The following is a 72,089-nucleotide window of genomic DNA, read 5'->3' as shown; positions in this document are numbered from 1 at the left end:
TGCTAATCTCAGAAATATGGAAATATTTAGTAGCTTCATAATGAAAGAAATAAACATTTTATGCTTCTGCCTTTGGTTAGCAGAACCACCCATTTCGTGTCTGTAATGTGACCTGGTAATTACCTTAAAAGTTTCCAGTTTTGATCTAAAACATTTGTGGAGAGCAAGTTTTAAAAATTACATCTACAACAAATGCCACACACTGGAAAGACAAAACCAGCTAAATTTGAATCACATTTGTTCAGATGTTTCTGCTGATGTGTGGTGTGTAATGACTGCCACAAATCTGTCTGAAGAGGTTATTACACTAAGAAAGATTTTTCTTATATGCAGAAATTAACATGAGTCTATATTCTTACCTCTAATATATGGCTGTTATCATAGCAAACAGCATTAATAAAAATATTTTTTTCCTTCCACTTCTCCTCATTCAGACAATATATTGACTCATCTCAATGGGAAGTTTTCCCATGTTCCAAATTCAGGACACAGATCTGAGGAGAAAGGTCTGAGTTTAGATCCAGATTCACCACAGATTTCCTGTATGACCTTAAGCAAGCTATTTAGTCTTCAATCATTCTGTTCTTATGCCTATTTCATGAATATATTAATTTCCTGATCTCTAAATAAGGGTAAGACCGCCCTTGTTGTTGCAACACTTACACTGAAAATTGCAAGGTCTATGGTAATGAAGTCAACACATATAAAAACTTTTTTTTGAGGTTCATTGGTTTTATACTGCACAAGGGAAGGATTTAAACTGTGAAAGATAACTAATTTTAGGACTGAGGTCTTGTACATATATATGTTATCTATAAAAACAGAAGATATATATTAGCACACATATATTTACATGGCTTTACAAACATGGGTTACTACCCATATTCTCTTGAAACCTAAAAGCTCTAGCTGATTCAGATACCTGTGAAATAATCAGAAGAAGTTTCAGAATTGCTACAGTTAGGGTACTGAAAGCATCTAAACCCTAAGCCAACTATTTTTGACTCATTATCAGTGAAGAGAAAGTGTTTAAAGAGAGAGTAGTCTGGTCCTAATGTAGATGTTTAGGATAGGACAGATGAATTTCCCAATAGTAGGTTGATTTATGATTTATTTCAATTTAGATGCCTTATTTTTGGACGTATAAACCCAGGTAAGATTAACTGACTCCTGCAGATCTCCAGTGGTATTATAACTGATTTGTGTTCAAAGGCCCCAGTCAGAATACACACCCGTGAGCATGTACAAAACTCTGAGAAGTTTAAAAAATATTCACATGCTTTTTTCTGATTCATTTAGCCACAGTTGCAAACTAGGTTGGCAAATGTACAAGGAGGCAGATGAGTTGCACAAGGACTGAAATCCTTTTCTTTCAGCTGTTACCCTGCATGATCTTTGCAGAGATAACCTGGTTCTTTAGAAATAACAGGCCAGAAACAATTTCATAGAACCATAGGTGTGTCAGTTTGTTAGCTCTGCCCCTGCTTTGTACGTAGTTTGGCACATCTCTAATCTAGAAATCTTTCTAAAGCATCTATTCAACTTTTCTTCTCTGCCATTTTGTGTAATGGAAAAAATAACTGGAAGGCAAAAAAACCCATTCATTCAGCTATTTAGTGCAAGGATTTCAATGAATTAAAGAAATTCTTTAATGACATTACACAGTTTATTAATTGGCATGTGTCTGGAAAGCCAATGACCCCTGAATACCTTTGAAGTAATAACTCCACCCTGACAGGATGTGATGGTGTCTGACAGGCAGCCAGGTAGAAATCTGAGCTGTTGATCAATCTCTTTCTGAGTAGATCACCTAGACTACCACTCATCAGGTTCCAATTGTGGCAAAATTAGGCTGTAACTCACCTATCAGATAATTTTTTCCTATGGGAAAGATTTTACGTCAAGTTATCTATTGTCATCAAAACATCAGATGACAAAGGCATGGCATTTAATTTAACCTCAGATTCTTTTTTTTTTTCTTTTTGTAAGATTACACAACATGGTTTAAGAAATCAGCTTCTGCAGATTTATAGAAGGTCATTTGCAATGTTGGCCTGAAACTATTGCTTAGCTGTCTGAGGTAGGGTGTTTATGATGACATTGGCAATTTGTTTTACTGACATGAGACATATATGGGTTTTTTTATGTTATCATGGGCCAGAACTGTGAGCAAGAAGGTGAAAAGGAGAAAGACAAGGGAAACAAATAAATGCATTATTTTCTCAAGTAAAAAGAGATTGTTAAAATTTAGAACAATATTTTTTTTAGGAGGTAATGGTGAAAGATTCTTGAAGAAGATTTATAATTGATTTCTTATCATGCTACAACTTAGCTGTCTTGGATCTTCATTTGAAAAAAAAGATATAAGTACATCCATTCACAATTATGTTTATTAATACTACCAGGGGGGATTGAGGTCATTCATACTTGAAATTTGCATAAGGATTCAAGGGTATCTGCCAACAGAAGAATATTGAATTAACCAGAGAAAATGCCAACACACATATTTATCCACTTTTGTGTATACTGATTAACAAGAGTCAATTTGTAACCATCTTCACATGCTATTTTTAGAAATATTATTCTATTGATTTACCATCTGCATGAGATTGTGAAAGATTTTTCTCTCTTTGGAAAATATTTCTGAGAAAAAGAGTGGTAAGAGCTTAAGAAACTCTGCTTGGAATGCATAATCATCCTGCACTCCTTCTAAGGCAGTCTAGATATCTAACTCAAGGCAAACATAATTAATGTGCATGGGATTTTAGCAATATGAAGGAAAAAAGAGAGCTGCTGAATTAATTGAAACAAATAAATCTTTGCAAGACCAGTCTCAGGAAAACTTTTAGTCAGCATATAATGTTTTGTGTTGGCCATAAACAGGACATTATGCAAGATGGGAAGAAGTGATTTTTTAAAAATGTACATATAATTTATACACATAAATGAGGGAGGCTTGGGTTCATGTTGTTCTCTAACATAAGACTTTCCTATATATTTAGTCTTTATTCTGTAAGGTGTTCTACCAGAATAGATGGAGGAAATAACTCTCCAGGCAGATATTTATTGTTTCCTTGCACAAGCAGATGCTAAATGCAGGATTTTAACTTTGAGGCTCAGGTTTCTTTGCTACAGTTCTTTTGTACCCACATAGGTAGTGCATCCCTAAGGACAAAGATTATTTTGTCCTCTGGTTCCATTCAGAAACTGTCATGGGACAACCTTCATTTTTATACATAATTTTGGAAGAATGTTCCATAAGTGAAGTATGTTCTAACATAGTTCCCAAATTTAAAAATATTTGGATTACATACCTTATGTAAACCAACTTATATCAAAATTTGTCAGAGATGAAGACTTTTATATGACAAATTTGAACTTCCCCATAGGTTTTGTTTGTTTGTTTGCTTAGTTGATTGTTTGTTTGAGATTTTTGCTTTTTTTTCCCTTTTCTTCTTCCGCCTGAAGTATATTTCATGGATCTATTTTAAAGACTCGTCTATAAACTTTCAGGAATGCAGAACAGCAAGCAGAACTTAGATTGTTCACCATTGAATTAAAGTATGGTTCTATTATGTTTCTTTTTAAAATAGGGAACTATCTACTGAAAAATCTTCTTACAGAATGTAGCAATAATTTGAAGAGATGGTACCAGTAACATCATATTTTAAAATACAGCCAAAATGTAGATATTTATCAAGAGTTTGCTTCTGATCTGCAAACATCAAGGATATAAATAGAAATACTGTAATTCCTTATGAAAAAATAATCATAGTGGGCATTGGTACTCAAGTGTATTAAACACTTCACTTGATTTGAGTGGGACCTCTTAAATGTGCAAATATGAACACTTTGATGAAGGGATAGATATGTTGGTTTAATCCCAAGAATGACAAATAATATTGTATAACAGCTTCATGAATGTTGGCAAGCAATTACGTAAACTGCTGAAATACTTCTGTTTTATTTCTTTAGAGGTTTTTTTAGAATATATTAAACAGCCATGTAAAGGTGCTCAAGTACAGTTGATTCTGCCTTTGAGCAGGGTCAGAGTGATGTGTTTCCTTTGGTGGTTTTTTATTTGCAAGATTTATACTAAACTTTACATGTCTGTGAAGCTTCAGTGGACTAACTCACACGAATTGAGTTGAACACATAAATAGTTGCTTGCAGGTGAACTCGAAAAGTATGTATGGCATTATTTAAATACAGAGAATGAAGAGACAGAGGTGAATGGAGACATAATTATTCCTTTGCTCCTCTATGCTTCTTGAAAGGAAAGGAAACCTAAAAAATAGGTCTTTGGGCTGAAGAAAAAATGTTAACATCTTCTACAGAAAGAGCAAAATTCCTGAGTATTATGAGGAACTGAAAGAAGGGCCCATTAAGATGGTCTCAGCATTCATACTTAGTGCCTTCTATATTTATGATGTCTCCCTTCCTTGTCTATTTCTTGAAATAAAACCCTTTCTTATGAGCCATTTGGACAATACTGAAAAACCACAGTCGAGCCATTTTGGGAAGTACTGTAAACATAAGCTCTATTTTTATTTTTTGTAAATTTTTTTTTTTATGTGTAGAGAAAAACTTCAAGGCTACATTAAACATCAGACTTGCTAAGAAGAGCTATTCCACCAGAATATAGAAAGGAAGTTTAAATACAGACAGATAGAAAATTATACAAACACTGCATGATACACAGCTTGTCATAAAATACTTCTCAATTTTTTGGGGTGACTCAGTTACTTTACAGTTGGATGCTTTTTGTGAATGTGCACACATATGTGGAAAAGAAAGATCTTTTCTACATATGTGTACACACTCACAAAAACACTTGGAAGTTGAAAAATTTGCAGGTAACTATGACCTGTAATCTGTAAAATATAAAAACGTTTACTGTAACATCAGGACCTTTAAAGCTTTTGTAAATGGAATGCAACTACTGCATCACATGGATGCACTGCAGACCTGAGGTAAAAAGTCTCTCTGCACCTTTCTAATACATTGAAAGGCTGCAGTAAGGTTTCCCCAGAGCCACCTTCTCTTCTCCAGACTGAGCTACTCCTACTCTCTTGATCTTTCCTCATAGAACAGATGATCCAATTAAATGAAATGACCTCAACTGGATTTAACCTAAGAGTCTGCTGAAGAACTGCATTGTCTTTACACTTCTAGTCTTGGCAGAATCGGGTTTTACCTCTTATTTAGCTGAAATGTAGAGAACAATATGGTGTTGTTAGTGGGAGTACAACTATAAAGGACTCCAGGAATTTTCAGTTTATTCATGTGATCAGGTCTTTACCCCAGACCTGTTGGGGAATCCACTATTAAACTAAGAATTATAGAATTAATAAATTTAGTTAATTTGTTTATGCATGGGCTACATGGAAAATGTGACATGGTTGGTGTGAATGAGAAATTTGTTCTTCTAGTACTAATATCTGCACTTCTTAAAGAAAACTGAATCGACTGACATGAATTTGCAATTAAGTGGGTTTTTTTAAATTTTAAATATTCCCTCAATTTCTTCCTTTGTTATTGTTGATGCAGCACTAATTAAAATTAAAATAGAAAAAAATCAATTAGGAAAATATTTCTTTAATTCCAACTGTTGTCTATGAAACTTGAAGCAGATGATGGCATGCAGACCATACCTAATTGTATCCCACATTTTACTAATTCCTCACAGGTTCAGGCAGGCAGATGCAAGAGGTTTAGACAATACCACAAAAATGAGAAATAACTTGCTAAGACTAGTATTTTCAGATTTCAGAGCCTAAAGCTATTGGAACATGCTAATGAAACAAAAAAAAAGCCTCTGCAATGTTTAGTATCCAGGACATTTGAAGAATGTTGAACACTGAGCCCTGAATGTTGAAGCATATAATAGAAATATGAAGGTTTGATAATTCTTCTTTAAAATACTTTGAAAGATTTTTCTTCTAAAATATTTTTCCAAATACCAAGGGAGAAAAAAAATCCTCAAGGAAATTATAATGCATGAGCTACAACTTAAAAAAGTTTTTTAATTCAAATTTTGAATTTCTTCTGTCAATACACATGATTTTTAGTAGCACATGATATTTTAGTGTATCTCATTAGATATCCAAGTTTGAAATGCTTTAAATGCTTTAACATCAAGTTCAGGAGGTGAGTAATCACCAAAGGAGCTCCTCTTTTATATAACCTAAATGCTTGTACCCTTGATTTGATTCCCTTGGATTTTAGTTTTGTTTGTTTATACTCTTTGCTGCAAAGAAGTTTGGTGTTTGCTGTTTGGTGAGCTCAGGAAATGCAACAGCTCTGAACAGAATACATATTACATATATTTCCGCAGTAATGATTTCCTTTTTTCTGTTTGCATGTCCCGTTGCACATTTCAAAAGCAATCCCTGGCAAGAAAAATCCTACCAAAAATTCTCCAGGGAACTTCCAAAGTGAAAGCACAAGATATCTTTATATGTGCACTCAGAAGCAAGGCGGCCTTGCAAGGCCCAGGAGACAAGCTGTCAGATCCCTGGCGCTATCATTACAGTAAGATGTACTTTTGGCCAAGGCAGCATGTGGTACATATTTGACTTGGGGTTTTCTGACTCTGTGACAGAAGCATGCCTTTGTTACTTATTCTACAGCAAAAAAAAAAAATCATCTTGAGTTTAGCTGAAGCAAAAAGGGAGGAAAATAGTCAGGTAACTTGCAAGTGCTGTCAAAGTGTTAGGGGCAAAGGGGCAGCTGTAAAGCTGTGCAAAATCAGAGGTAATGGTATTTCATACATAATTCTGTTTTAAACATTATTCTCTGACAGAGAAATCCTGAAGCTTGTCTTGTGTTTGCATGCACACTTGCACCGACAAATTGCATAATTGATATGAGTGCATACACATTTGATTAATCACAATTAAGATTCAGGAATAAAGGTACAAAGGCCAAAGTTTTAGGTAAAGTTAACAGAAGTGATGAAAAGAGATAAGGCATCTGAAAATACCACTTTCCATCCAAATTCAAAATAGACAGAAAAGTAATATATTGAGGAATGAGAATGACAATTGTCAATATGTTGAAGAATGACAACATCCAGTTTTCCTCAAAATGGGAAGGATTTCATTAGAACATTTCAAAAATAGGACTGGAAATGGTATGCAGGGGTGCATTAAGTATTAGTGTATTAGTTACACAACATATTTGCTCTTACAGCATGAAGTTTTGTCTCCTGCTCATACCGGGGTGGTATATCAAATATGTGTACAAATCCTGTCATCCTAGCTCAGGTGATGATATATGGGTTCATGTACTAGTTTCCAAGAGACCAAAATTATCTAAAGGTTTTTCATGCTTTTCATCCCTTTTTACTTGTTTCTACTGTTCATAGAAATTATTATTTAATTTCATGGTTTCTCTGGATCACAGCTTCAATTTGCAGACCAAACTTAAGAAAAAAGGGATTTAGGAAATCCCCTATATGAGAGGCTTATTTTCTGCCAGTGTTTGTGGATTTCAGAAATATTGGTTAATCTAAGATAGGCAACATGGGGTTTCCTTTTATTCCTTTAAAATATAGCTACTTTGACAATTTAAAACAATTAACAGTTTTCTTATTATTTCTTTCATTTTTCCTTTGTTATATTTTTCACAGGTATTAATGCCATTGAATTAAAAAAATTCTCCGGCTTAGTTGACTCCTTTCAATACAGCTTATTTACAAAACATACAGTAACACTGCAGTACTTGAGCCTGAGGCTTATAAGTAGTTGAGTTTGGGTGCATTATGCCAGAAGAACAAATTGTTAAGCATAAGAGATGCAATTGCTTTGAGCATGAGCAGAAGTGGGAAAAAAGAAAAAACACACAGAAAGGACAAAGGACAGTATGAAAAAAGCACATGAATGAAAAGTTTGAGCCGGAAATCATGAGCTAAAGAAAGAGAGTCAAGAGGGAGAAAAGAAAACAATACCTTAGTGAAAAACTAGGCTGAACTTGAAACGTGAATTGGAGAAATGGAGTTACTAGTCTTCCTCTTTCCATAATGTGGCAGAAGAAAAAAAAACAAAAACAAAACAACTGACAAAACCAACTCAAACCTCAGAAAGTGGGAGTACTTTACTCTCTTAGACTGGATAAAAGTAGTTGATGACAAAGAAAGAAGTAGTAGCTTTCCTGGCTTTATTAAAATATATGTTCACATTGAGCAGTGACTGGTTGCGGTAAGGTGTACAATTTCCAAGTTAAGAAATTTGGTGTCACCAGCAGCTTTGAGAGTAACGAGTTGTAGCTTGTTTATTTGATTATATTTTAAAAGGGTACAACTCTTCCTGCCATACTACTCATGCTATATAAGTTATTCCAAGCACAAGCAAATTGTCTTTAACGGCAAGGGGCAGGTGTCTCAAATCTACACATAAATAAATGTCGCAGCAAAAAGAAAGGAGATTGCAAAAATTGCCCATAAAGCAACACAGAATTGTGTGAGATTTAGGCCCTGTTCAACGAGGTAATTCCACACAAATGTGTGGGCTTTATATACTCACAAAGTTGTTCAAAGAAACATGTCACAGAATTAGGGACTTAACAGTCTTGTGTGTTGAAACAGCCCCAGTTTTTGTTCCAACCACACGAGTACTTAAAGGCTTAGACAAAAACTTCCAAAAACCCTTCCATATCCAGTTTTGTCTTTATCATTAAATAATCAGAACAATTTCTCTTTCCACTGTATGCTTTGTACAATGAATCAACAGGATTTGTAGATGAGAGCAGGCTGTTCTTTAGAAGGACTTTCCATGCTGTATCCTGCAACATTCTTTATCCCAGTTAGGGTGCTACCATTGGGATAGGTGAAAAAACAAGTTGGTAAAAAAAAAAAAGGCAAATCAGGATCAAAAATATGTTTATGGAGGGTTTAATCTAGTTGAAGACCAGTTTAAACCAGCTGGAATACTCGAGGGTGGAGTATCCCAGGGGTCTGTCTCCAGACCTGTCCTGTTTAACACATTTACCCATGACCTGGAAGAGACACTGGTGTGCACTCTTGCAAGCTTGCAGATAAAGAAAACCTGGCAGGAGCAGTTAATATGCTCAAGGACAGGACTGTCATCCAGATGGACCTGGACCTGGTGGAGAAATGGGCCAAGAAGTACCTTATGAAATTCACAAAAGGCAAAGAAAATCTCTGCAAATGGAGGAACATGTCTTGCATGATACAAGGTGGAGATTGACCTGCTGGGAAAAAGCTCAGCCAAAAAGAACCTGGGGGCCTAGTGGACAATGAGATGAGCCAGCAGTGCCCTGGCAGCAAAGACAGCCAACAGCCTCCTGGGCTGCATTAGCAGAAAAGAGCCAGCATATTGAGGAAAGGGATTATCCCCCTCTGCTCAGCACTCAGACTACAGCTAAAGCACTGTTCCCAGTTTTGGTTGTCCCAGCCTAAAACAAACACTGATAAACTGGAAGAAGTTTGGTGCAGAACCACTGTGGTGACTGGAGGCTGGAGTACACGCCCTGTGAGGAGACATTGAGGGGAAAAGGCTGGTCCACGCTGAAGCAGAGATGGCTCCAGGCAGGAAAAGCAGCTGCCCCTTGCATCTGGAAGGAGACATCAAGGCAGAGTCAAGCTCTTCACAAGCATGTATTGTGGGAGAACAAGAAGGAACAGACATCAACTGAACCAGGAGGGGTTCTGACTGCTTATAAGTAAAAGCCTGTATAAATGAAAGTAACAGTTTTAACAAATATAGGAAATGGACAGTAAATTAATATGTGTGAACAGCTTTGTGTGACTAACTGTTCTTTACAGTCTCTTGTAAGAAAATAAAGCCCAGGGCTCTTAGAAGCAAAAACGGCTTATCAAAACCAAAGCTATAAATCCAACTACAAAGAAAATCTCAAGGGATAGCACTATCATGTAGAGGTACCTCAATTAATAAACCAGCAAGCAAACTAGGGGAGTCAAATAGGTAACAGTCACTTAGGAAGCTATTAGAAGACATGGTGGAAAACAGAGTGTTAGTTATTGTACATGTCCTAAGAACACAGCTTTAATATTATCAGCATCACATATATATCAATACAATGCAAATATAGTCAATCAGGAGCTGAGTCACACTCTGCAAATATACAGGTGGCTGATGACCTTATAGATTTTTTTATGATTGGAATCATCTGTTTGTCTTTCAGAGGGACACCACAGCAATCTGTTTAAAGCCTCAGCACGAATATTGCTCATTATCACACAATAAATTGCTTCAGTGGATCACAAACAAAGAGCAGTTAGAGAGATATTTAATGAAGTAGAAGGAAGGAGATTGATAATGGGGGGAGAAATATTCATTCCCAGCATCTAAGTGGATAGTTAATAACCCTTTTTCAGAAGCATTTTATATTGTCATACCAAAATTATACAAATGAGACATGCAGAATGCAATTCCTTGCTAAAACATTGCCCATTTATATTTTTTTATTGCTTTTGTAGCATGCATACAGTTCGGAAGCATGTAGATGCATCATTAATTATTTCTGATAACAAAGAAGAGCTCAACTTTTCCAGATATTTTCCAAATACCTGACAGGGCAGATTCCCAGAAGCTAAGAGCTTCAAATGGACAAAAGAGATTATCTAGGGAAATAGAATGGAAGATAGTCACTGAGGGACCAAGAAAGACGGGCAGGCAGGCATCCTGTGAGTTTCAATGATTTCTTCTACCCTGCAGTTTGTTTTCTGAATCTAAATTGGCTCAATTTTAAAAGCAAAAATAATAAAACAGTCTCCTTTCCCTAATAAGTTCTCAGCAAATTTGTATTATAAAACCCCAAACAAACAAAAAACCCCAAAGCGCAGCTTCCTAGTTCTAAGATTTTTCTGAGTATTTTTTGGGGGGTTGTTGTGGAGCATGTTTATATATATAACAAAGATATATATATATATATATATATATTATATATATATATAAAACTTTCTACAGAGAGGATATGCACAGTGTAGGTTTCTGAATTTCTAGAGATGAAAGAAGCTTAAGGAAAGGAGAGAAAATATGATTGTTAAGGCTAGGTTTCGATAAAAGTTTAAGATTGTCACTAGGAAATGCAGTATAACTAGATACCCATAAATGTTTTTTGTAGCACATTAAAAGCTGCAATACACTTCATATAATTAGTGAGAGCCATTGTTATGCTGAAAATGTTCTGAGACCAAAACAACCTTGCCAGGAAGTTACCAGCCAAGAGACAAAAAAAGCTGACTTGGAACAAGGGTTGCTTTACTTGCAAATGATGCCAAGAGACAAAACTGAGGTTTTCTCAGTTGAGGCTTTAACAGCTAGAAGAAAATAAAAAGTAGGGATCAACTGTTGATTGGAAGAAATTAATTTTGCATAGCAGAGGTGGAACATAGTAGTCTGTATTGAGTAAGACCAGAGAGTAGGGAGGAACCAACAGAAAAAAAACCTTGCGGTCCTGGTCAAAGCACATTCTTGCAAGGCACTGGGTTCTGTGAAACAATCAGGTTCCAGGCTACTCCACTCCAGGAATCTTAGTCAAGTAAAATCTCACATAACACTAGTTTTGTCCATTTGTATTAAGTACATGTTGAAGTAATTTAATTCATCCTTTAACTGAGAAAATAGCATGTTTTTATATTTGTGTTTTGAAGCATCAATTAAAACCTAGTCAGTTATTTATTCACACTGAGCTTGCCTTGTTTAACAACCATCTGGCAAACAGACTGAGCACCTGGGTTGAGGCAGGTTTCACCAATGAGCAGCAGTTTTCCCAACCAGTCAGCCTCACCTCTGTGCTTGATAAGCTCATGAAGAAGAATTTCCTGGAAGATGTGTCAAAATATACAGAAAACAGGGAGCTGAACACATGGCTTCATCACCTGTTTCACTTAGTGGCCTTTTATGGTGAAGCAACTACATCAGTGGACAGGGGAGCATTTATAGATGTGATCTATCAAAACTTCTTTGAGGCCTTTAATGCAGCCCTCCCCAACATTCTTACCTCTAAATTTCAAAACTATGGGTTTTCCATTAGATGGAATTGTTAGATGTGTTAGGAATTGGTTGGATGGCATGTCCACAGAGTTAGAGTCAGCGGCTCAGACAGATTCAAGTGGAACCCAATAATGGGTGGTGTACCTCGAGGATTCATTGTATTGGTTCAAGTGGGACCAATACTAATCAATGTCTTCATCATAGACATGGTAGGATCCATTCTATGACTAAAGCAGCATTGTCTGTAGAAAGTAAAAGGCCATAATGTGATTTTGTAGGTCTTCTTGAGCCTTGGTAGTACAGAGATTTGACCAGTGGGAGCAGTAACCACCTGGGTATGCAGGTGTTGCTCAGAAAGGATGGTGAGCTGGCCTTGCCTTGTCCAGCTGCTCCTTCACAGTCAAGGCCAGTAGCTGCCCATCAGTCTCCCATGCCAGCAGAGCTCCAAAACCAAATGTGCCAGTCCCTGAGAATGTCACTCCTAGGGACAATCACAGAATCACAGGAACACTAGGTTGGAAGAGATATTCAGTACCATCGAGTCCAATCCATGCCCTAGGACCTCAACTAAGCCATGGCACCGAGTGCCACATGCAGTCTTTTTTTAAACACATCCAGGGATGATGACTCCATCACTTCCCTGGGCAGAGCATTCCAGTACTTCATCTTTCAAAGCATGATATTTAGTTGGCTGGAATGGATTCTCCCATCCAGAATGCTTTCCTGAAGTAATTTAGCAAAAGATAATTTATGAAAAATAAAGTTTTGCTACACTAGTTCTATGTTAATCTTCTTTAAATGAAACAGTAAAAATAGATACTGGGAAGTTTAAAAAGAAAAGGAAGATAATAATAGCCAACATCATCCCCAGAACATATGTTTAAAGATTGCCTGAAACCAAGAAATTGTTTCCATATTTGCTACTTGGTTAGAAAATCGATATTAACTTTCAACTGTGATGTAAGATCATGTAGTATAGCTAAGGAAGTTAACAGACCTCCAACTGTATTCTAAGCATTGGAGGAAATCGTTGGATTTTTGTTTTGCTTGATCGCTTCTGTTTTCTTTTTCTTTGGTTTAAACTCAAATCCGTCTTCCAGCTAGAACATATCTTTGCTAGTCAGTTCTTCCTGACTCACTTGTCCTAAAAATAGAATTCCTGAGATGCTCTTTTTTGCTTTGGCATTGACTGTGCTGATTCACCTCAGCAAAGACAGCCTGGCAGGACTGGTAGAAGAACCTGGAAATTACTTGGCAGCTTAAGGTCCTCTCTAAGTCACACTTGGCTATCAATTTTATGTCTGACTGGTGATACAGGTCTAGACAAGGTTATTATGTGCTGACATTCCAAATCTGAGGTCTGTGCTCCTTATACTGAATGTATTATTGCTTCTTGCTCAATAAGACTAGTCTAGAACTGATTCTTAAACAAATCTCTTTTTTTTATGCCATGAAATCTTGCTTTAGGACTCATTTAGGAGAATGGCCATATAATGGAAAATACACTCTCGCAATATTATTTGTATTTTTATAAAGTGAGACAGACTAATCACTGCTTTTAAAACTGTGGATCATGGTACAGAATTCTAAGACAAACTCAGCATGCCATGCTGAAAGGGTTGAATTTGTATTCACAGTGGAGAGGAATGAACTGAATCTCTCCTGCTTGGGAGAAAATCTGTTTGGAAAGTTGGATATAATATCCTTTATGTGACATATTGAAAGAAAATAAATCTAGGCTAACTTCCTGATGATCCTAACATCACTGATGATTTACCTAAAATCTAGACCATGCATGACCAAGATATCTGTGTTGCAGTATTGTCCAGAAAAAAACTGACTTTTTAAAAATTTTCCACAGGCTCTGAACTATCTTCATCTCTTACAGTAGAGTCCATGACATTACAGCATCTGGTTTTATATTACAGTGGAATTTCAGTAGTTGAACTTCCTAACCCAAAGCACAGTGACCTTTGATTCTTTTCCATTTCAGTACAAAGTAAACTAACTTAAATTGTTAACATCACACCTGTTGGAAGTTGCCAAATTTCTTTTCCAGCTCACAGTCATACCACATACACCTTAGAGGCTGATTTACATCTTCACATGAGTCCATATTAGAGGGACAATTAGTTGAAAATTTCTAGTTAAAATTCATTTTCTTTGATTTCAAACAGATTAGCTAAAAGCTGGACCAATGTACTTTTATGGTTGTCTGACTTTGCATATTACATTTCTGTTAATAACATGTATATAATTTGATTTGTAATTGGTCAAATGTGCTTAACAGATGTCTCTTTCTCCACATAGCCTTTGCAAACATCAAGTTATTCAAAACTCAAAACATCTTCTGTCCATATAATTCTCCCTTTCAAGGCTTTGAAACAATCAAGCTACCACTGTATTCTAACAAAACCAGTTATATTTTCAAATAGATGTGAGATTTAACTATTTTGCTGACTTAAGTAGGGCTAATGTAGATAGATTCATATGTTGTGTTTTAAATATGTGTCCTTTCTAGCTTAAGGAAACCTATACACTGAATTCACAATGATGGCATTAAAACCTCCTAGAATTTCCCAAAGAACTTATGAACACCCTTCATATGATTTTTTTTTTAATATTTGAGCAGAGAAGCCTGAGATCACTGTAAGAAAATCAAATTCCTTTTTCACAATGAAAAGTGGGGAGGTGTTTATTTTTTTTTAATTTGAAATGCAACAAATGTTTGTCTGAACAAAGAAATGTATCAACAAGCATCATGCTGACTTGAGGTAGCAAAGGGGTTTATGACATCTCATTTATCCATTTTCCCAGTCACTTTCCAGTCCTTTGGTTTATTATCTGTCAAGCTCTGCTTTTGATGGGCTTTGGAGACCTTAAAATGTACTAGAATAATTTCTGCATGGAGGAAAATATTCTGGCAAAGGCAGATGGTAGGCAAGTTCCAGTAGGCTGCACCTTAGGTAACTGAAACAAATCTGTGAAGAGCACGTCTGCAAATTCATATCTGTGATGCAAAAGAAAAAGAAAAAAAAAAGTTTTACAAAGCTGGATATTACTGCTGAAAGCTGCAAAAAAAAAAAAAAGGAAAGTGAGGAGACTTTGTAAACATCTGCAAATTATGTTTATCCAGCTACAAAGTGCTCCAGGACAGAGAGTCTACCTGAAGAACACAAACACATGCACCTCAGTTTAGTATTTCATCAGGCTATGTTTATTTGTTTCATATGCAGTGGTGTGCTCGGATGGAAACATCTTGCATTAAACTCAAGCCCCTGAAGATCTGAGTGTGAGGTTTTGGGAAAAGGTCCATTTAAGGTGGTAGGAAAATGGAGCAGACAGCCTTAATTATGAAGTCTAGAGCAGCTGGGCTGTGACGTCTTGTTTCTGGGAAGAAATCATAAACGGACAACCCGAGGCCAGGAAATTTATTGGACGAGCACAGGAGAGGGAGGGAGGGATGGCTCAGAGTACCTGGCTCAGCAGACTTGGAACAGCACAGCAATCTAGTGGATGGTGTGCACAGGGAGTGTAAACGGGCTCACAAAGCTTCTCTTTCATTTTCCTTCTGGCTTGGCCAAGTTTTATCCCGAGCTCTCTGTTACCAAAAAAAGGTTGGCCTAGTTATTCATCATTAAAACTCAGCTGAGTATTGGTTAGATGACTTTGGAAGCTTCAGAGCTCATTATTTCTGAATACTTGGTGGCCTTTCAACATTAATACATTTCATGTTATTAAGAAAATGAAGAGCTAAATTAGGCTTTTGAGAAAGCATATAAGTCCTTAATATTTCTATGAACATAATGCAATGCAAGTTTTTTTCTATTTCACATGTGGTACTGAACAATAAAGAATAAATTTATTTTAGCAACCAAAATTATCCCCTTCCCTGATCTTCACTTTTTCACTCATTCAAAAATAAAGAAAAATTACTCTAATTTAGTGTTAAAAAAAATTCAGACTGATATGGTAGGCAAATATTTTCTTTGTTGGCTGGATGCTTAACAACATATAAAATACATATTAATTATATGTATTAAAAGATGTGTAATATATAATGGATGAATATAAATGTAATATGTTCAAAATAGAAACTTGAAAAATAGCAAAAGGCAAGTAATTTTCAGTCAACAAGATGAATATTCATGATAAAATAGGATTCATAATAAAGTTGAAAAATATTAATCCTAAATATTATGAGTGCACAAGCTGAATAATTTTGTGGTTTTTAATGCTCTGCTAGCCTCTATTAGAGTGCTATTTTGCCACTTCTCTGGAGTTAGTGTTTTGTCAATGTTCTTGTGTAGAGCTATCTTTTCCTTGTTTTTTCACTCTGCTATAGGATGAACACTGGTCTGTTTTTATTGGTACACTGGTCTGTTTACAATAGGAAAAATATATTTTCACTACATTTCATTTAAATATTATATTTTGCAGATATAGAAAAGATAAAAAATGTGTTTGGAGCTTAAAATTTTTACTTCATCAGAAACAAAATGTTTGGTTTTTAAGAAAAAGATTTCTTAACAATTAAAAAATTATTTCCCCTGGAATTAATTTAAAAATAAAAAAATAAAGAGTTGCTGCTGATAGTTTACTTGTTATTTAAAGACTCTCCAAAATATTTAATTGTTAATAGTTCTGGCTTTTAAATAGTGCTCTTTTTCACACAAATGTCTTCCTGCTTGCTTGCTTCCCAAAGTGCAAGCATTAAGAACCATGAATTCTACAGTGTAAGCAGACAAAGCACATGATAGAAACATATTTATTTTCCTGAGTTTGGTTTCATTTTGTGCTTTCCTGTCTGTGAAATAGTTCTTTCCACTGAAGACAGCCCAAAGTCTTTCTCAATTGCTATTTTCTGACTGGTACTCCCCCTTCATCATCTTTTCTTGTTCACAAACAATAAAAAAACAAACTGTAAACAAAGAACACTGCCTTCTTGGTGTGAAGCACTGAACAAACATACATAATTTATGCTTTACTTTGCCAGTAGTCACAGAAGAATCAGAATTTCTTGCATTGCTATAGCTAGAAGAGCACAGAGAAAATTAAGTTTTAAACTGGATATTAAAACATGTCAGTGACTTCACCATGATGACAACATGTCATCTTCTTAGAGTGTCTATTGTATTTCTGTAAATATACTGTTTAATTGAAGAACTGAGGTAACAAATAGATATATTTTTTATTTTTGGTACAAGATCTCCATCATTCTAAGGGGCATTTGACCACAGGATATTTATCTTAGGTAGTGAGGTCAGATTCACAAGCTGGTGTATGCAATATGGACATATTCACACCTACTCCAGTGAAAGAATGGTCTTTGTCTCTAGAAAAAAAATATTCTTTATGTGTCAATACATTTTTACTGTTCAAACACAATTTTACTCTTTACTGAAGGCAATGCAAGCATGTTCTGAATAGTCTTTCACCCAGACACAGTGATTTTGTCTTTCCTCTGTTTCATGACAGTATTGCAAGCTCTGACTTCAGGATTGTCACAAGACATAAATTACTGGTGGGAAATAGAATTTGTTCCATTAAAGCTCTCAAGCACTTTGCAAAGGAGTTCCTCCCTCACAGTCCTATGGAGCTGTTTCTGTACAGTGTGGCTGTCAGCAGCTGGTGTGGGTTACTGCGGGAGGGACCTGAGCCAGGCACGCCTGGGCACCCACAGGTGGCAGAGGAGAAACAGCTGCAGGCACATCTGCAGGTCAGCAGAGAGGAGCAATGGTCCATCAGGAGAGAGCCAGGAGGCTGGAGAGCTCTGGAGCTGCCAGGAGGGATTCATTCATGGCGCCTGAAGCTTTTAGCTTTGCTCCTGCCACGTGAGCAAGTCAAATGCACTCATAAGGAGAACAGTAGCATCTAGGTCTTGGTTTTGGAAACCTATAAGCACCATTAATATGTTTTTGTGGGGGCCTTTTGAAGCTATTGTTTTAGCAGGCCTGTTGCTCTGATGAAGAAATCTACTGTAGTTGCAATAATTTTGATTTTTATTGATTCGTTCAGTACATTTATAGATTTTTCTTCTAGTCCTGCTATACTAAATTGACTCCATAATAGGATTTAGTTCACAAAATCATTCAGCTATCACAAATTGTTTGCTTTTGCTCACTTAAAAATGCCATTGTGCCTTTTTCTTTTCCACAGAAAGACAGTTATATTCTGAAGGCACAAGAAGCTCTCACATGGCACATCATGGTTATGCAAGCAAAATGGGTTATTCTGTCTGTTCACTCTGAGGTTGAGTTAGGTCTCTGAAACCAATTCTCACCTTTGAATTTGATTTTGCTAACCAGCCCTGGTTTTTTTTAAAGGCCTTAAATTTGAGCTGTGTAAAAAGTTGCCTAATAGACTGGTTTTAATTAAATAAAAAAAAAAAAAAAAACCCTTTGTATACTGGCAGTCCTAAGCAAAAATTAGAATGATAAATTTTATTGAACTGGTGGTGTACTGAGATTTTTAAATACAATGAAACATTGTATTTGCATTTCAAGCAGGTTTTTAATTTTTTTAAACTCATACCCCTATATCTGTGACTAAAACATATTTATTCAAATCAAGAATATGCCACAAATATTCTTTCTATATTCCTCATTCTAATAAAATCCTATTATATTACACAAAGTTGTCAGGCATTCACATTACAGCTAATGTTGTTATTTCTATACAAAGTTACAGCTGTTCATCACAAAAATTTCCTTCCTCTAGATCATTAGTTCTCCTCTATTATAAATGCTAATTATCTGAAATATAATAAAGAGTCTTTCAATCTCCATTTTTTCTTGGAATAATATCCAGTTTGTTTTCTAATTCACAACAATTAGGTAAAATCACACCCTCCTCATTCAGGGCAAAATAATTGCAACATCAAGATCTTAACAACCAATTTAGAACACATTAAAATTAATATGGTGGAACTCACTTTGATGAGTAACCACTGCAATGTAATATCTAATGAACCAGGATGTCAATGCAGACTTGAAATTTGAATAGTTGTTTTTACTTGCCTTTACTAAAAAGGAAAATAATGACATTTCTAAAGCAAATATTCTTCAAGTACCATCACTGAAAACTTAGAGTAATGTGTTACTGCAGAAATGGTTGTATTAAAAGGCATAGGCAGTGAGAAAAAACTCCTTTCAATTTAAGAAAAAAACATTAATGCAAACATTTTATGGTGAATTACACTGATGTTTTGCCATTACTTCAAATCTGTAATACACTGAAAAAGTCTCTAGTTTACAGAGAAATTTTTTTCCTTCTTTGTGTTTGTGTATCTGTAGAACTTTAAAATATAGCAGAAATGGGAACTAACCACCTTCTTAAAATGCAATTCTACCATGCTTCAGCTTCCCTTACCTACAAATTCCAAAGATTCAGCTAAAAAGCTGACAGAACATCTGTGGTTTTTTCCTCCACATGGATGTCACCAGCACAGGAGAATCTGAAAGTAACATCTGGATCCATCTTGCTAGTTGATGGATTTTTTCCTTGAGGAATAATCTGAGCATGATAAAAGAGCAAAGGTTTGCTCTATCCTGCAGAATGTCCATTATCAGGGAACTAGCATTAGGGGAGAATATAATTGGCAAACTAAGCACATTCAATATGGGATTTATTCAGAATACAGATCTCACCTGCTATTTCAGTGTTGCTGCTTAAGGTAAATAGCATAGCATTTATAAATGCTGAATCTTTTCGCATTTGATGTATGATACAAACCAAGATTTTGGTAATACTGCATTTTTTCGTTTTGAGCCTACTATGTTTAACAAGGTTTTCTAATGAGACTACAATTCTCCAGAATGTCTGTCACTGAGGCTTCTGTGCAACATATCTGCCCTCATACATTATGCAAAGCTCCGTAGAAGATTTGCCTATGGTTTTGATAGGCAAAATTTAAGAAAATTAAAATAACAAACCCAAACTTATCCTTTTTTTAAACTGCTTTAGAAGTGGGCTATATTTTATATGGTAAGTTATTCCATATGTATGTGGGAGCCTTGTAGAAGGTCTTTCATTTATCCTTTTTTCTAAATCCAAGTGTATCTATGAACTCTCTCCTAGACACAGGTTTCTGTTTGCTGCAGTAGAGAACTAAATGGCAGTGGAGGTTGGCTTACATGCTTAGATGATAATTTTCCAGATTGCATGTGAGTGACAGCAACAAGGGATCTCTTTTGCAATTAAATGTGCACACTATTTAAGGGTTTGCTGTTGTTCAGTTTGTTAATCAGATATTTGTCTTTGAATTTCCTTCTTTCTCAGTTTTAGAGCTGTGCTATGTTTTGCAAGAGTAAGGAGAGATTCATAATTACTAGAACTGTTCTTCATTTTCCTCTTAGTATATTAGAGACTGCAGAACAGGTTACTGGTGTATGCACTCCATCCCTTGGCAGAGGCTCTGTGCCTGAGCACCATTAGCGTCACAGAGATCCATTTCATTCCTCACAAAAGAACTATACAGGTCTTAGAATTCCTAGGATTTGAGTAATGATGCATGGCAATCTAAAGCCAAGCTTTTCATTTAGGAGGATTTCCTCTTTGGTTGCTTTATTTCACATTGGTGTTTCTAATGACTGATTAGAACCCTGATTCTAAAGATTGTGATAAATTCAAGTGAAAATGTCCATAAAACTTTGGCCCAGCAGGTCACTATTTAATATAAAAGTTTCTAAGTCATATTGTTTTTAGAGAACAGAAAAGTCTTTCTTTAAATATTCTATTCGTTTGTTGAAAAATTGGACAGATAATCTCCCCAAAAATTAAATAAATAAAAACACTCCTACTGCTCTATTCTGCAACATCATTAAAAAAACCCAAACATCCTTCAAAGCATCTGGTAAACATATTTTTGTGTTTTCAATATATTTTTTGTAGAATAATTCCAAAGAAATGTGAAGCTTCAAAAGGCTCTCTGGTCTCAAATAATGCTACTGGAAACAATTTTCCATCCATTACAAGCAACAGGCAGTAAAAATCCACAAACAATGAACTCTTTAAATTTAAAATAACATATTATTTTAACAAAGATTTTGCTTCTTCAGGCTGTAAAAGGAAAACTCTTTAAGGTTTTTTTAAGGTTTTTACTAAACTCTGAGGGCATAAAAATAGCCTAAATAAATAAAGTAGCAATAATCAAAACCAATGACACAAGATAAAAATGACATATTAATTTTAGGTGTACATCTAATTTATAAGTCTTCATGACATCAAATCAGACACCCCTACAATGAAACATAACATGAGGAATGATCTAAGGTTTTCATCCTATTTCTTTTAGCTCTGTAACTTCCCTGAAAGTTAAGAATCAAACAATCTAGAGCATAGGGGCAAGGTATTTCCAAATAGCACAGCAAATGTGTTTGTAAATAGTGCAGTGTTACTGTATGAAATGGGTTTTTGGATTTGTTTGTATTTTTTTACAAGAATAACTTTCTAAGTCTTCACTACTACTCATTTTGCTATGGCAAATGTAGAACAGATCCTTCTTTCCCCATTTTTTATATGTTTAAGATGACATTTTACACAAAAGAGGAAACTTTAACATAATAGTTAAAGATATCTGTATAGATATCTGTACCTAGTTCCTAGAGGATCATAAAATGTTTCATACTTGAAATTTAACACCAGTAAATATGTTTCATAATATCTCAAATGAATCTGTGAAAAAAATACTTAATTAAAGTTGGTATTTACTGACCTTTTGACAGAGAAAACCATCACTAGATATTAACAATAGGAATCATATGGGGTTGCAGAACTCTAAAGAAATTGTGTTATTTTGCCTCAATCCTCACCAAATTAATGAACTTATCTGTGTTGTGACCATCACAGTTCAAAAGTAGAAAAAGAAACCCTTTGTGCTTGTTAGGGCAAACTGAATGTGACGGTTTAGGGTAAAGTAAAACTCACAAAGTACCAAGGACTCTTGGGCTTTATGCATAAAATCTACCAGTTGTTCGCCATATATACTCTGTGTACGCTGATTCCACATGTCTCCTGAAAGACAAACGGCTGAGTAGGAATAATCATCTAACAAATCAAAATGTCAGCCAAGTCTAAAAAAGTATTTTTTAAAATTCTTTTTCTCATGGAGTTATTTCACTGTGTTATGAAAAGAATATTGCACATTCTGTTAAAACACCCCAAAACAAGACAACACAACAGCCCGCTGCCACAAGAAAAATAGTGTTTTCCAAATAACTCTAGAAGATTATGTTGCTAACTCTTATGGGTTTGAAATAATCTGACCTAAGAATTCAAGCTTTTGCTCTAATCTAACAATAAAGGGAAAAAGTCTTACATTTAGGATTTTGTAATGCATGGTGTGCTCCAATGCTGCTTTTGTATTTTATGTGGATGCTCTGCAAATCCATCTGTCCCTCCATAGCTGTAGTCTGGCACTAGCCAAATTATCTCTGAAAAGACTGAAAATTCCATCATGCAGCTGCAAGCACAAAGGCACGTGACTATTGTCAGGAAAAATGAAAAATGTTCACATTTTATGGTCTTAATTTCTGCATTTAGTAGTTCTTACCTTTCATTTTTCTGGCCTGAAGAATGGAAGTGATTGCCTATCATTTTAAACCTTCAAGATCTAGATACCTGAGGGAAAACTATATATTGAAATTGCATGTCTTTCCTTTATATGCAGGCACAGATATTAACACGCTTTTTTGTTGGTTTTGGTTTTTTGGTTTTTGGTTTGATTTTTTTTTTTTTTTTTTTTTTTTTGCTTTGTAGCATAGATTGACTATGTTAATTTAGCCATGGGAAACTCCTTTCCATGAGGAGGGCTGATATCATCATCACAAAAAGACAAATATAAAGATTAACTTATTCAATTTTTTTTTATGTTATACAAGGTGAAAGCAAAATTTCAAAACATTTACTGCTCATCCACAGAACTAATTAGAGCTCCTGTCAGGCTGGGAGATATATCGGAAATTGCTGCTTCTGTTCAAAATACTTAGTTTTTCCATATGCAGATGGAAGAATTTTCAGCCACTCCTACAATCAATTTTTAATCATATATATGCACCTGAGTACAGCAGACTCCATAGCTTATTTAATGAAAAGCTCTTTCAGAATAATGGGAACTCCACATCCCTGAACATAATCTATAACAGCAAGGGGAAGAGGCTGGGCTATGCCTCCAGCACTTGGGGGATCTTTCTAAGTAAGGTCTGAAGCACAACGTGACTGACACACTGTTAGAGCTGTGCCCTAACAGTGCATCCCATGTCTGTGAAACAAGAAGGGAAAGGCAGTCAAAGCACCTTAAAGTAAGTGTTTAAGGACTTCATTCAGCTGTCTAAAGGCAGATATCTGTTGGCATCTGAAAAGTCCTGCAGTCCTGGAAACACCCAGGTGGAGCTGACCATTGAGATGCAGGATTCATGGGATATCTGTGCCATAAAGGATAGGCACTGGGAGAACAAAGAGGACATCTTAGGGCAAATTAAATGGCATTAGATGCCTCTCCCCAGGCAACTGAATCACACCAGGCTAATAACCCAAAAACCTTTGGAGAAAATGTAAGTCATCTATCCCAATTCTTCACAACTGATTAAGGTATTACATTAGCTCAAATTTTTGAGCTGGAGTTACTGTGTTCAGAGAAAATTTCTCAGTCATCTGCACTGACTGTACACTGATTGCATGGCAGAGCAGATTTTGAGAGTGCTACCTGGATCCTGTGTGGAGGAAATTAAGACAAATGACACACTCATGGAGTCCAGTCCAATGCAACCCAGCTGCTAATGAGAATCCAGTCTGTGGAATCAGAGTAGAGCTTAGCCTAAGCAAGAAATCCTGAAACACATATGACTAGATGTTGGGACCACTACTTGTTTCCCTGAACAGATACAATATTTTTTTTTAATTATTCTGTTTGCTAAAGTAGATATAATCAATATATAACCTTTTTTCATTGACTGTGTAGCAGCACTCTAACTCCTTCATACCAGCTGAAGCAGTTTCTTTCTGCCAAAAACATGAAAGCATTTCCAGGAGAAGAGAGGTTTTCCACCTCAGCTACAGAAACCATCCTGCTTGCAGTCAGTACCGAACAGCCCTGAGCAGAATAGGCTCTTAATAAATAAAACAAACATGGGAATCCGGATGCTACCACAGTTCATATACTGGACTGTATATATGTTATTCTACAACTCTCCTAGAGAGTGTCCATTTCCTCTCAAGGTCCCCATGCTCTACAAATTGACCAGGCTTCTGAGAATGAGTTATCCGACTGCTGTCCAGCCATCATTTCTCATTTCTATTCTCCAACAATCAATAGATGCAGAGGGGTCTTTGCATTTAACTAAAGCATTAAGAAATCTTCAAAAGAACTGAATCTGATTTGACCTCAAATACACTAACAGAGATAAGCTGTGAAGATTGCATAATCTAATTTTTGACCATATTCTGTATGTGGCCTAATCAAGGACATTCTTGAAAATACAGGCAGCAATTACATGATAAAACATTTTTCTTAAAGTAATTAAGCGGACTACAGACAATGTTGTACTTCAAACTGTATAATGTTAAAGGTATAATAGAGATAGGGATAATATTTCTGTGCATCCTTAAGCACCTAAATTTAGGCATTTAGAAAAATTGTTGGAAAGTCTTAGAGACTTAAGCAAACCTGAAATAAAGTCTGACTATACTGACTTGAATGTGATACTGTGTGATACTTTACAGGTTATAAATTTTTGATCTGGCCTAGGAGATTACTACTATGAGATTTTTTTACTAGACCTTGCTAATACTTTTTAGAAACGTTTATTTTCCCTATTTATTTCCCTATTTGATAGATTTCTGTGTAATTTTTATCAGTTTTGCTAAAATGTCACAAACAGCACTGAATGTTACAGGCAAAAAAAAAAAAGCTTTGAGAGCTAAAGAAATAGGTGTAGTTCAGGGGTATTCTGAGAAATGCCTTCAGTACATGTTAGTCTTGAACCGTATTAGTGTCAATGACAGCCTGCCACTGCTTTGTGCAGGGCACTGGTATTGCATATAGAAAAATATGATAATTTTACACAGATTCAGCAGTGGTTTGGAAGAATGAGGTGATTATGTCTGTAACCTTTGAACCCTCATATCCAAAGTACAAAGGATAATTTCATTGACATGTGTAATTGCTCTCTTCAACTCTGCTAATGTCTTTTTCATCCCAGACTCCAGCGCCATGCTGTTCTTTTGCATCTCTGCTGTGAGAGAGGCTCGAATAGCAGGCTGTGAATCATTAAACTCTGAATAGAGCTGCATCTACTTGGAAAGGTTTACAGCTGCTGTTTGATCCAGCCCCAAAACTTACATTTGTGTGACATTGCATTTGCTCATCAAATTAAATTTGCTTATAAAAAAAATCATTATTGTATTATGAATGCCACATTTCCAATTATTTCAAACCACAGATGTCACTGTTCTAAATGTATGTCTAAGTCTTAATGACATATTAAAGTAATGAGAAATTGCATGCAACTCAGGAACTTCTTTTTTTTCCTCATCCAAAAGTTCATTACATTTTTCAAGGATCTGGCACACAATTTTACAAAACGTTTCATGAATTTATTGCAATATTGATACAAATTCAATGTTTGGACACTCTCTTGTTTTGTTCTCCACAGATCCTTTCCAAAGTACACTATTCATTGATTTTGAATAAATTATTATATACCTAAACCCTTAGAAACTGAAGGAATAAAATATTTAGACTCCCCAAAATGCTGATACTACTAATTTCTGTCCAAACACCTCTGAGAGATATTATAACTTTTTGACATTTAGGATAAAATAAAACTGAGTAGATAAAAGGCTAAGATATGCAAGTGAAACCAAAGTGTCAGTCTTCACCTATGACTAGAACTGAAATAATGAGGGTTTTTAAGGAAACATTTTAAAATGTGTGCTGAGCACAGCACCCCTGATTTCCACTCTGCAGGAAACAGAATCTGTTAAATGTTTATCACCCACTTATGCTTGCTTTGTTTTGGGAAGGTTTCAGAACCTCAGTGTGACCATGGGGAAGTGTGTAAGCAGCTGAGATACTGCACAGATGTCTAAAGCTGAGCTGAGAACATGTTCCATTTGTAAAGCCACACAGTGAAGGGCCCAGAGAAACTTTCCTTCAGAGACCGGGCACAGACATCACTAAAGGTTCCTAGAACCAAACAGGTCCCATTAATCTCTTGAGTGCACATTAAACTAGCGCAAATCAGATCAGCCTTGGCTGCTGCAAGTTACCTGAAGCTGCAGCTGTTGTTTTTTAGCACCTTTTTGTTCACTTTTCTCACTCATGCTTCCCTGTGTGAGCACTGGGTGCTGGTGCCCAGGCTCTGCCGTGGGCTCTGGGATGAGGGGCCAGGGCTGACCCAGCCAAGCACACCCAGCTCCACATGGATCCAGCATCAGAGCAGACCTACACTAGTAGGACATGACTGAGGTCCCCAGCCAAGATGACAACATTGGTGAGAAAGTGTACTTAAGAAAGGGTAAAAAAATGCTGCATGGGAGTTTTGAAAGAGGAGCGAGGAAAAAAGTGTGATCAACAGGCCTGCAGACATGCAGGTGAGAGAAGGAGGTGGAGGAGTCAAGATGGACCTGGGAAGCAGGAGGTGTTTTCATTTTTTATTTTGTTTATCACTATGAAAATCTGGTTTAATTGCAATAAATTAAATTTATTTTCCCCAAGTTGAGCCTGTTGTGGTCATGGTAAGTGAACTCCCTGTGCTTATTTCACCCCATGAGCTTTTTGATCTTTGAACCACAGACACTCAAGTTAAGCCCTAGACCTTGCAACTGTCTTCCCAACAATTTTATCATAACTCAGCTTTGCTAATTAGAGGGTAGACATTGTTTAATTACAGGAACCTGTTAGGATGGATTCCAGCAAACAAAAAATGAAGTACAGACACTGGCAATGGTTATTCTCAGGGATGGTCTGCCTCATGCTGACTGATGAAGGCAAATCTTAAAACCTCAGGGGGAAGTCTCTGTGTTACACTTTCCATAACTCTTTTCTATTCTTAGATATCAACAATTGGTTATGATTTTTTTTTTTCTGGAAAAAAGAGGAAATGCAAATAAATTTAAAAGGAAAACAAGGTGATAATTATTGTGTTGTGCTAGCGGTGTCATATTACAAAAACAGGTATTCTAATGCTATTCTACCTGTCAGTAAATCCTTCAATCCATTGCCACTGATTATAAATGCTTGAAAACTCTCAACATTTCAAAAATGTAAATTTCAACACTATAGTTCCTATTTATGTCTAACGGAAATGAAAGAAAGTTACTTGAGTGGATACCAAAAACTCCCTCCCATCTCCAACAGGAAAGCTAGTTTACTACTGGTCTTCTAAAGCCTAAACCTAAAATATTTAGGAAGAGGGAGAGTTGTATGGTAGGATTATAGCACAAAAATGTACATTAGAATTATTTGATGAGTGGTGAAAACTTGTATTGCCTTTAGCTATAATGTGCCAATTTTTCAGAAAATAAAAGATTTAATGGAAAGAAAATAAAAAATGTAGAGCAGCTGCAAGCATTGATTCATTTGTCTATCAACAGATGTCTATAATTTTGTATATTTTACAATGCTCTCAAAATGTCTTCCTTCATTTAAAAAAACATCTATGGATATATATGTGTATAACATAGATGCTGGACCATAGTTCCATGGGCTACATTGAGCAGCTGGTCCTGAAGAGTGCCTATTGCACTATTGATTAGTGTCCTGAAGCAGTCTCATAAATTGCTGAATATAGACAAGAAAGCAAATTGCACTTTAGCTTGCACAAACACAACTCAATGATTCTAAATCAGCGTTGAACTAATTTGCCTTGCTAACGATGTATGTGTTTGAGAATGCCTTTTAGTCTCACTGGTTTGAAAAAAATGTATCAAAATAGCATTATGAATATATCAGCTCATTCTAACAATTTATTGACTACTCTATCTGGTTTTATTTAAAAATAAAACCCTAAACAATAAAAAAAAAAAAAAGAAAAAACAAACAAAACAAAACAAAAAACCAACCAACCAACCAACCAAACAAACAAACAAAAAAAAAAAAAACAAAGCAAACCAAATCAAACCAACAAAAAATCCTATGGAAAAATCTCTGCACCATTCAGGCTGCAGTGCTTGGAACCATAGCTAAATACAATTTGTGGTTTTGATGTGTTTTTCTGCTGGGTTTAGAAGTCCTGCATGTCAGCCTACATTGCTCATGTCACACCAGCTAGGTTAGGCATCTGCTCAGGTGTAGAAGCTACGGTGGAAAATTGTCTCAGGCCCAGTTTGGCTAAGAACTTTGTGCTTTATGACAGACTGGAATGCTTTTGGAGGAAAACAAAAGAGCTCTGTGAGTGATAGAGATATCTTAAAGGTTCACAGAGGAGCTGCAAAGCTGTTGAAGATTTTCAAACATCTGCAAGATTCATGTGTTTTTTTAAGGAACTTTCTTTACTGTCAGTTCAGGATCCACTCTGATTTACAGTCACTCCATCCAAGACTTTAACTGTGTGTCCAAAGCCCCTTTATGGTGGGAGGCTCGAGTGAGTAAATGGGTCTCACCTGAGTCCATACACAACCCACCCTCACACAGTCAGACCAGGGTACCCTAAAGGTGCAGCCCCAGGTTTCCCCCAGCAGTCTCAGAGTCACTCATTTGGTGCTCATTTGGTGCAGCAGCGTAATTTGAGCTGGTCCCTCCAGGGAGGAAACCAAGCAAAGTGATCTCTAGGCTTTTATACCCTTACAGTCTGTGCACACACTCTTCATGTGCCCTGCATTGGCCTTTTGGTCCAATTGTAGATTTTGGTCTGGGCTCTTCTCATTTCCACTTGGGTCCTGCAGGGTCTCTGGTGACCAGCCCCCTGTCTGGCCAGTGATGCAGCTCTGCTCCCTTTGTGAGGCCAGATGTCAGTGCCCATCCACAGCTGATTTCAGGGGCTGCAGCCATTTCTCACCACCCAGGGCACAAAGTGCAGCTTGGATACCGAGCTGCCTGCACTGGGGGTGTTCCTCAACACAACAAAAGGTACATGGCTATAATGAACACATGTACAAGTAAGATGGCTGTCTGAAGACCTTTCATGCCATCTGTCACTTTTACAAAGCAATTTATCCCTTCTTGTGAGACACCTAAAGCAGTCAAGTCAGGCCCTACAAGTATGTCCTTTTCCCCATGGACTGTGAAAAAAGGTTAAAATCACCAGCCTGGATATTGTCCTCAAGCACAGGAATTGGCTCTTAACTGAAACACCAAATACGCTAAGCCATCCCATGGAGCACTTGTCTTGTTCCATAAAGGCATGGACCTCCCATACATCCTGTGTCTAATCTCCAAACCCCATGTAGATGTCTCCTATATTCTAGGATATCTCAAAAGTCACTAGCCAGTTAGTTACATGACAAACTCAATGGTCTTTACTTGTGGTCAGCCAAATTATTCTCTATGCTTTAGATTTCCTCGTTGACTCATAGACTTCCTTTGACAATTATAGACTAAAACCAGATACCCAGCTCACAGGCTGACACTAACCTATAGATGCATGCAGTTCAGTGTTAGCCTGCACACTAACCATGGAATTCTCATTTTGGGCTTGACCTAGCTGCCCGAACACAAGCAGCCAATGCCATTTGAGATATAGGCTGTCCAAGAGAGCCTCTTTGCCACTGTGACATGGGACTCAGGAAAAACCCATGCCTACTCAGGTGGTAGATACAGGCCTGGTAGAATATCCTGTGGCACAGTAAATAGCATTAGATGCCCATCTTTTAGGAAATCAAGGTAGTATGCATTTGCTTAAACATATGGTTCCAGCTCCATGTTAGTTAGTGTCTCCTATCTGGCTTTCATCCAATGATTCAGGGACTGCAAATCACCCATAAGATTTGAACAAAATGCAGCATCTGCACATTATTTTTCATGTAAGTGTGTTTTGTATGTCCTACAACATCATTCTTAAGTGACTTCTTAATTTCCCCTTTTTACATATAAAAATGAATAGGTGAGTTAATGGTGAAAATGTCAGTAAATATATAAGCAGTTGCAAGTCCCTATTATTTTTAGTGTCATCTCAGGTTATTTTTTTCCTTCTTAAACCTACATTCTATTTCATCTTAATAAAATATAAAATTGTGCAAAAAAATTAAACTTTACATATAGGAAGCATATATAATGTGACTGCTGTAGGATTGTCATGATTACAGTTTCCATTTTTATCCTTCGTTTTTGGACATACTAATATGAGTCTAGATGTGCTGACACACTTGCATACAGTAAGATATTATTTTCTCCAGAATAGCTTGCAAATGCCCCAATTTTGAGAATTTTTTAGGACAACTGTAATATTGAAGGAGAAAACGGATAATTTTATTTCCGCAATTAACTAGATAAGGCTGTTGCCATCATAGTAAATCAGCATTGCAAATCTCAGTTTTCATCAGGTCAGCAAATTGATCTTGGCTTGGATCTTTTCATTCTTGTTGATGGAATGCTTTAAAGCTATTCAACTAAACACCAGGGTCATCCTGATCTCAAATTATGTGGTTATTTCCAAAGTACAAGCTGTTTCAAGGGAAGCCTAGCCTGTTTATTTACTGATGCATGTCCAGATCTGCTTTTCAGACTTTAAAGAACTGAATCAGAAGCAATTCACAAAAGTTCAACATAAATAATTTATCTAGTTCTTACACACTTTGAAGAGGAGAAGGGACTCTATATGTTAGCATTTTGCCAATGCAATAAAAAACATTGCTAACTGGGACATGTGTCATAATGTTTTGGTCACTGGGTTTGTCATGCTTGCACAATAGGTGTTTCATTATTCAAAGTATTTCAGATTGTCGACATTCACTGAGGAGGCCAGAAAACCTGGATACCAGTTGATTTGTGAGTGCCTTCAGTAATTTTGTTTCCCAGCTACTGCTGCCTTTGGAGAAAGTCTAACATTTCAATACAGATGAAAATGCTCCAAACATTGACTGCTCTGTTGTTAGTTGACACATTTAGAAGATATCTTATTTCTTTTGTGAGCTCATATACTGAACATGTAAATATTGGTGCATCCAAATTCACAGTTTGGGATGGGCCCTAAGGCTCCACATACTCAAGCACTCCCTTGTCAATGCAGCACACAAGGCTAAGCAAGGAGGCAGGACAGGGGAGCCAAAATCTGCTTTGTTTCATCTAGCATTATGCAATGTCTGCATGAAACTGTAAGGCACTGTTCAAGGAGGAAGGGATGGTCTCAGAAGGTAGCATGTGTCATGCTGTACTACTAGAATCCTTCAGGGAGCACAGACCAGCACCGAATCCTGGCCACACGTTCAGGAAAAATGAATGGGGCAGGTACTGAAATAAGCAGCTAGAGTGAAGAAGGGAATGGACAACATTTTCCCTGAGACAGGTATGTAAGAGTCTGCTTTATCCAGCCTAACAAAGTAAAAACTGAGAGTAACATCATTGCTGCCTATAAATGCACCAAGCAGGTAAACGTCTAGGAGGAACATAAGTCATTTATGTTTAAGAACTAAATCGGCACTAAAACAGAACACAAAAACCAAGAACTAATAAATTTAGGCTACAAATCAAATTAGAGATTTCTAACAATTAAAGCACAGATGCTCAGCATTAACAGTCTTTTAAATAAGAAATTTAGCATCTTTTCAAGTAGAACCTGGTAAACTTGCATACCCTAACAAATTCATGATGTGCCCAAGTAGGGATTAATGAACAAAAATTTGACCACTAGCTGTAGCTCTTTTTCTGAGCATCCTCAGAAAAGGATAATTATGGGACTATTCAGATTATAAAGAACTCAGGAGATCCAACACCTAGCTGCGCCTTGAAGACCTTTAAAGATGAAAAGAGACTGCATCATCTCTCTGAGTAACATCTTCCAACATTTGACTGTACTCTTGAGAAAAACGCTTCTTCTTACATCCACCTGGATCTCCCTTATTTCAACTTATATGTCATCCTCTCACTATATAATTTTGGGCAGGCTTCATTAGCTGGGTCTGCTTCAGCAGAGAAGTTGGACTATATAATTGATGTGCGCTTCTTCCAATTTTAATGATTTTTCAGAGTCTGATTCTATACAGTTCTGGAAAAACTTGTCTCTACCTTTTTAATGGCCTCCCCATAGGTATTTAGTGATATGATCCAATTCCCTCAAAGTCATCTGTTTTTCAGGGCAGAGAACACCTCTCCCTTAGCCTCTCTTCACAGGGCAAATGCTCTAGCCCTGAGTCATCACAGTGGCCGTGAGCAGAACTGACTCCAGATATGGATGATTTGTGCTGGGGGTACTAAAACTGATGAGAGCTAAGCAGAGGGGCTAAACCCTCCTTTTTTATGTACTGCTTTTGATCCCCTCAATGCAGTCCAAGAGGCTTTTGTGCCAGGGCACTGCTGGCTCATGCTTGCCTCGCTGTCCAGCAGACCCTAAGTTCCCTTTCCACAGAGCTGCTCCCCAGGTCTCTGTCCTTAGCCTGCATCATCTTCCTCCCAAGTGCAGGAATTTGTATGTGTCCTCTATGAATTTCATAAGATTCCTGTCAGTCCATTTCTCCAGCCTGTCTAGGTCCCTTGGAGAGTGCCCCTGCACTTGAGCTTCTGGAGTGATCCTCCACAGTTTGGCGTCATCTACAGACTTAATAAAAGCACACACTGATGTTTCTTCCAGGTCATTGATAAAGACTACAGTGGACACTTGAGATCCTCCCCTTGTTACCAAACTCCAGCTAGCTAATCTGCCATTAACCACTGTCCTATGAACCCAATCATGAAAAGAGGTTTTTACACATACGGTTGTTCACACATCAACACTTTAACTGAGTCCTGACTTGTTTTACGGCTCTCCCTTCCTAGTCCTCATTTCAATTCTCTTCAATTCTCTTCAGTTCTCTTCAATTCACTCTGATAATTTGTAGCTTCTTGAGATTTCTAAGAAATACTTTAAATAATGATGAGTCTAGGGATTAGAGCTAATTCCAGTTTCAGAGCTGAAATGGAAAGATAACTTTACTGCTAAAGTAATTTGCTTGAGTAAGAAAGAGTCCCAAGGTATGAGCTTCTCTTACCTCATACTAGGTGTTTAAGGAGCAGCCAGGCATCCTGGACTGCTGCGATAATCAATGGAAACAAACAGGTTTCACTAGAGAATGATAACTTTGATCTGTTTCAGGCTTAGGAAGAAATTAATCATTGGCTCTATACCCTTATTTTTCTCCATGAATCACGGAGTGAATTCTTTAAACGCCTGAATTAGGACAGATTAATCTACTTTCCCATTTCCTGTATAACCCAGATATTCCTGATAGATTATCCCAATAGTCTATCCCTTGCTCATGATCTATATGTGCACATTATGTGTATAAAAGGCCCAAGCCATGGTAGAGAGCAATAATTTAATTGCAATAAATAGAATTTAAAGTTTGAAATTTTATACATTGGTTGTAACAGTTAAGATGCAGAAGTGGGGATACAAATAAAGTGAGCCATATTCATAATTGTTCTATATTTATCTGCCTGTTATAATGACAAGTTACCAACACACTCTTTTTCCCTAGTGAATATGGTATGTTCATCTGAATTTTCCACAGAGTAATTAAGATACTCTCTTTCATTATTAATTTTTATAAATATCCTTGTTAGCAATTCTTTGATCAAAATAAATGTTTGTCCTTCCTGAGGTCTCCTAGATGATGCTGGTTTAGATTAATTGCTTATTTTGTTAAAAAGGATTTACCAGCTAAGAAAAGCAGTAGAAAAATGCTGCTGACTTCATTAAAATCTTCTGCAATGTTTATGTAACAGGGAGAATGGTATCAATATTACTGTCATACAAAGATCAGTGTAATCTATACATTGATTTCTGAACTCACAACCTTCTGTGGAAACTGCTGAGATTTTTGTTTACATCTTGAAATTTGCTTAAAACTCTCTTGATGGTTTCTCCTAGGATTTCCACTTTTTTTTTTAATGTTTCATTTGTATGTTGCTTTGATTTTGGTTTCAGCCAGAAGCTGAAAGCTACTGTTACCTTACAGAATTAAGTCCATTACCTTTTCATGAACAAAACTCAAGATACATAAACATAACTTCTGTACATGTAGGCCAATTCTTTCAGTGTACAGGGGCACAACAGCAAAACATTAGCACACCAGACCTAATATCTATTTGAATGCCACTTTGTAGATTGAATATGTTATATTGCATAGAGCCTTTGGTAAAACATTTGTGTAGATGTATGTTGCACATCTGTCTATCAGTGGAAATCGAGAATGAAGAACCTGCCAGCACAAAGCAATTGCCAGGCACTGGTAGTAACCATGGGGAATATATCTGAGGCACATCTTGCAAAGAGAAAGCTGTTTATCTCTCTTTATCAATGCCACCCCAGAATAACCATTTTTCTTCAAGGAGAAGTTCAATATATAAGAGAAAAAATGACACAAATCTAATCTTAAATACTTTCTGGGTTATTTCTTCCTACTGAACTGGCAAGGCTCAACTTGGACGTGCATATTTTTCTGACTATAAGAACAAAATGCTTCAGCTGTGACACCAAAAACACAGTGGAAGAGAATCTATTACCATTACAGATTATACCACATGAAGTCTTGAGGGAGCCATATGAACTTCATATCAACACAATATCTCACAGCATTCCTATTTGAGTTACCATTTTTTTAATGATACCATTTGTGCATGCAGTGAAACATACTCAGAAACGAACTTTTGGAAGTCATAGCTACCACTTGTGCTCATTAACTTGGTAATTCAACCAGAAGGAAATAGCAGAAATTTCCAATATTTTTACTTCAGAAAATGTTACAAAATATAGAAAAAAAAATTTCTACAGAAAATAAGGCTAGACCTAATTATTATAATATTATTATTCAGTGAAAATAATACCATTTTAGGGACTGTCATGGAAGATCATAAGCTAAACAAAAATTTACATTAAGACTTTTTTGTAGTCCTCATGTCCTCATTACGGCTAAACTCTGGAGGTTTTTTTCTATCCTTTTGGGCTACTAAACATGTCAAACTCTGTTCCATATTTTTGACTTGATTTCTCTGTCACTGATGCATGCAATCTTACCATGAGCACAGCCATCCATGAAACAGCTATCAAAAACATTCTTACAGCCATCAGTTTAAACTGCACATCTGGTGAAAATTCTTCACAACTTCTCTGCTGCACTGAAGAAAGGGTACTTGTTTCCACTTTTTGTAGTGTCACCTCTTGTTGTTACTACTCATTTATTTTGTGGGATCCACAATCATTTTTCTTGTTTGAGCTTTCTTCCATAATCCCTGTAAACCTCCAAAACAATTCTGTTTTGTTTTCTATCTTTAATACTCTCTATAACTGCAATACATATAAAAAAACCAATAGTTGCTAAACTCCAAGTGTGCCAAGGACAAGACCAGATCACTGTTTTCTCTGCTTCTCTGTTAACCTGTATTTCCATTTTTCTGTTATAGGTAATAGGCTGTAAAGGTAGGGACCCTGAAAGTGCTATAGAGAACATTATCTGCTCTTTATTTCTGCACTGACAAACACCACAGGGTCATAATATGCCTGGGGTTCTGAACAGTGTCATGATCGTAAAAATTATAGCCACCAACACTATTAGGAATCAAATGCAAAGCAATCTCAGTTTAGGTAGCTTTAAATCGGAAAACAAACAAATCAGGGGATAGGAAAAGAGTCCCTAATCTATCCCTTCTGATTTTTTTTTCCCCTAAAAAGCATGGGGACTTTTGTCTATCTAGCAAAATTTTGCCTCTCAGACAAAATACCAATACAATACAATATTTTCATATCATAAAAAGGATTGTGAGAGTTATTTGTTTTGGATCGTTTACAAACATAAGTTTCTATGTGTTCTTGAAAGACTAAAGGGGAAAACTCCAGAGCATTACCAGGATACCAGAAAATAAGAATAAACGGAGAAAGTAGTGAAGAAGAAGAATGATTTCTGAGTGCATTGGAGAGATGTGTCTAATTGCCACACAACAGGATAGAAGTGTTTCCCTTCTATACATTTTTTGAGATTATAGACTGTAATTTTTATAGCGGCCTTTTTTTACACTCCAGATTGCAGGCCTCCAGAAATAGTCATTCAACTAGGAATATTATTAAACATTTGATTTTTTTCTTTTTCACTTCCACATAACATTCTTCCCACAGAGGGAATTCTCTTTTTTCTCTGATACAGTGTGGTTAATCATTATTTGCTTTGTTTTTCAGAGCTGCAGACTCATTATAAAAATGTCAGTAGCTAGCACTTAAACTTCTAACTGAAAGCCACTTACAGGCATTAGATCTACGAACTCTGAACTCCTGTGCACTCTTACCATTGTTAATCTACAAAGAAACTGTCTTATGGTGGTGGTAAGTATATCCACAAAGATTCTTTGTGCCACCACAGAACCCACTTTATACATAATTACATGTTATGAGAGACAGAAAACATGAAATGTTTGTAGAGATCAGGGCATCCAATATTTGCAAATTCTAAAAGAGCAAGTGATAAGATTTTGCCCAGTAAACTCTAATGGCTTAAATGCCAATAATAATAAGTGCTTCTTCCTGTAGTTAATAAAGATTGACAGAATAAACGAAACCAATATATAAGTGAAAGAAAGGAGAATTGTCAGCATGAATTATATAGGTGAAGTTGAGAGTAAAACTGTTATTGTCTAGGTGCTTAGGCAAAAATAAAATATCTATTAACCAAGTGAAACTGGGAGACAAGCATTTTATAGGAAATTGTGCCAAGATACTAGCTGTTTCTGCAGAATTTACAGTATTTTGGCAGAGAAGATATTAAGTGGGCAGTGTAGGTACCCAGCCTTTAAGCAACTAAACCAAATTAACACCAAGACAAGATTTTTCATTGAGATTTCTTTTCCACGTAGAAGAAGTAAATAGGATCTCTCTTGTATTCAAGGGTAACAGATAAAACCACTGGTTTTTACAAGCATTTCATTCTGTCAAGTGCATACAATTATTTCCCTCTCTGATTCTCTGCATAAGACACTCATAATGACTCCCTAGAATATTTCAGTCAAATTATCATCTAGGGATTACACGAAACCACATGTTATCCAGGTTAAGTAAATGCATTCATTGCACTGGATAGAAAATACCATGGATAATTTGATGCTCATTGAAGAATTTATTTTAAGCAGTTACAAGCAGGCCAGACAGAAATGCTTTTTGCATTCTGGAAGAGCTGGGCAAAAGGTCTCATAATGAACAAGTTGAAGTAACAAGGCAATGCAGCACTGCTAATGACTCAAAGGATTCTTCTTAGGGGTAGATCCCTCATACTGTTACAAATTTGTTCCTTTCTGTTGAAGGGCAGGCAGGTAAGGTTCATGCAGCCCTCTCTCAGAGCAGGGTCAGGGAGCATGAACTCCCTCCCACTTCCATCTGCCATTGCACTGGATGAAGTGTAGTTGCCCTAAATTATTTCAAGGGAAAAAAAGTTATCTTGTCCTTTATGAATTCAGTAGTGTTATATTCAATAATTAATAGACCTGCTTCCATACCATTTATGCTTTTCCCCCCTCCAAATAAACAAACCAAAGAACCAAAAGAAAATACCACATTATGATCATTCCTAGTTATTAAAAAAAAAAAACAACATTTAAATACTTTGTGGAAATCCATGAAAGTGTATAACGCTAAAATTTCACTCTTGCACCTCCACAGGATACTTTTGGCCTGCTCATTGTTAGCACTCCATGCAGCTCAGTCCTTCCCTGGCCCATGCAATGGTGAGCACTCGTGCAATGGCTGTGCTGCTGAAGCCTGTCGATTAGAATTTATCAGAGCAGTCCAAAGCAATGCAGAGCACACAACATTTTTCTGCTGAGCTACACAGGAACACTGCAGCTCCACTTAGTTCTTCTGCTGATTGCTGCATAAATGCTAACCAGCTGGAGAGCAGCTACACTGCTCAAGGACAGGCAGCAGAGACCTGCACCTACGGCGTGTGGATGTCGGCAATAAAAGATCACTCTTGCAAGCTCTCTTTTGAACACAGTGCCCTGCTGCTTAGGGAAAGGAGTATGCTGGTTCCTGACTTTTCCTCAGTAAAGCATCAGTTCAGCACAGGATTGGGACTTTTTGGTCCAAAAAGTTCCAGATAATGGTGTTCCAATTCCAGTGCATTCATTTTGTCCCTTCTGCTTCCCAGACTGGCTCTGGTCACAGAGATGAAATATCTATTAATAAGACAGAAAAAAATTTACTGCCTACATTTTAGACAGAGAGAGGAAAAAAATTAGCTTTTGTTCACTCAATAAGATAAGATTAGCTCCTTACCCACCATCACCTCAAGAGCTTATTTGTTAATACACACTTGTAGAGTAAATGGTCAAGACTACTGCAGATGGTTCTAAAATCTGAATAGTAAACACAAAAGGGAATCGAACCAAACTGATGGTGACTTGAGATGTGAAAGCAATCAGTTAATCAGAGGATGAGGACGGTATGGAGCCAGGTAAGTAAAGCAGATGGAGCAAAATCTGGAGCAGAGAGCATAGAGAGAAAATAAAGAGTATAAATTAGCAGTCTGACCCAGAGGATGGAAGAATCACAAAGTATTGTGACTATACTAGTGAATGGTCATGCAAATTTAAGGCTGCTTTGTAATACACAAATGTACAGAGATAGAATTCAAGTAGTGACATTCCTCTGTTTCAGGAATTACATTTTGTAATTTTCATGGTTTTTTAATGTGGCAGGATTTCTTTGGAGATTTTGTATATAATTTATACGAATCTCAGTAAATTATAAAATAACAATAATAATATAATATTATTAAAATTATATTATATATAATATATATTATATTTTATTATATAAAATAATAAAATAAAATAAATTTATAATCTTGGTGCAGAGAGATCAGAATAATAAAATCAAAATAATTTCCAAACTAGTGCCACTGGCATTCATCCACTTTTTTCGAAATCCCTCCTCAAACATCACTTCTCACATAAAAATTACATATTCTAACATATTCATCTTTTTATCTCAGAGAACGACTTGGCTACCTCTAATAGAATGAGTGCTTTATGACCCTACTGTTCTTTGCCTTAAAAATGGCAATATGCAGTCATGAAATGCTTTAAAATTTTATGTAAATATATCTGCAGTTGTTAATCAGTCAGGTGAAATTTTAACAGAGTAGGAATCTGGATCTTGGACAGCTGAGTTTAACAGTTCTGGATTTTCAGATATATTCATGATAAGCTGTAACTTCAAATAATCTATCATTATATATGTTAATAATTTTTAGTGACAGTACATGAACCTGGAAAATTCATCTGGAAATATTACCAAAGAAAACAATCTGGTATATCCTGGTGTCTTCCTGGTACATTTTATTCTATGCAGGTCTAAAGATGTCCAGAGATACAGAAAAGACATTTTACTTCCAAGATGAAGGATCATATAATAAGGTCCCCAAAAATTAAGGTGTTAATATATAAAACAACCCCAAAAAAACTGATATAAACATAAGACATTATGTTTAAGGTTGGAATATTTGAGTGATGTCTTGGTTTCCATCAGTTTGCCTTTTTCAACTTGGAAACTTTACTTAAGGGTTGAACAAGCAACGACTTTTATGAAGAGAAATGTAGGCATAAAATCAGTAGCAAGCATGACTTCAAGACTCAGCAAATTCCCCTTCTCACATAATGCTGCACCCTTGCAGCAAGCCATAGAGTCTAGAGGATAATCCACAGCTCTTAACAAATTTTTTTTCAGAGCAAGAGATATTCAGCATTCCGTCAGAAAGTATCTAATTTAGATTAAGAAAAGAGCAAGAATAAAAGTTATGTTTCCATTAGTTATGTTTATCTCTCCTGGAAGGATTTCCTGATAATAAAATTGACTTCAAAATTCTGCAGATGTTCTGAAGATCTTATATAAAATGGATGATCCTCTGTTGATCTCTGAATGACGTAGCAACAAAACAATAAAAAGTAGATCCAGAAAACAATAGGGTCTAATAGAGAGTACTTTAGAGTGTAGTTCAATTTGCTCTCCTCTTTTGCTGGTAGTCTCAGGAATTAAAAAAAGGAAGAAAACCTAAACTGACTAATGCTCTTAAAATATATCATAGCAATTAGTAGAAGGACTATAATTAAGAGACTATAATTAAGATTTTTATTGCAATACTTTTGTGTCATCACTATAATAATGTGAGAGAAATTTTTGAATACTTAAAGCATAACACATTAATATGATAATCCTATAATTATATTAAAGTTTTTGTTTGCAATAATATATCTTGCAGAAGCACTATCATGTGGCTTAATTTATTTCTTTTGTCTTTGTTATAAAAATTCTTCTTTCATAGTGAAAGGGACCATATAATTTGAAGAGTCCTTGAGATGCTCATAGAAACAGAAGGATGTGTTCAGACACAATCTCACTGACTCACTGGCCAGTGAGAGACTGAATATAATTAGCCAGTTGAAATATATATTGTGATTTTATCTAGAGGAGAAATTTCTTCTATATTAGCATCTGCTTTGCTCCTCTTACAAAGATGCCAACTAGTTGGAGAGAACTGAATGAAGGAACCAAACATGATCAGAGGTTAATTAATCCATGATCCACAGTAAAAAAGAGAGAAAGCAAATCATAAAGTACCTTCATATATTTCTATTCTTTCAGTTATTATGCTGATCAGTTGGACTATTTGAATTCCCTCTCTGGTAAGGGACTAGTTACAATAAGCTTTTAACAATCCTCATCACTGGATTTCTCAAAGAGACATTATCAGGCTAATAATGCTAATATAAAATGAGGCATAATATTATAACTATTACATACCTGCCCTCATATAAACAGAAATTTATTCTTTTTGGGGTATTCAAAATATGTTCCCAAAGTTTTAGCAAAGTAACACAGATCTTTTGTTTTCACTAGATAATCATTGATAAAGCCCTCTAATATTTTTATCAAGTTTAACATTCTTAACTATTCCCCAGCATGGACAATTGATGAATTTAAAAATACTTCAAATATAATTAAGAAATACAGCATCCCATGAGTAAAGAAATGTATCTCTCATAAATGATAAAGATCAGAGGGATTGATTAAGAAATCCCTTAAGAAAAGGCCCAGTTGGTTTCTGTTGTCTTGGTAAATTGTAAGACAAGAGAAAAGGTTGTTACAGAGATACTTTAAGAAGTAAAGGATGATGAAAACAATACTAAAAGTCATACATGATATTCATAATGATATTCATAGCGGACTTAGGACAAAAAGTAAAAACAAAAAGGGGGGGGCTTTTTTTCCTGATGTTGGAGGCAACATGTCAGCTTTTATTCAGCAACATAGTTTGGAAAATGCTTCTCTTTTGAATAAAAGTTTTGTGTGGTAAAAATATACCAATCTGGTGGGTGAATATATTATTTAAACAGCAATATTTAAAAAGAACTAGAAAATTCAAAATATAAACACTGAATCTAGTTCTGTAAAGAGAGAACCACAAATGTCAAAGACAAAATGAGAAAAACATATTTTCAAACTTCAACACTTTCTCATGGCTGAAAAAAATCAAAGTCACTAGTCCCCCAAATATGTCTATATGCATACATATATGTTTATGCATGTTCCTCCAAATATAAGTTTTATCTTCTTTGTTGTAAAACTAATGAAAAAAATGTCATCTTGTAGCACAGCAACATGTATTTGGGATATGATAAAAGACTATTGCAATCTTCTCCTATGCTTCACACAGTTTGCAGTAAACTACAGTGATATCCACTGTGGGTACAAACAATACCCAATGCTTTGCAGATATGCAGTGGAGTAAATAAGTCAGTGTGTAGTAAGTGGAAAACAATGCCAAAAACCGGTGCAGAGCTTGTGTTTCCCTCATCTCCTGCTTCCCCTTCCCTTTAACATTGAGACTCACTTCTTCTCTGTCAGCTCTGCCACTGGCTGCTGTACTGACCCTTGTAAATTCTCTCATAATTTGGAGTCTTGAATAAATATGTGGAACAGCCTTTGGTATACAGTTATATTTATTTGTTTGTTTATTTATTTATTTACTGGTAATTATATAAAGAACCTCCTTTCAATCACCATGCAGAATCAGTGAAACACAAATGATGTTTCATTTATAATCAGCAAGAAAGAGTTGACTAATGTGTATGAATAAAAAGAAAAAAACTCCCATATTATTGATGATCTTATTATGACAAAAAGAAAATATTTGAACTCAACCAAGGAAAATGTGAGAGGGGGAAAATTGCACTACAGTGATGTGGGTGTCTCTTACATTGCAGTCATTGTATAGAAGTATTTCTATTCAGTCACACACTATTCTAAGAATCTGCTACATTAATAGTATCATTTCTTTTCTCTTCCTATTTTAGAAGTTTCATAAATGTCTTCTGATTATTTTTCTTTTTACTCTGAAGATTTATTGTAAATTTCACAGGGGATCCTTAGTCAGAAATAATAATTATTGTAATATATTAAATAATTTATATTAATAAATCACTGTATATATATTTACTTAAATATTATGTTTGATTCTTTAAGAGTGTCAGTCCAAAACACTTCCATGCTGCAATTTGCATGAATATTTTGCTATTGCTGTTTGTTATATCTCATCCAGAAAAATGCATGCCACTGGTTTATTCCCCTGCTCAAAGAGTGAACACATATTCTTTCATCTTGTTTCCCCATTTCTGATTCAAAATTCTGAAGAAGTTTATTCACAGTTGTTTGTCAAATCACTTACAAGACGGCACAGCTTCCTACTCATTACAGATGCAACCAGTCATTAATTTACCATTTTACTTGCAGCAAATGTACACTTATTTAAAAAAAATAATGATTCATTTCAAGGATTTATATTACAGAAGGAGTACAGGCAGATCCAAAATAGGATCATAACTTTTATGCTTAATGACCTATGAGATGCACATGTTGTGCTTCCTTCCATTCATAGATGTTATCATGAATAACAGACACTGCCTATATCAGTGTAGTATTGTTGTTTCTCCACATTCCTTCAGAAGAATTTCTGTCCGGTGTACTGTATTTCTATTTTCTTTTCTCTTACCTGTCAAGTAGCATATTCTGAAGTGTCACCACAGAACTAATAAGACCTTTGTAACATGAACTCACAGACACCATTTGAAAACCTCTAGTCCCAGACTAGACAGATATTGACTGAATCACATTAGTTCAAAATTGAGAAAACTTAAAAAAACCCTTACAAGTGAAATCAAGCAACCTTCTCAAATCCGTCTACAAATCAGCCAAATTCCTAAAATTGGGGGGAAACTATGGACTGCAGGACAAATAAACCCTAGAGTTTTCACAAGCAGAAGCTGACTACCTTCCCACCAAGATTTTGAAGTAAGGTCTTCACAGAGTTGTATTTCTAGTGGAACCTCTATCCTGAAAGCTGTACAATGATGAGGCTCTTATAGCTTACAATTTACTTTTTTTCTTGTCCTTCCAGTTGCTGCTACTGACACAGACTGAAGAAAAGAATTCTCGCCTATAACAATTTAATAATAAATGATTTTTAGGAGACAAAGGCTTGTATCAAGGTTTACACCATATTTCATATTTCTCTTTTCTACTATTTTGTCAGTTCCATTAGAACTGCACCTTTCTTCCTGTTTTTCTCTCCCCATGCTTTCCTATGAAGCACACATTTAGTGTAAAGAATTGTGGAACAGTGATATACCTGTGAGGATGAAGCAGCAGTGGATAATATTCTGCAAAGTATGTATTTATGTATTTTATGTTAACAGTTTGAGAAGTAAACATTAAGTTCTCTAAGTGCAGCAACTCTTTTTAGCACATAGAGTTAAAGGCTCTGTGCATCTGCAATGTCAGTGATGAACCAGGACCCATGAATGCTCTCTTTGTGCTAGTAACAAATCTGCTACATAAGCTGCTGCAAAGCTCAATTAAGACAAAATATTCTTTTAAGACCTGAAACTTGTCCATCCTCCCCCTCCCCCAGTTTTAATCTGACAAGAAAACTCATAAGTTTTATGATATGCATCTGAGATCATTGAGTGATTACTGCCACCTAGTTAATTCTCAATGCAATGAATTACATACAATCAGTATAAAAGAAGGACCAAGCCCTCAGCTGATGTATCTGACAGGAAATAATAAAAAATGGTTAGAACATTCAGTCACTTTTCCCATAGGAAAAAATTGCTTTCTGACATATATATTTTTTTTGTGTTTATCTAATCTGCTTTTACAGGCCCCAGTGCCTGGGATACACTCACATGTACACTGAGCTTTCCCTCTGTAATGCAGCACTTTCCAAAGCATTTTGCCTCCATGTTATGAGTACAGTCCCTGAATTCATGAAGAAAAGAAAGCAAAAAGCCCTCTGTTAAATGCTGAGGGTAGATTGGACCTTCATGGCCCACATGCCAAAGGAAAGTGTAAGGGGTAAGACAAGGATATCTCATTATAAGAGTGTCATTGCTCTGTGACTTTATCCTCTTGATTAGAGTAGAAGCAAAACTCATCCCACCATTCATAACTTACTTTTGATAGTCATATGTTTCTTCCTACCCCAATTTTTAACAACTCCAGTGCGCACCTACTTCTGAGAAGCTGCAGTAGTAAGAGAAGTGAGCAAGCCTGTGGTGCCTCTCGCAACTTTGTGAGGTCTCCAAACTGAAATTCTGTGAGAAGAGATCAGTCCATGAACTCTGCTTCTCACTGTCTCGGCAGTATAGCCCAAGGCATCTGAAAGGGACCAAGTGTTATTTGGCCAAGGCCCTAAACTTCTAAGGAGTACTTCGAACACAGAACATAACTGGGGAAGAGCAAGCTCTTTCCCACCATAATTCAGCTTGTTTGGAACAGTGCCTCTGTTATCCCTTTAAAAATAAATAAATTATGCAGACTATCTGCCTTGCCCCCAGATCTTTTAGTCATGCCAAAAACTGCTTGTGTGCAACCAGCTCTACTGTGTCAGTCCTGGAAAGAAGAGAAAGCTCCCAGAAGGACTGATGAGAACTCTGTATGCTAATTGCCTTTCTGACTGGAGAAGAATGCAGCAAAAAAAATTATTATAAAGGAGAACAATGAAAAATTAGTTGCTTTGTCTAAATGCTTCCAGTTGTTGATAAATGCTCACTGTTTAGACTCACCAATTTTTTTTTTAAGCCTGCAGCTGCAGTGTTCCTCGTTCCTTGCCATGAGTGTTGATCTGACTGTCTGCCAGATAATCACCAATTCCTGCTCTGCTGTCTGCTTCAGTTATTTTTTTAAGAGCATTTTTCTCCTTTTCTTGAACCTGATGATCTCACACCGGAAATTCAGCTTTTTTTTTTCCCAAAGAAGAGGGTCTTTTGTGATGGCAGCAGAGCACTCTTACAATCAGCTGGGAGTTTTCCTTACTTAGGCAAGAAAAAAAATAAGGTCAAGAATTGACAGAGTTCCAGCAGTGCTTAAACTCTAGCAGCACAAAAAAGCTATTTAAGGAGCAACAAAAAACTAAAGACACATTTACTCTGAGGTAATGGTGACATAATTTTTTGGAGAATAATTCCCAGTTATTTTAACCTATTTTTTCTTGCTGTATTCAGGACCAAAATGTGAATAGGATATAGATGTAAACTTTACATGGAGACAGCGTGTCTCACAAATCAGCATAGAAACGTTCAGCACAAAAATGTCTCTTTACCTTGACAATAAAGGCCAGTTTGATAGTTTATTTTCTTTATTCCTACAATGAGCCCATTGAAAAACCTTCATCATTTTTATTCTGCTTCAATGCCTTACAGTTTTCTATCCCTTGTAAAGGAAATAAAGTTACTGAAGGCATTTTGGAGACTCTGAATGAGATCTTGTTTTGAAGTTTCATAATGATTTCATGAATTTATTTTATACTGCAAATTACAGTCTCTTGATTGCTAACATGAGACTTTCAGGTTTTTATTAGGATGTCTGTGGCCAAAAGACTGGCCAAATTTACTTTAGCCTTGATTCAGGTCTCAGCAGTGCCCTTACTTTATAAGTAAAAGATCCCTTTGTGATCAGAATATCTTTACCTTGCTAATCTAATTCTGTACTCCCATTTTTCATTTCCCAGTTGACTGCTCCATGTCCTCCTGCACAGATATTCTTGGAGAGGAGCTAGGGCATATAATATTTTAGGAAAGCAAACCTGCTTTTCACCACCATTTTGCCTGTTGGAAAGTATTTTCAATGCAGTTCCTAGAAACCAAGTGTTGCATAAAGCAGTGTAAAGGGTCCAGTTTATTCACTATGCCACTCCCTGTGCTATTGTATGCCTGAAGGAATATGTGACCCATTTCCCAGGATGTCAGAGAGAAAAGGTAAACCAAAGCTTCCAAACTGCTGTACCAGAATTTCTGAATTATCATTTTGACCCATTTGTTGTTAGAGTGATCTCAAATTATCCTAGGTAGAAAGCAGAATATGGAAATGAAGCTCAAATTTACCTCAGGTATCTTTAACTTTTGGAAAACTTTTTGCATCATCTAATTCACCTATAGAGATGATGAAGATACAACGTGGAGGATTGGGATGGAGGGAGAGAAAGAGAGATGTACATGAATAGAGATAGATATAGACAGATATCTGTAGAGATATAGATCTTCTACAGTCAGTGGAGCAGAGTTGTTCACATCCTGAGAACATTTCACTGTATTTAAACATCTCCTTTCAAATGTGATGAATGATCCTCTGCTGGCATCTGTATCTTCAGGGATCACAGTGTCAGACAGAATTATTTGTTTTAGTTGTCTAATATAGGGACAGAGAAAGTTGGGTGGCAGGTATCACAAGATCCTGGGTGTGAACAGCTGTTCCAGAGCACAGATACTGGGGTTAATTTCCTGTTGAGCAGAAAAGCAGCTTTTGTGAGCCCATCACCTGTGCCAGCTTTGCAATCCCTCCTGCCAGGCCCTGCTCTGCAGGTGAGGACACAAGGACAGGAGCCTTTGGGTCCTGGGGCCAGGAGCATTCCAGCAGGTTTGTTGTATTACAGAGGATAAACAAACAGCTGAACATGGCTTTAGATGGCATAGAGCTCTTATAGCACTGTTAAACACTTCCCTTTGGAGAGCCTGGGCAGCTCAGTTCTTCAATGGTGAAACCATTTAGATTATAAAGACAAATTTGTCAATAATGAAACTCTCCTCCTCAGGTTCAGGATGAGCTGGTGATTATACATGTCAGATTCCACTACTTATTCCTGAATTTATTCTTTTGAATTTTCTTGCCCTGTCTCCACCTTTGGAGGATATGGTGCACATGAAGAGAAATGTCTCTCTTCCAATCTTCTTTCCTTCCTTTTACACGAAAATAAATGAAGCCTTGAATAGAGCAACATCTGCATTACCCTCCAGAAACATAAAAAAAGTGCAAGATTTTCAGTGAATGTACAATTCACTGTTCATTACAATTGTCATAATTGGCAGCATCTCTGCCTCTTTTAAAGGAACACAATGACTCCAGACATTCTCAGTTACAGCAGATTCTGATTTGAATTGCAACAATTACAAGTGTCCACTGGGTAGATCATCTTGTCCTTTTTGCTAATACATTATTGTTTCCTCTGATATTTTCCTCAGTGTTTCATCCAGTCTAATTTTGCTACTCTTCTGGACAGAATATTTCATTACCAAATAGGATTATCGCTAATAAATGCAGCACTTACTCAGTCCACATTTCCTTGTGTTCTGTGGAATCCCATTTTTGTTCAAAAGCATTTATACTTGTCAATGCCACCTTCATTAAATGTTCCTTCCTCCTCAGGAAACCATCAGCATTTTGCATGTTTTTTAGAACTTGAGACAAATACTTGTCAGTTTCACAAATTAGGGCTGTAATTGTCATGCAATGTTCTTGAAAAGATTCAGGTTTGAATACCATCCCCTCATTATGTCAAATATCATCCCTTATTATTTCAGCACATTTGGTCCTGAGATAAATTCCAGACACTCGAGAAAGAATGAAAATAAAAGCACTGAAGAAAATATTTGATCCATATTTTGGCAAAATTTCACATTTATTTTTAAATTAATAACCAGAAAAATGAGAAGACAGGTCTTGGTTACTTAATGTTCATGATGCATTAGGACATTGGCTCTAAAAATAATATTATTTAGTTCTCTTTTTTATCAATAATCGTGAATTAATAAAACTTCAGTGTTTTGTATAATCTAGGAGCTGTATATGAATTACCCTGGATATTTGTTTGAAAAACCAAAGTCACATTGATCCTTCAGTGCATAAATAAGATGAAACTAAAGTCTTCCATGAGAACAATAATCACCACCCATTTATGATTCACATTTGCAAAATAAAACTAAAAAGTAAATCGTGAGAATGCAAAAATAAATCAAGATCTGCTACATCTATTTTCTGCTATTTTTTTCCTAAAGAAACAATTTTGATGTGATTTGTGCTCTTTGTGCAGATATCTGTCCAATTGCCTGAAGTGACTTTTGAACCCACTGGACAATTTTAGTCCAGTCTGACAGAGGGATAAAGGTAAAAAAGCCACACTTCAACAAATTTTTGTGGAAATTAGCTAAGTGTGAGAAATAAGGGCCAATTTCAGCCCTTAGTGAAGAAAGGTAAAATAAGCTTGCTTATCACACATTTTGTTTGCCAACAACCAACTGTTTAATCAGCTAATGCACAGCTTAGATGGGCCTGGACAGAAGAGGAGCTAAGAGAGGATAATATAGGAACATAATAGGATTTTGAGTAGTTCAGTACCAGTACAGTAATTTAAAGCGTACAGATCAATAGGAAACCACAGTTCTTTAGGTTGACTTCTTACAGAAACATTTATTTTTCCCTAAATCAGTGAGTCAATCTTGTGTTGCTTCTGCTTCTTTTCTCCTTCATTTCCAATGCATTCCACTAATAAGGTAGTGAGAGGTGGACATCAGAGTCCAGAAAGCTACCTAATAAATACCTAAAACCTCTATAAATGTGATCTTTGATCTAGCCAGCTGATAACTGCCCTTAGCATAGTATCATTTTTTAATTTCAGTGTTTCAAATAATACAGAATCAAGGTTTGAACATTAAGCAGATGAGTAGTCCTTTTTTACATTTAGAATAAGTAGCAAAAATTCATGCATGATTTTCTAATGGTAATCCTACAGCTGTTAATTTAACTTTCATTCTATCATCAGTTCATTTAAATCATTTTATGCTATTCTTATGATGGACAATATGAAAACAAGTCTGTAAGAAAGAAGATTGGCTATCTTATTCCTGGCTTGTGACACTGATTTGTTTTGCAATCATGCACAACTTCTTTTACTTTTGTTTCTCACTCTAGTCCTCATCAATCTTGTTTCCTTATGAAAGCTGCTGAAAACAAAAATGTTCCACTAAGCATTTGGATATAACTGAAAGAATAAGACTTTTGCTTCTGTTGTAATGCTGTTTATTGTAACTTTGTTGCCATTATTACACAACTAATGCAATTACTGTAAAGAATTTCCTATGGCTCTATTTTTTACCTTGGCAACGCGTATACAGGTAAAACCCTTCTGATGAAAAATTACCATTGACTTCTACCTCTACCATCTTTCATATTACAGAAAGACAGTGACAAAGTTTGGTGTCCTTTTATATACATGAAAGACCCTTTCATTCTAGATTTTTTTATAGCAGGGGAAGCTTGCTCTTCTTGAAAAAGTCATCCATGATTGAATATCCATTATTAGATTTATACAGAATCTAAGTAACTCTAAAAATTATACAGACTATTGAAACAAGTTTTGATTTTTAGCTGATATAACTAATTATATTTAGTTATTAATTATATTTTGTTTTGAATTTCAAAACAATTTATTGTAAACATTTTTTAAACCTCACTTGTCCTAATCACTGGTCTTGAGTCTCTTGCCATTTAATTGCAACTTTTATACCAATTTGGCCCAACCAATAATTTTATTAAAGATATAATTATGCTCAGTAGGTGAATATATTGAAGCTAAGACATTTAAACACAAATGCTCCTTTAAAACAAAACAGTTCATAATTTTGGATTAATATCACTGCAGCACAAAGAATGTAGATAAGCATATTGAACAGGTTAGTAAATACTCTACAACAAAGGTTGTTTGTTTGTTTGTTTGTTTGCTTGTTTTATTATGTGGGTTTCGAAGATCCAAACTAAAGTAAAATGTTGCTGACATGAGTTGGATACTTTTGCTTTGAGATATGATCCACCAAGGAACATTGTACACCCTGTTAGGATTTAGAGCATAACCCCAGATTTAAAATCCACAAATCACTGGTCAGGTGCTGTTAAACTTGGAAGGCATTTAATTTTCGCAGCTGTTTAAATGCCAGGTGCTGTCTCATTCCCATTCTGCCTGGGCCTAGACACAGGCCAATTTCTACCAAACTTTCGTCTGTCCACACAAAAAAGTGAGAAAAGAGAATTAGCATTTTTCCAAACTGAGCTGCCAGTGCAGACAGCCTAAACCTCTGTTACATCATGCCCAAGCATGGAGTTTAGACACTGAGGGGTTCTTGTTAATGTGACCATCCCAAAATATGTAAATGTTTGAAAATCATAAAGCTCTTTGTGGTAAGTACCTAAGTATCCTAAGATACAAAGGTGCCTTTGAAAGTCCTGTCCTGTGAGTTCACTCTGTCTCCCTCTCCTCTCCCTCTTGTTCTCTCAGTTATTATATAATTATTTTCTACTTTTTCCCCCTGTGTTGCAGCCATTTGTCAATTTTATTTCCCTTATTTCTGAGGCCTTTTTGAATCTTCCTACTCATCCATTTACTTAAGGAGCCAAACAATATCCAGAGAGCCATTGCCATCAAAGATGAAGTGAAGTACCCACTTAATGGTGTTCTTCTAGGCTTCTCTATCAAAACTGAAGGTATTTAGTCCTTGGTCTAAAATGCCTTGATAGCATTATATTTCTTTGCACCAGCTGAAGATATACTTCCAGTTTCAACGGTTCATTGCAAGGACTCGTGACACAAAGGAATATTTTAGGTTTTAAAAGGCACACTTTTTTTAAGGCAGCTGATCAATGATTTGCAACAATGGAATTAATTGCTCTCATTCTTTTCACTTATGTAAGTACCAAACCATTTGTATTATTGATCCAAGAAATGTTACAGTGATTTCTTCAGTGATTTGTTTGATTACGTGCTCCAGTGGCTGTCTATTCCAGTGATTATTGTTAGCACAGCCTTTTTCCCCAATGTTCATTTCATAGTACAATGATTACAGTTATTATCACTCCTACAATTATTGTTGTGAGCGTCAAATTGGTTTACAGGTTCCATAAACACAATTTAATTCTTTTTCGAATAAGGCAACACAAAATCACACATTTTCTATTCAAACTATTCTTATGTTTTATTAGTTGTATTCTAATTAGGTTTTTTTCATTTTAAAAAATGACATATAAAAGGATCCTGCACACTGATGAGTTATGAGGACATCTATGATGCTGAGGAAATCCCATTGCTGGGGTCACACCACCTGTCAGACCCACCTCCAGAGGCTTTCTCTTGATGAAAGGAAGAATGAGTGCAGTTACACTCTTCTCACTGCTGGTTTTCTCATCTGATAGAACACTGGACTTTGGAAAATACAATTTTATCCCAAAAGAAAGATGCTATATAGTGATTACAGTACTATCCTTATGGTGATGGTAAGGGCTAAAAGTAGTTTACTTACTGTAGCATGACACTGACCAGGAAAGAGATTCTTTCATTTGTAAGGAAATAAAGAAAAATTGCTTTTGTGTAAGCATTTTATGGACTGTGGCCCTAGTAGCAAAAGCATAACAGAATATTTTTAATGCTTTTTCTGTGTCTGTTCATCTTCCCCCAAGCCATGAGAATTCTGATACATCTGCAGTATTTTTTCATGGCTGGTTTTACTCTGAGCTTCCAGGTCTGCAGGAAATTTTATAAAGTGCTTTGTGTATGTTTATATTTTGAAATATGCCTAACTAACAATGACATCCATGTAATTTAGAAATGTAGTAACTTCTTTGCTGCATTGATTTTGAAGGTCAAAGAGCCACTGGTGCCAGTTGGAGCTATTCTGATTCAGCTTGAGTTTTAGGGTTGTGTTCAGATCAGGTTTTATTTTATCTGATCCAATTCACCTACTATCCCTGCTGAAGATACAATTTCAGGAAGACAGGACTGTGTCTTTACAGATCAAAGACAGCTAGAAAAAAAAAACCAACAGAGAACTGGGGAATGGAAAGAACAGGAAAGAATAGACTCTTCTTGCTGACACAATTAAATAGAAGACAGTTATTGAACCATTTAATGTGTCTCACCTCTCTGCATGAAAAAGCCATAAATAATGTAAGGAGAGGAACTACTTTTCTTTACAGCACCTGCACAATGGTATGTGTTGAAAATGACATACACAAGTCCCCCCCCATCTGTGAATAAAGGTTTAGTTAGATATTAAGTTCATGAACAAAGAGCAAAAAAAATTAAACTGTGAAAGAAAAAAAATCATAGTAAAAAAAACTGAGATCTCTGTGGGTTTATTCAAAAGCAGGAGGCAATATTGATAGTGTTTAGTGTTTTTCAACTAAATATTAATGACAGAGTTTTGTATTAATGTATTGGAATCCAGTTCCAAATCACTTTGATTCCTCAGAACAGTACTCTTTCCAAGCTGTACTGACACATGGTTAGTGTGAGCCAGAACTGGATGGTTGGTGCTGTGAAGCTCTTCTACACAGCTATTTTTCATCAAAACTTTCAAAAATGTCTTTTGAAAACACATCCAGAACAATACACACTTGAAAATATCATGCAAAAAATAGTCTTTAAAGTTCACATTAGAAAGTTAGACACAATATATTGCCCATAAATTTGTTTTCTATGGTGATGAAAAAGTCCTGTAGCCCTAAGCACACTCCTTCCTGCAACCATCATTTTCCATTTCAGATGTAGTAAGGAGGAGATAGGTCACCCGCCCTCGGCCACTAAACTAAATCAAATGACAATTAATGTTCTGTACTTGGGACAGTGTGAAGATTTCTGGAGCAGAGAGCAGGTACAGGGCATCAAAGAGAAGCTCTTCTGGTCTTCCTAGAACTTAACTTCCTGAGTTCACAGCCTCCTACTCCTTGTATGCACAGCCCTGGGGAGGGGCTGAGTCTCAAGGAATTCTAGCAGAAACCTTCCTTACTAATATCCCTGGGACATCAGGATTTTGTCTTATAATCATGCATTATCCAAAGCACATCAAAATGGCATTTCCAGCCTATTTACAGCTTAAAATGGGCAAATTTGTCCATCAGCCCAATCGCTACTCCATAAAATAAATCCTAGCAAAATATGCTGATGCCTATCCTCCACATCCTAGAAGAGGGCTGAAGACAGCATGCATGGATTTCTGGGCTGAAGTGTTTGTCTCTTCAGTCATGGTGAGGGCCCTCTGATTCTCATCAGTCATATGTTTTTATTCTATCTGTGGTCCAAAAATTTCAGATCCCAAACCCAAATCACTTCACAGACCTCTGTGGACAGCTTCCTGATAGAGAACAGAAAAAAGGAATAAGGGCAGATGTTTTTTATTAGAATCTGCTATGCACAGACAGAATAACTTTCATTCTATGTATCTGTGAGGCCTATGGTTGCTCTCTGAGATCTGGGTGCCTTTAGTATGGGAGAGGCCAATTACAAGCTGCTAACTGGCTGAGTGTTGTCAGATGATGCTTGTGATGAAAAGAAAGATCAAATGCCAGAAAAGTGAAATGACTCTAAGTTCAGAAAATGGGGAATTTTCCAAAGATGCTGGCTAAGGGGCACCTAACCTTGCAGACACCTACATTCATCCTGTAAGTCTGCTTGCAGCGTTTAGCAAGGCCATCACCACAAATTTGCTAATATTTGCAACATATATTGACCTTCCCCGGCACCATGAGAGTCCTTGGAATAGAATTTATCCAGGATCTTCATAATCTCTTAGTCTTTCAAGGCCATAAGAAAACTTATTGAGCCACTCTGTGTACATCCCTGAATTTTCCCCTAGCACCATGCAGTGGGTGATGCCAATCTACAGCACACAGCAAGCAGTCAGCATAATACTAGAGCTCAAGGAGCTATTGACATCTGTAATGCAGTGGAACTGTTAGTGAATCCCTTCACTGGGGTGTCATATTTTAAAGCTTTCTAATGTTTTTTTTCCAGTCTGTGAAATGCTTCCACAAAACTGATGTATGATCTTGGGAAAACAGAAACTCAATCTGCACTGATTTACACCATCAGGACAATGAAATCCCTGTGAAAACAGAGTCCTGTTTTTTTAGTACTAGCTCTTCTGGATGTTACTTGTAAAAATATTTTCTAATGGTTTCATCTGACAACAGACATTTTAAAAAATCCTGAACTGTATTAAAAGACCTCATATACCAAAGTTTTTTTCTCTCACTAAGATTCCTCTTGTATGTTTTACAATTACCTCCACACAGTCAGTGATTTCTGTGTTGAAAAGCATGTAAAGAACATTTAAAAAAAACACTATCAGCATTTCTGATATTTTTAAAGGCATTACAATACTGAAACAACCTACCAAATATTTCAGCTAATTTATTCTAAGTATCTTTCTGAGTCCTAAAAAAATCAGACTCATAAAAAGGATATTTATTATCGAGATCCCCTTGCTCTCCATATGACCCTCCCAGCTCATTTCCCACTATAACTTTAATAACTTCTTTTGTGTTTCCAAGCTCATTCCTGTTCTTTTCTAGACCATCTCAAGGATATATTTCTTATGACTGAAGGATGGAAAGATTGATACCACTTTTCATGTACAAGGGGGAAAAAAACCAGCACTATGAAAAGGGCTACAGGTCATTAAGCTCCTATAAGATTTATTGTCAGAAGTTCTGTTAGAGACCAGACAAGCCTTGAAATGAAATGGAAAGTCTTGAGATACAACCTATTCTGTGTAGGGCCTAGAAATGGAGGGACATTGCCAAGAATCTCTACTCTGAGAAGAAGTTATTCACTTATTTTTGAGAATTGATTTGTGCTCACTTTGAGATTAAGTTTTGTGAAGTGGCTGACTCTTTTTTTCTAATACACAACCAACTAGTTTAGTGTATTTTTGTCTCATATTTCCTGTCTGAGGAACCAGAGGGTCACAGTTCTATGTCTGGGAGAAACAGTTACACATCCATGCTGGCTGTCTGGTTGATGCAGTGGCTATGGCTTGTGGTCTAACAGTATGAAGGTGGTAAGATTAGGGAAATTGTAGATGTGCTGGAATGCACTTTAACAGAGAGAAGTGCAAAGAAAACTGAAGAGTTCATGGGCTTATTACTGGGGTCTGTACATTTAAGGAAGTCCTGGCAGGGGGATCTCATTCAGAGAGAGTTTTCAGGTGAGAAAAAGACCATCCTGAGACTAAAAGGACTTTTCCCTTCCTCCAGTAGGCAAAACAGTGTTCCTACTCTATCTGTACAGAACACTGGAGTAAGGATTTCTAGGAAGCCAGAGGGGAGAGAGTGTTGTCTTAGTGTTCCTTAGCAAAGGAAAGACAACTAAGCAATAAAACCATAGAAACTGAAGCAGCCATCTATAAATGAACAAAACCAGCTATCAGTAACAAGAGAAGACTATAAACTTAGGATAGAAAAGAGAGAAACTGCAAGATTCCTTCAAGAATTGCTTGGAAAAATGGCTAAATTTGATGAACTGGGGAGACAGAAAAATGTTTTCCTTTCCTTTGAAGGTACAGAATTGTTGACATTTCTCTGTCAGGGACAGCAATTTCTTGCTGAAGTCTCTCTCTACTCCACCTGACCAGATGCAGAACAGAAAACAACAAATGCTGCTGCACTGAATAAGTCCCAAGGGACATCAAAGCCCAAACACCGGGACCAAGGGAAAGAGAGGAGTCCAACTGTCTGACCTTGCAGGCCATTTACCAAATCAGAAGCTATAAATAGTCTAATTCTGATATAATCACATGCATAAACATATCCTCCCAAGCAGCTGACACACATCCCTCAATGATGTTTTTGTTCACCTAAGACATTATTCACACACTGCACTTTGATACCTGCTTGGGCAAGCAGCCAGCATAAAGGTACTTGTACAGTCAGGGAAGAAGAAGACAGTATAATGTATGATCAAGGTGTGTGCTGGGCAGTTATGTAATTTGAGGTATATTTACATGTGCTTTTGTCTATTTGTAAGGGTTTTTTACTTTTCTTTAACTCTATTATGATATCTTTTAAGAGTAATGTACTGGATTACTTTTAACCAATTAGTGCGAGATTCATCCAAAGGTCAAAATAAGCAACACCAATTTTATAGACTGACCTCTTGGATGATTGCAGAAATTGAAGAATCAGGGACAACAAGACAAGGGTTACCTTGCTTACCCCACAGACAGCCTGAAACTGCAATTTTGTGATCAGTTATGCATGAAGAAATGTTCAGCTGTGTTGGAAATCTCAGTGTTTCCAAACCCACTCTGGTCTGTGTGCATGCTGTGTTGCTGTGCTGTGCAGAGCTGGCACATTGGGTTCTATTACTGTCTTGACATCCCTGTTCTTTTCCACTTAATTATTTTATCCCCATTGTGAGCTTTCTCACCTGTTTTAAAATAAAATAATTTGGCATAAAGCCACAAAAAGAGACCTAAAATGATTGTTAAGGAGAGAGTGGAAATAGGAGTGGGGATACTAAAGAAAAGAACTCAGTAAGACTTCAGTACCTCAAATAAAAAACCTGTGTTATTATTGTTGCCCTTCATCCCTGTGGTTCTTTACTATAATGTAAGTGATTGCTACCAAGCCTGAGGAAGTACCAGTGATGATTTAGCTTTCACAATTTAGATATCTGTAGCTAAATAAACTTAATTTCATTATTTTCAGAGTTAAGCCCCTTGTCTTGGAAGAATATCCCTAACTTCGGTAAAACTGCTCTCACTAAAACCTTCCCTCAAGTCTGTTTTCAAGCTAATAGTAAGTCCATTTCACTCTTTAGCAAACCACAGAAAGAGACAGAAGAGATGTTTACTACAATTCAAGAAATTGAAGAATGCTGAAATCTAACCTGCAAACAACCTTTCCACTTTCACAGCTAAGTGTTACAACTACCCTTTATTTCTTGACAGACTGCATTCTTGGGTCCCAGGTGTAAATACTTTGGAAATCTGAGATACAAGGCTTTCAACTGTATGCTGAAAGCTGTAAATATCAGGCACAATTTCCTTTTATTTTAATGAGTGTGTTGTCATGGAAACTTTGCAGTGCACTCTGGGCTTCATACTTGAAACTCTTGAGGTTTCTGGCAGTTCCCTGATGGGTCCTGTCAACTGCTCATTCACAGGAAGTGATAATAAAAATTCACTTTCCTATTCAGTGAACCTTGAATGAACTGAAGGAGAACAACCTCAAATCCACTTGCCTCCTCTCACTCCAAATTTCATATGCATGACTGATAGCATGCTACTTAACCCTTTCAATAACTGTGTAAACAGCTGAGATAAGTAACAGTTGAAACCCTCTCTTGTTGCAAGATCTTGAAATAAATTTTATTTTTTCATTAAACAGGTATTTAACCTGACTTCTTAAATATTTATAAATGTTGACCTCTGAGTGAGGTTGGAGATTAAAAAGGTGAATAGTTTTAAGCAAATAATTTTTTTTCTTTCCAGGTTTATTTCTTGATTTAGAACAGTTTAAAGTAATGGCAGAATGAGGATAATTTCTTATTTTCTGATTTTTAATATATTTTATTTTGTAAATGTCTTACACAGGTATGTCATGTTAGTGAGTGAAAGACAATAAAAAGTCCTAAGCATCCTTTTCCAATTCACAATGAAGTATTTTTCAGCAGGATTCCTACATTCAGAACGTTCTCCTGCTGTAAAATACCTTACCATTATGAAACTACCACTTGAGAACTATTTTTTCAAGACCTCTTTTGCTGCTCAGGGACAATCCCAAAAATTTGTCCTGAACATGATCACCAAAATGCCTGCAATTAATTAGGCATTTATGCTCCTATGCTGCTGTTCATCTATTTGCTCTTGGTTTTCATATTCCCCAACTTCACAGCTATTCCATTTCAATAAATTGACCCAAATTCTGTATATTGAACTAACTTGTCCCTCCCCTGGCTGACTTTAGATGTGTCTGCAAGGCAAAGAACTGAAACAGGCAATACTGGGTGTTTAATGGCTTGCATTACTGAGTTTCAGTAACAACTCCAGTAGCATCCCTGCATATGTCCAGCATCCCTGGAAGATCAGTGACACCAACACAGAGCATGTTAGCTGCTATGCCCTCACTGTTATCCATCAGGTCTCCACTTGACTGCACAGTCAGTTTCTTAGATTAAGAAATCTTTAATCATGTTACCCAAATGTTGATTTCATTGAGAGGAACCCCAAAACCACAAAATCAAACAAAAAAATCCCACGGCAGTTCTTGCTCCTATCCACCAATACAATAAACAGGACAGAAAGCAGAATTGCTCACTCATTGCTGTAAATTCTACTTAATCCTTCTGGGAAGTTTTGTGTGATTAGATATTTAGAAACCACGGCTTCAACCATTTAGAAGGGATCAGATAACAAAAGGAGGAAGGAAAATGAAGAGGTATTAGTTGCCACCAACAACTCATAAGCAGTGCTTACAGGTCATGTTCAAATAGGTGCAACATTAAATGGGCTCAGATATAGTGCTGATTTTGTCTGTTCATTTACACGAGAAATCAGGATTACTACATCTGTAGATGTTTATATGAAGTGCATGTAAAATGAAAAAAACCCACATATACTCACTATTTTAAGGAATTTAATTATTACAATTGAGTGAATGGCAAAATCTGCAAATCCCTTTTCCAATCCATAGCACCAACACAAAGACAAAAAATCATGCTCAAGTGGCTGGTAAACTGCTGGATTAATGTTTACTGTTATCACTCTCTTTTAGCTAGTGTGACTTTCCAGCAGGTACTTTTGTCTTTAATATTGTCTCAAAATATATTAATGCCTATTTGATTTCAGTTCTGGCACAGGGACACCCTGCAGCACTGTTTCTCTAGGCACGTGTAGACCTTTCCTAGGTCAATAGCCAAAACTGACCCAATGTCTCACTTTGGCTAGGAAGAGTATTATATTGCCTTACAGATATCTAAGTAGAAAATGCACAAAAGCAGAAAAATGAATTCATTCACATAATTCACATTATAAATATGCATGCTGTTTAACATTTCTGCTTGAGATTTCCATACTGACCATTGGCAGAAATTCTTTTCACTTAGAAAGTTATTCAAACAATGATCAGTTGCACTGAATGAATAATTTCTGGTTTCAGATACTCTCTTTCTAGAACACTACCATTTTAGAGGTTGTGTTTGCCATTTGACAGTGCAGCTCTTTCTTCATGAGAAACTACTTTGTGATGGAGGAAGAATTTGCATTTTGTCTTTACACATTGTGAGTATTCCCATTGACTTCAAATGGCCTTGAAATCAGCAGAGCTGTCACATACATAAGTCATCACAGTGTCAGCCAGACCTTTAAACAGCAGCCACCAAATCTAGCTGCTTCTGCAGAAGAATTTGGTCATTTACATATGGCACTTTTGAACACACAGATGTCATACTCTCATCAGAGGTTTGAAGAGAGGTGGGGAGAGAAATTAAACAATCCTGTGTCTTCGTAGGTCCCACTCTGAAATTGTCTGCTTTCTTCAAATGAACAGCGTTATAGTGAAGTTATTAGTAAGCTTAAAGAATGTTCAAAATAGGTTCAGTCTTATAATAAAACAGCATAGAAAATATAGAAAACATGGACCCTTACTCATCTGTGATCATACATCTCAGACACTTGTCCTTCAAACTGTTTATACGGGAGTTTCACAATCTCATCAGGTTTCTACTACATGCTTGAAAATAAAACAATTGTTATGGCAACATGCTGAGACAGTATAGTGCTTCACATAAACAAACAGGTTGACAAACACTAGGAAGAAAATGGACATTAAATTACCTCAACTGAAGAGAAAAACAAACACATAATGAAGTGGAAAATTATGCCACTAAAATTTGCTCATGATACAGGTGTCCCTGCCAGTTATTACTGAAGTCACTCTATCTTCTGCATAAATATATGCAATATTCATAGTTTAAAAATTGTTTCAAGCATCCAGTTTTATTTTCAATATTTAGAGAGAGATTGAAAGAAGGATGGGTGGCTGCATTCAGGTAAGGTGAGACAAAGCTATTTCATTATAGAAAAGGGCATCATAGGAGTAATACATAAAAATCAAGACAGAGAGGTGGATGAATAGTTATAATAAATCATTCTGACATTAGTTAACAGCACCTTGAAGAATTATGTGATTAAGCCTGGTAAAATAAAGGAAAATATGTATTTATGTTCATTCACACAAAAGTGTTGAATGAACATAAATATATGATGTTGAAATCAAAGCAAGTTGTTGAAATGAAAAGAAAAAAAATCCCAGCAATTAACAGGGTAATTAGAGTATTATAAACTGGTGGCAAGAGAGTGGGTTTTTAGGTTCAACCACCTCCTAGATGAATTCCTTATCTCTTTGGTTAGGTAACAGAAGGAATAAGAACCTATTTTGCCACACATGCATGTGTAATCTGATTACATTTAATTAGGATGGCATCCTCTGGACAAGATTACATTATTGAAATCTGAAAAAAAATTCAAAAAGCTGTCTAATTGGACAATGAGTTCTATAAAATTTGGACACTTTGAAATCAGGATGGATAACTTGGATATGACCAAAACAAAAAATCTGGTCCTGGGGTTTAAAGTTTCCTTTTACATTTTGAGCTGGCAATAATAGACAGAAAACAGCAGAAATTATATGTGTATATATCCACTGGCCATACAAGTTAGACAAACATTAATAAATTTAGTTAAACTAAGAAATGTTTCTTTTAGCAGCTATATAGAAATTTAGAAGGGTGGTATCAGATCTCGAATTGTTTATGTAAGCATTTTAAGCCACATTTATTCAATGCTGCCGCATTCACTTCACTTAGAACTAATACTACATGATTCTGTTTGGTGTGAAGGAATACACTCAGTGAAGGAACTTCTGTGCAGGTGCAGAGAGAGCTGCAGGCTGAGCTTTGGGGACAGGAGCCTAAGCCTGAGCCCAGACTTTGTCACCCTTGCCCTGTTAGGGTATAAAAACCCATGGGGATTCCTTTGTTCAGGGCCCCTTGTCAAAGTCACCCAGCTCAAGCTGTTATTTTGTTATTTAGTTATTGCACCATGACTAAATTGTTTTAAGTATCTGAACTAAGACTGTGCTCTGGGAAACCAGGAGTGGAGTCAGTAAGGCGACCAGGTCTTGCAGAGTGTGAGGTGTGCCAATGTAAAAGGGGTTTGATCCCATATCACTGCCTGGAGGTGATGCAAGAGTAACCCCCAGAGTAGATGATGGGGCAGGGAAGTTTCCTTTACATTAGCAGAACAGATCTCAGGATCCTTTAAATTACCTGAATGATTAAACAACACATGAATGGAAGACTTGTGCTGCTACTGTTCTTTGTCACAACTGAACACAAATCTCTATGTTTTGCATTCAGGCATGCCAGCTCATCTAAGACAGTAATTTAAAGACAAATTCCCCTCCCAGAAACTGAGGCAAATCTTGATCTGAAATGTTTGTGCTTGGCATTTGGCATGCTGCTGGCTGATACCTAATTTTAACTAAAACTCACACTGCTTTAACACTGCCAGTTTTGTGTAACCAGATTGGAAGAGCAAGAAGTTCCCCATGTTCTGGGATTTCTAGCTTGTCAGAGTGACACCAAGAAAAGTTCAAAAGTCGCTTTTCCCAGCCCGGCGCTTGAAGAAGGAATCAGAGCTCTTAATTTCTTGGTCTCAAGGTTGTTTATTGTATCTTGTCTATAAAATTCTTTCTCCTGTCCTGCCGAGCTCCATCCAGCAGGACAGTTCCAGGCACTCTGCCTGCCCCCAGGGCAGCGTTATGTCTTTATACTAAAAACTACATGTACAATGTTTGCAATTACTTTCCAATTCCTATCATCTCTGTTAGGCAGTGAGCTTCTACTCTAAGCCAATCTACAAGTGCCAACATCACAGCAGAAGATGGAGGCCAAGAAGAAGAAGGAGAAAGGCTGGACATGCCCAGATTCCTTCATCTTGCCCCCTGAACCCCCATTCTAAAAACCCCAAAATCTACTTTTTCACCCTGTGATAAATTCACTGTCATTCTACTTAAACTGTAATGGCTTGTAATCCTTCATGTAAAGGCTGGTAATTGTTTTTTCCAAGGGCTAAATCAAAGGCACAGGGGTCTTGGGCTGTGTGCCAAGGTCTCTGAGCCCCCTGACAGGGTCTTGAGTCCTCCAGGGCAGCCAGAGGAATTTCCTGGGTTCCCACACTCATGTGCATCTCTGTCCCAGGTGCCTTTGTGTGTGTCCCCTCCCCATGTCCTGGCACAGCTGAGCTGGCACAATTCTCTGTGGGGCTGCACTGCCACCAGGATCACTGAACTGACTGGCCTGAAAGAAAAAGGGTTTTCCCTTGGCGTGTTTTTGGCCTGCATTGCTTCACTGTTTCAGCCAAGAGTCCAACCTCATGAAAGCTTATGTTAGCACAGCAGAGGAGATCAAGAGGTTGTCACTGCTGTCATCATGGAAGCTGACATACTATGAGACTACAATGTGAGGGGAGCAGTATACAGTGTTTTCCCATATGAAACTGATATCATACCACATTAAATATTCTGTATCTCCAACAAAACTACATTTTTGATCACTGTAGTCAATGGGAACCAGATTTTCACTGCCCATAGCAAACATCTGCTAATGGTAATAATCTGCAAAACAACAAAAAACCCCTAATTTTAAAAAGTTAAGTGAAATATATTGAAGATCCTTTCTTACAAGGAAAATAAAATCTTTAATATAAATTTTAAATTAATAAATGTTTTTCCAGGGCTTCTTTTAAAAATTCCTATTTCAAATCATTGGCATATGACTGAAAATTGAAATATGTCAATTATCCTATATTTCTTTATACTGGTGGAGATCAAAAAGTGTACCAAGCATTCCAGAAAGTAAACATTAATCTAATCCTAATTTAGGGTACCTAATTCTAATTTAAGATATTTTATTATATTCTAAAAGGCTAATGGAAAAATATGGCCTGGGAATCATCTAAAAGTCAGGAAAGATAAGGATTTACTTAAGGCCAGTCAGAATGCTTATTTCCAAAGTATATCTTGTCAAACCAGCATTATTTCTCAGCTGTTCATTGTGAAGCAAAGTGCCTGACAAAGATTTTTCCCATTCAGTCCCATCTGCCTCTGAATTGCATAACATAAGCTGTCAGGAGCATTGGAGTTAAATTTTCTACTGCATGACACTTTTTTTTTTTTTAAGCTCTGTGCAAAATAAGCAAGAAATACATTGAACAGATTATGAATTGGCTATGAAATAGGTATATTTCAGTGTGAGAATTCTGTTTAATGGTGATCACTACTCTATGTTATTTGACACCTCTGTCATTGATCAAGAATTAAACACAGAATTGATTCCAGTCTATTTTGCAAAGTCATTCAGTAAGAATGGATAATTAGTGGACCAAGACAAACACAGAAAGCATTTCTGTATTGCTCAGTAAATTCACAGAATTAATTTAAACACCACTAAATACAAAGTAAAAAATCTACAAAGATGTGACTACTTACAGAATGATGGACTGGAAAGCTGAGATACAGCTAGGAAGTGCTGGATGAGCAATTTGACATTCATTTTCGGTGGTTTGCATAACAGTCTTCTGCAATGGCAAAAAAAAAGAAAGCATACTTGTAAGACTGCAGGATCAGTTAAGGCTAGCATTTTCTAGCTAGCTATTTTTTAAAAATGACATTATCAAATTGTTCAGAAAACAAGCCATAAACATATTTAAAGGTGGAGAAAATGTCTTTCTGTGAGAGACCGTAAGAAGTCCTTCTGTTTGCTTTCTAAAAAAGCAGACAGAAAGGGAATTTGAATGCATTGTATAAAACCTTCTTGTGGAGAAATTCTTTGAAGAGTGTCCAATCCAGTGGCAAAAAACTGAAACCAGAAAAATTTAAATGAGAAATTATAGGCACTCTTCTACCACTGGCAGGAATAAGTTAAAGAAAACTATTGAGAGAAAAGGTTTGTTTCATAACTGTTGATATATCTGGATGGAAAGTTCAACTCAAAAAACCCAAGTTATAGATCAGCTTTATCCCTGATTCAGCCCAGAGCATGCCTTACTGGGTGATATCTCTCCATCTGACATATGAAGGTAAAATGCATGATCTTGTGTTTCCTTTTTGCTTTAAGCTGTTAAAATGCCTGCTCTCAGTGCCTGGGGGCTTTTACGTGCCATCACCAACCACAAAAAAGCTATTGTCCTGTGTTAACTGAACTGCTATTTTTAATATTGTTTTCAGTGTCATTCTTAACAAGCTCATAGATCAACTTTCAGTAAAAAGAAACATCTGTAGCCTCTTACACTGGAGATCAGAGGTTGTTGGTAGACAAAAGAAAGGTTTGTTTTCAGGCTTATATTGTCACTATATTCTCTGATTTAGAAGACCTTAGCATATTATTCTTGAAAGGAATGTCATTATAACCTCCTTTTTTCATTAACAAAACTCTAGAGCTTCCATTATTAGCATGGCTTTCCCATGTAATTTTCTGAAAAAGACTCCTCTTGCCTTAGTGGGAGGGGAATTTGCACACATATATATCTATCCCTACTCTGTCATGCCATTCCCAATACTATTTTTTCCCTAATGTTTAAGATTTTCTTAAAAGGACAGTAGTTCTAGAAAGCAACATGTGAGTTATAGTTAACAATTTAAGCATGGTATACTTTATACAGTACAAATACACCAATTTATGTTTTAAAACACCTATATTGTACAGCCAAGGCCTTTAACACTTGTGCTCTAGAAACCAACTGTCACTAAAATGCCAGTCAAGTGATGCTTAAATTAGCCTCAGAAAGACTTTAGGCTGCACAATGACTCAAGGCATGAAGTCTTGCCATGTTTGGATTTGGATTTGTGGCTCTGGTCCTGGAATCCACCCAGCAGAGACTGTGCAACACAGACCATGAAGGCTGGGGTGGGACATGAGCTGGGAACGGGACCATCACAGCTAACACAAAGAGCAGAGGGTCAAATTGGTCAGAACAATTTTTAAAGAGTATGAACAATGAAATTCTGCCTTTTCCCTGGAGTTTTGCTCACACACTACACTGGGCTGTCTGTCTGATAGCCTTTTTTTGAACATGAGTTTCCAAGCCCTTCCTCAGGCAGGGATGACCAGCGCACTTCTCTCCATTGGGTGTCCAAGGAGGAGCTGGGGGAAGTGGCTCTGCTTCCCTCTTCAACTAAAAGGTTCAATGCCACCCACCACTGATTACCCTGCAGGAAAAAATGCCAGATTTCAGATAGTATTCAGGAGCACAAAAGGAGATGACTGACACCTCCTAATGCAGATTCCACCAGATGGGAAAAGACCTTGATCAAGAGGGCTGAACTAGAGGAACATATGTCTAGAAATATAAATCTTGGCATGAAGTATAAGATATTTTGGACAGGCATTACAGCAAACTCTTACTTGATGATTCTTAGACTTCAAAGCCCTTATGGTGTTAAATTTGAGACCTCATGCATCTTGCATTTATGAATTGTTATTATAGTTATGTCCCAACTCATCACATTCTCTTTTTTAGTTGTACTACTTAGTTTCAGCAGTAGTCTAAGCTTGAGCTCTTTCCAAAATCTAGTGACACCCACATTGTTCCAGTAAGAATTCAGACTGGGTAATTTGCACTGACAGACAAGATTTCTGGCATTCTTGTCTCCCTCATACTGTCAAAGAGGCAGATAAGATAGAGGAGAAGGTCCAGGGCATGCCAAGGTCCATTCACACTTCAAATGAGCATACCACAGAGCGTCTGCGACGTCCCTAAGGCCTTCCCTTCCCCTTTTTTCTCTTAGATGGTGATGAGGAAAACAGATTTTGAAAATACCTGGAAGCGTGAATTCACACAATGAATAAGTGCTTTTATAACCCTTTAAGCAAAGCAGATTGACAGCTTACTGAAAAAGAAGCACTTCTAAACACAATGCTTCATTAACCAGCTAGAATGAAAACTTCTTTCTGCAAATAAAGTGGCATCTTCTTGAGAATTATATTCTAGGGAAAATGCTGTAGCTGACATTGTGAAAAGTGACAAAATATTTTGCCTGACAAAATCTTGATAACATTTCATTTTCTGTTTCAGAGATTTATACTCATGGATTCATATTTTCAAGGCCAGAAGGCCCCATTAGAAAGCCTTGGATGGCACACATCTTTGAATTACAACTCCTTATTCTTGTACTGTTTTCAACAATTTCAGTTCTGCCTAACTCTTATCTTTCAAAGAGGTGTCAAGTCTTGAGAAGAAGAACTAGGAATATTATTTCATTTCTTTTTTGTTTTACAATTTGCTTTGAAATACTTGCAACCAGCTTCTTACCTTGAAACCAGTATTTTTTACGGATATTTGGAATAGTTAAAGTACTTGAAAAGAAACAGTACAGGTTAAATAGTTACTGAAAAAATAAATAATTTTTAAAATCTGAAGGGTTAGTGGCTATGAAAATGTTAGTTAGATAAAAATGGGAAAATTTCATTTTTGCAAAGTAGAAACTCAGTAAATATATATGGAGACTATACTTGAATTAAAACCATTTGCACATCTAGTCAAACTTGGAGAGTTGGATTCACTTTGTTGTAGATATTTTAAAATGAAGACAGATAACTGATGAATAGTTTGCCAGACAGACCACCTTCACCTTATGGGTGCACAAAATTTCATGGCACTTCAGATTCCCAGTTGCAGGTACACACCAAAATCTAACACATGCCTTCCTTGGTGATACCTTAAATTAGTCTAAGGTGACACTACAAAATCAATCCCTTAGCTGCATAAAAAGTTTTACAGCTACACATGCAGACACTGAGTTTGTTTCTTTCAAATTTTGATCTTTACAAGGGAAATTAGTCAAGCATATGCTTGTTTTCACCAAATAGGCATAAAACGTTATACATATGAAACAAAGATGCAACTGAATAGCAACTAAACTAAACTTGTGAACTGAATATGGATCTTGAAGAAAACTATAATGAAACTTCTACAGACCAGCAGTTAAGAGTAGATGTAGCTAAAGATTTTTTAGCAGTTAAATACTCAGGCACGATTTTGAGATTCTCTTTATTTTTTCCTCTAATATCCATCTCATGAGATACTCAATTAATTAATTGATGTGATAATATAATTCATATCTCTTTGTCTGTAGGTTAAGTTTAATGCAATAAAGGAATGCTAATGATTTCAGAAATGTTTTGGATAACTTCCTTACTGGTCTTAATGGATGGCTTTAAATGTGACAAGAAAGGAAAGGTTTACAATAGCTGCTTCCATATGACTTAAATACTTCATGGAATTCATCCGGGATGTGTAATGCAAGGAATTTCTGTACTGCCCTTCTAGTGTTCAATGCAATGAATGAACAGAAAAATATTTACCAAGAAAAATGCATAGTTACAACCCACCAATATATTTAACTAGTCTCTGCCTGATAGTAGATTTTTATCTTCTTCATGACAGATGAAATCAGACTCTGAAAAGAACTATTAAATAATGTCTCCCATATGTTAATATACCAGCAGAGTCAAATATAGCTGTGTTTTCTCTCTCTTCACTATTAGCTTTCTATTCATTTGTGTTTTTCCCACATTAAGGATTTTCTGAGGTTTCATAAAAAAGCTGTTTTCCAGAAAGCTTTTTCTATTTGTGCCCTTATATTACCAATAATATCAAAATAAGGAGGAAGAATTTAAAATTAATGTATCAGGACTTGGTAGACAAGTGCTTTCTCACACCCAGTACTGGGAATTTTACTTTAAAAATTATTTAGAAGAAGTAAATGACTAATACATACAGGAATAAAGGTAAGAATAATTATATTTCCTGAACACAAATCAATGGATTAACTACTTAGCAAAGTATCTAGTAATCCTTTAACCACACTTTCTAAGCAATATAAAACATGCAGTTTTACAGTGTAATACACTTGATCCAGTTTACACTTGAATGAGTTTACAGTGTTTGAGGTATACATCAGATTTATCTAAAAGAAGAGGAACTCCTAGAAAAAAAGTGCAATTTTAGCAAAATGTATTGCCCTAGAAATGCATTTAGTGTCTCTGCAAATGTGCAAAGGAACCATGAGCCTCATAGATATGAAAGATGTGATTTCAATTTTTTTGTCTACCAGAATAAAAGGTTCACTAGGTTCTTATGTACAATCATGGAATGCATACATGAGGAAAAAAAAAGTAATCTCCAAAAGCTTCCACCTGATATGATACCACCACAAATCAATAGAAAATTGCTTATGCTTTCTTCCTCACTTTTAAATTCTTCTGAATTAAAATCAATAACAAAAAGATATTGGTAAAAACTGTAATTTCAGTTTCTTTAGTAGGAAAACAAGGTTTAGGAAATTCAGTTTTCATAGTTTATAAACCTACATATTGTGCCTTAATTGATGTGATAATGTAATTATCACATTTCGATTTATCACATATATATTTATCCAATTAAGGCAGGAGTGCCTTAGCAAACAATTGCCCAGAATAATGGATTGTTTTGCCCAAAAGATTGTCCAGTTTTCAGAACAAGTAAAGTCTGCAATTGTTTATACCTCACATTTTAACAATGATCTCAAGTTTAGTATTATGTTTGGAACATAGAAAATACAATCCTATGGAAAAGATTAGTATTTAACAATGTAAGATACTTTTATCACATATTCATTGTTTTATACACTACTTGTTTTCATTAGATAATAAAATCAAAGGAAGTCAAAAAAACACATCAGGCAAAGTTTCTCAGGTAATTCAGGCATTACAGTGTATGCAATTATTGTAGTTATGTGAACAAATCAGATAACTATATACATAGACACAGTGAATTATGCACACTTGCAGATACAATTATGCTGTCTCTATATCTGTTAAGATAATTGCCTACATGTAGAAAATATGCATGTAATTGTATTTGCATTTTAAACAGGCATACATGTGGCTAAACAGCCATAAAATCAAGCTCAAAATCCTTAACTCTATCATTCATAAGGAATATTATTGACTTAATCAAAAACTGAAGAATTAGAATTAATGGAAAGCCCATGAAAGTTCCCTTTACTAAATTTGTAAATCTTTACAGGTCTGAAAAACATTCCTTAATAATCTTTACCTGTGTGAAAATAAAATTTATCTTTGTGTATCAGACTGTTTTTTCTATTCTTTCTATTCTGTCCAGACAAATATAATTTTTCGTGTGACATTATGACAGAGGGAGTTATGGTCAGAATTCACTGTGGAGTTCCTGTCTCCTGCTTCCATTGCTGCAATATATATTTTTATTTGGAGGTATTTTACTAGCTTTTGTGCTCAAGGACTAGGCTTCTGCTGGTGTAAACTGCATAGGATGACTAATTATGCCAGCCTATCTCATTCCCAGGTTGTAATGGGTAAGGCCTGGTTCTTTTATTTAAAATAAAACCTTCTTGTCATTAGTTGACACTGGCTGGACACCAGGTACCCACAAAAGCCCCTCACTCACTCTTCTGCTACAGCGGGACAGAGGAGAGAAAATTTAACAACTCCTGAGCTAAAGTCTGGAGTGAAAACACTCCTCAATTACCATCAAGGGCAAACCAGGCTCAACTTAGAGATATAAAATCAATTTATTACTAAAAAAATCAGAGCAGGTTAATGAGAAGTGAAACAAGCACTTAAAAACACCTTTCCCCCCACCCCTCCTTCCTTCCCAGCTCTACTGCCTACCCCGGAAACACAGGGAGATGGGAATGGGGGTGGAAGTCAGTTCATCCCTCTATTTCTCCTGCTGCTCAGGGAGAGGAGTTATCATTCACCTGCTTCACCATGGGGTCCATCTCATGTGCAATACCTCTCTGCACCCTGCTGCAAGGTGAGTCCATCCCACTGGCAACAGCATCCCTCCAACTGCTGCGGCATGGGTCACTCTTCCATGGAGTGCAGTCTGTCAAAGACAGGCTGCTCCAATCTGGGAGCAGGGCACCTCTCTCCATGGATCTCCCACTGGATCACAGTCTCCACCCACTCTGGTTTGGAGCTGCAGGTGGATCTCTGCTCCCCCATGGATCCCCATGGGCTGCAGGGGCACAGCTGCTTCACCATGGTCTGCACCAAGGGCTGCAGGGGAACCTCAACTCCAGGCCCCGGAGCACCTCCTGCCCTTCCTTCTTCACCAACCTTGGTGTATGCAGAGTTTCTCTCCTCATATGTTCTCATTCCCCTCTTGTCTAGTCACAATTAAAATTCTCCCATAAGTTTTCTTTTGATTTTTTTCCCAAATCTGTTATCACAGAGGTGTTACCATCCTCTCTGACTGGCCCAGTTTTGGCCAGCAGCATGTCCATCTTCAGAGCCATCAGGGATTGACTCTGCTAGACATGGTGGAAGCTTCCAGCAGTTTCTCACAGAAACCACCTCTGTGGCCCCCTGCTACCAAACACCAGGCCATGCAAAACCAATACACTTAAATTTCTTACTCCCATGGTTTTCTGTGACACATTTGCAAAGCCTTAAAGGCAATTACGCATTTTTTCTGCCCTTTTATAAGGTCGGGGAAACTTACCACTTTCTTTAATTAAAACAAGCATGAGGGTCTAGACTTCACTCTTCTAGCACATTCCTCATCTAAAAGTTTGCATCCATTTATATATTCAGAGATCATTCAGTAAATGACTTTATTAACAAGTTAAAAGTGAGGACCAATATCTTAATGTTTGAGTCTTCTTGTGTGTAAGGAACTTGACTTTTTTGCATTCCTCCATAATACACTGATGTGCATTAGAAAAAGTTTGGCACTAGAAGTATATTCTCCTCTTTCTGTGAATAATCTGGGGTATCCCAAATACCTGCCAACCATTCTGCCCAAACCAGTTATTACTTTTAGGGTGTCAGTACCTGGAAGCCTACCACAAGTCAGATCTCTGTTGTGTCAATGAAAAACAAAACAAATAGATAACTCACCCAAAATACAACCAAACAAAATTCGCCTCCAAAAGTCAGTTTTGTTGTATTCCTAATACTTTGGAACAGCTATAGCAACAACATATCCTCAGCTTTTACTAGGTTTTAATATGGAGTTGATCATCTTTAACAACTGCATTAATAAACAGTTTTGAAAAGAGCATTCTCTCACGTTTTCCCTCTTTTATTAAAAATCAGCACACAACATTCTCAAGTATCCCTGAACAGAGTGTTCTCAATATTTATGTATAATACATGTTTATTATATCAGTACAATTAAAACTTCCATGTATATACTGATAGTATACAAGACCATTAAGTGTTTTTAAGCATTGTTCCTTTTCTAGAGCTGCTGATTCTTCTCATATTCCAGCAAAAAACATTCTGCTCAGAGTCTTCATCTTGACTGAATCCAGAAATATTCTCAGTTTATGTAAGGGAAATGTTTCTGCCAGTATAACTATTAGGCTTAATAATGCAGAGCACAAGTGTCATTATACACCTACACAGCTCAAGGTGAGAATTTGCTCTGTAGTCTATGTTTACTTTTTTACAAACTTATTTATTCAAAAAGTCTCATAATGCACAACTCTTCCATTTCATAAGATGGTTCACTGCATTCATTTATCAAACACATTTCAATTACACTATTGGTTGGATATCTCTAAAAATTAATAACCTCTTATGCTGTCTACTATATTTTTTTATATTTCAATTATTAACACGATCTGCTGAAATGTAGACAGTGGGCTTGTATAGGAGAGAACAGTTAATTACTTATTCTACAAGGTTAATGAAAATTAGCACAAAAAATTATCAGCTGTTAAACTTTGGTTTTTCTGCAGAGAATGCATA

General features: G+C 36.4%; 1 long non-coding RNA gene across 1 annotated transcript; it reads right to left on the bottom strand.

The window, feature by feature from the left end:
* Positions 1 to 14,770: 14,770 nt before the first annotated feature.
* LOC134418105 (uncharacterized) lies at positions 14,771 to 63,886 on the bottom strand. Its single transcript, XR_010027698.1, has 3 exons — positions 63,800 to 63,886; positions 15,459 to 15,582; positions 14,771 to 14,991 (listed from the first exon to the last, which is right to left on the bottom strand). It is a non-coding gene; the product is annotated as an uncharacterized LOC134418105 (long non-coding RNA).
* Positions 63,887 to 72,089: the final 8,203 nt, after the last annotated feature.

This window comes from Melospiza melodia, chromosome 4 (assembly GCF_035770615.1).
Source record: "Melospiza melodia melodia isolate bMelMel2 chromosome 4, bMelMel2.pri, whole genome shotgun sequence".
In the NCBI taxonomy this organism is placed as follows: domain Eukaryota; kingdom Metazoa; phylum Chordata; class Aves; order Passeriformes; family Passerellidae; genus Melospiza; species Melospiza melodia.
The sequence above is the reverse complement of the archived record's forward strand: the minus strand, read 5'-3'. Positions and strand labels throughout refer to the sequence as shown.